Here is a 72,089-nt window from a genome sequence, read left to right on the forward strand (position 1 = left end):
AATATATATAATATATATATATATATATATATATATATATATATATATATATATATATATATATATATATGATGCCACTTTATACAAGCTCTCGCCAAACCAAATATGCATGTGGGCATACTAAAAAACAATTTCTAAGTGATTAGATCACCCAATCGCATCTGCTAATGATCAATATTCATTTCCTTTGTGATTTAAACTACAACAAGTTGAATGCAAACTTGGTCTCTAGCAATTTGTCTTTCGCTTTTCTTCTTTGTCTATCTGCAAAACAACTCCAATTGGCTAATCAAGTGCAAATATCGCTAACAAATAGTAAACAAATGAGCTCTTTTCAAGTGCATTGCTCATGTAGTCATGCTCTTGCTCAGTCCAAAAAAAACTCCAACATGTATGCCCACTAAAGACTGGTAAAGCTCCAATGTAAGGTATACAGTGCCCCCTTGGAGTTTGAGGTTAAACGGATCAATATTTTGCATTGTGGTGCAAAATGTCGCTTTGCAGTAAGAATGTGGTCATTTTGCCGCCCGTCGATGATTGGGCCTCAAATGCACCCTTAAATCTCCAAAGTTCTCTAGCATGATAGTCCCAGTAGATATGTGAAATTTGATCCAGATTTGGGTTCTGTATCTTCGGCATGCCGAAGATACTAGGTAAGTTTTTCTAAAACATTCTGCATCTTTGACTCTAGAAATGTGTTGCCCTACTATGAAGAGCCCCTGGTCCACTTCTAGTGTAATGTGGAGGTTTGGTGTGTGGTCAGTGTTAGTGGTTTCGTACCGAAAGGAGTAGAGCATTTTGCATGCTGGCATGCCAACCTTAGTTGCTCTCCTACCATACACAAAGTACAACCTTTGGTACCACTATACCCTTACATGCCTAGGTAGGCAAGAGCTTTTGATGGGTGTATAGTCTACATGGAGAGACCACATAGAGTGCCATATTTTCATAGATTTGTTTGACGATGGAGGCTTCTACACTTTGGGCTGTGACCACCATTCCCACCTTTACTGCCTCATCCACAACATGTGCTTGCATTTAGATTTCCTGATGTGACATTGATAGATCCAATTTCCCTTTACCACCAGTGGGAATGGACAATCCTTTCCATCTCAAGGTCATACAATAAACATCATTACTCGATGCCCACTTAGGGTGAGTGAAAAGGCAGATAGGTAGAAGTGTTTCTAGGGGATGGTGTACCAAAGGATCATTCATTAGAGATGGCAAAGTATGTGGGTACAATGGGGCCAATGGTTACATAGCAGGGGAGGTGAGACAAGAGTGCTTTCGATAGTGAGACATCCTCTTAGAGTAGTCCAAAGAGAGAGAGCATTGAGGTACACTTTGGAGACCCAACACTTGTTGCAGATTTCTAGGTAGTAGAGGATGGTACTCGCTCAAAGATTACCTTGCAAGTACATGCAGATTTGTGGATATGGGAGATGGGAAGATAGGCCCATCACACGCTAGCCAAAGGAGATGGTGCTCATTTAATTACAACATGAGAGAGCTCGAGCAAAGGTTGGTGGGGAGTCTTCAAATGTGCAATTAAGACCGGTGTTGAGCTAACTGCAGTGCATGGCACTCAACACACCATAACACAGAGAGTAGTGGAGCCCTCCCCACTAGGGTATAGAGCCAACACCATACATAAAGCATGTAGCTTAAGAATTTTTATTTATAATGATTTTCTTGTGTATATTTTAGGGTTTGTTGCAGTTTCTTTATAATTTTAGTCGCCATGTTATAGCTTACGTAGTCTACTTATACCACATGTTTGATGATATGTCTTTATGATTGTAGTCGCCATGTTCTAGTTTATGAAATCCACTTGTACCACACCTTTTGTGTGCTTATAGATGATAGTTTATGGAGATCACTTGTACTAAACATTATGGTTGATATATGTTGATGATGATGTACTTATATTCAATGGATTACCGTGTATTCATTTTTCACCTACATGGTAAATATTGAAGATGAAATGTATAGTTTAATGAATGGATACATTGACTATAATCAAATGAAGATAGCATTTAAGGATGAACTAGGAAGAATAATACCTTTATCTAAAAGTTCACTCATTTGTGTTTGGATTTCATACTGGTGTAGAGGACTATTTCTATATGGTGCTCTCTATGGGGGTTGTGATCTGAGAAATATCTCAGTTTTGTGGTCTAATTCGCCTTGCAAGGGTGGGACAAAGGGGGGTAGTCATCAAAAAAAAACAATCAACATATTGTGAAATGAAGTCAATTTATGTATGTGTGGAAGTGGTTGTTGCTTGTTCTCAAATTCAGTGACAAATACCATATATGCTCTGTCATCTTTATAGAGTGTATGCTTTGCTTGTGTGTGTGATATGAGAGGGAACATGGTAAGAGATGTGTCAGCGGAGAGAATATTTTGGATTTTGAAAGTAAAACGCATTGTATGTGTGTGATAATCATTATGGGGGCTATGTTGGTGATGAGAATTCATGCCCAAAATAATATCAGTGGATTGTAAAGGTGTGATTAAGAAATCACTCTTTTCTCTATAATTACCTATAGTAATTTCAAGTGATTCTATTTCATATGTTCCATAGTACATAGTTTCCTTGAAAAACACATTTCACTTTATATGCAGATGGTGTGGTGGTTAAACTTAGTTTTGGTACCAATTTTTCAAAATTAAAATCGTGTGAGCTACCATCATCATACAAAATAGAGACAATGGAGCTTTGAATTCGGTCTTTTTGATGAAGAAAAGCATGAATCAAAATTTGCTTATTTGGTTCTTTGTTTTTCTTGTGCATTGTTAGCATGTAAACGAGAAGGAAAATAAATGACTCTATAGCATTGCATGAGCCACACCGTCGGAAGGAAGAATTATTGCACGACCGAAAACACACGAGGTAAACACGTGTAGAGATTTATGAAAAACCTCCAATCATGGAACACACTCAAAATCAGGAGAAACAAAGGACATCATGACAAATCTCGTCTCATGGAGATGTCCGTAGAGTATCCATAGACAAAAAACCAAGAAGAAATAAAGAAGTTATGGCCGTGCGAACATGGAGGGTTCTTTTTTTTGCTAAAAAATGAGCTCTTTGGTAGTTGTTGTGCACGTGTTGCAGCTATTAAAATGGGGGCTTTCTTATCTTTTATCCCCAAGATTTCGCTCTTTCTTCTTAGCCAACAAGGCTCTCTCTCAAGGCACCTTTTAATTGGTTCAATTTTGGCCTTTTTGGGTGAAAAATGAGCTATCGATAGTCACCTTTTGACCAAAACAGCGAGTCATAAAAAAGTAGCACGAGTCGTGAGTTTTCATTCGCAAGGGTGCATCCAAAATTTCACAACAACATTAAAAAGAGCACTTTCTAAGTAGAAAAAATGCATTACAGAAAAAAGTGTTTTTTCTTTTAATAAAAAGCTAGTTTGTCATACTACTATATTACAGCTCTACCTCATGGATTCTTGAGCTTAAAAAAAAGCTAACTATTTTAATAAAAAGACAACATAGGCACAGCCTACAATTCTCTAGTTTCTAAAATTGGCCATAAATTTTTTTTTTTTGATCTTAATGTAGTCCTTAACCAACATTGTCACTCTACATATCAAATTTCATAGACATGGTGCTTTCATAACTACATAAGCAATAGATATACAAAGAAAATTCAAGATAAATGTGAAATGATATTGGGCTTGCATGCATGGATTTTCTCCAAGCAAGCTCAAAAAAGCTTTATTCTTACAATGAAACTCCATCACATGCCATATAAACTTGAAAACATTGAGAATTTAAGCGAATAACAAAAAGCACAAATCAAATTAAGTATCTTCACATCAAAATGTCAAGTTTTCTAACATAAACATAGTTCGATGAGTTTAAAGTCATAAAAACTATGCTTGAATGGGAAGATCTTCTTCCTCCTCTTTCCTTGTCTCCTCTCCCATTGAAGTTTTTGAAGAGGAGTGTCACTAGCTTGCTCCTCAACCTCTACATTATCTGGTTCAATATCAACAAGATCAACTATCTCCCCAACTTTCTCACTACCAATTCGAGGTTATGGCTCTCCAGATGCATCAAAGAAGCGATGATCATATGCCATGATTTTCATTCCCACCTCTTGGAACTCATCTGACAACTCCTTAAGAGCTATGACTCGTTGCTCAATAAATTTAACTTGAGTGGATCACATTCCACAACAACCACATTTCGGCCTCTCTTTAATGCACTAACATTTGTAATGCTTGTCCCCGCAAAGAGGTCCATTACCCATTCTCCTCTCAATGAGAGTAAATCAATCAAACCCATCATCAAAAGTTGAGGCTTTTGATATGGATTTATGACTCCTTGTACATCTGCACCTGTATGTTTGAACTTTTTGCAGACTCCTGGTCGTTCAAAAACATTTGTGCGATTTGGTTTCACTGCAAAATTATATGATCCTTTACTCTGCACACCTAGAGATGAGCAAAATCCAATGGTACCAAACTCACAAGCCCAAGAAAGGCGATAAAGCTTATATCCATGAATGTTTGGCTTTATCTTGCAGAAAAATAGCTTAGCTGTAAGAAGAAAGCAAAAAATAACACCTTACTGCTAGTATAAAACCTCAAAGGTTTCACTTACCATGTTAGCATTTGACATGCCATGTTTGAGTCAGGAAAAGCTTTTTGCGCTGCAGTAATTTGATAATGGGCATGAAACAATACTAGTGACCAAGAGTCACAAGTAGTTATTTTTCCAAAAGCCTCTATAACTTTTTTATAGGCAGATACTCCATACTTTACATCATCATTGATAGAGTTTGGGGCAGTAAAACCATAAGGAGCATCCACAATGGCTAGTGTATAAGACCGTGAGGTAACAAATGTGTTCATTTCTTCACCCCTGCCTTCATGAACACACCAATGAGATGGAGAGACTCATCTACATTATCCGGAATATAAAGTGAGAGACCAGGAGTGATTTCAAAGCTTTGGGTTTGTTGTCTCCTTCGCCTCTCAAGACGACACCGTGACAAGAACTGTTCAAAGTCGAGAGGAATCTGCTTGATGGCAACCCGTGGATCTTTGTTCTAGAACACAACAAAGATATAAGAGAAAAGGAAAAGACTTAATTAAACCAAGATAAGTTTGAAGTCTAACTAGAGTTGATTTTATAATTTGTAAGCGGATTCTAGAATCCTCAAAGAATAATATTTAAAACCCATGAAATAAATCACAAATTAAATAATCCATGGGATTCTAGAATCCAACCAAATGCAAAAATAAAAAGACTTGAACTTTGGATTTCAGAATCCAAATGGTTTTCTTGGGATTCTAGAATCCAAATCCAAAACCAGCAAATGGGATATTGATTTAAGATTTTAAAAACTAAAGGGTCACCTTAGGATTCTGGAATCCAAAGCCACATAAATGTAATGTAAGAAGGCTATCACAAGATTCCAAAATAATCAAAAGCAATACTAGAAGATATTCAAAATCATTTTTGGCCAAATACCAAGGTATTTTAGACATATTTTAAATAACAAGAAATTATAACCAAGGGGAACAACTCACTGTGTTAGAAAATAGCAACATGTACTTCTCCAACACATGGGGTTTGCTTGAGTCTGGATGGTACTGCACCACCTCGTCCGAATTAGAGCAATTCAAATTTTCTATCTTTATTCTTTGCATGTGCAACGTGGTCTTTTGTCTGATGATAAACAAAGAGAAATATTATTCATGTTAGAAAGAAAAACATCAATGAATATTTCATATTAATATAATTACAAACCTTTCAAATTCTTCTCCCATTTGCTCTAGAGAGATGCTTCCACCCTTCATACATGAGAGTATAGCAATAATCAATGATTTTTCACGTATTCCTTGTAATTGTCTCCATGGTGTTATTTTTATATCTTCGGGGATGGGCTTTGGTGAATCCTCTTTTGAGACACCTTTTCCTTTGAAAGATGCATGTGACTTGCTTAGCTTTTGACCCTTTAGCTTTCCCTGCTCATGTAGCTTGAAGATCTCCTCTTGTAAGTCCCAAACTTCTCCATCAAGTTGAAAATAGTTGTCATATTGTTTAGTATTAGGCTTTTGACTTGCTCCACGACCACCTTTCTTTTTCACTTCAAGGCCACACTTTTCACAACGTGCTACTCAAAAATTTTCATCGACTTTTCCACCACGCTTTATGGTATCAACCCGCTCATTATGAAAGAATATTATTTTTTGAATGAAAGACATCTCCAAACAAAATTCTGAGTCAATGTTATGGTCAATGGCAAGAACCTTTGCCTCCTCATCTGTTAAGCCAGCATACACCCAGCACATGGCCATTTTGTATGTGTCCACATGCTCATACTCTGCAGCAAGCTGTTGAGCCAGCAGAGGATCACACCCGCATTTTTGCTCACACCCATCATTTTGTAACCATTGATTGTAATAAATGTCTTTCCGACATTAATTTTGATTTGAGCCATTCATTAAGTAACGGGACTCAATTGAGTTTCCAGCTTGTAATCCCGAAGTAATTTCACCTGTTGATGTAAATAATTAGAGATGTTCTCACCTCCAAAGCGGAGGGAGGTATATAGCCAAAGTTTTGTAACCTAAGAGGATTCAATTATTAATCAAAGTGAGTTTTTGAGCGCCGTGACTGTGTCTGAGAGAGAGAGAGAGAGAGAGAAGAGAGAGAGAGAGAGAGAGAGAGAGAGAGAGAGAGAGAGAGAGAGAGAGGTCTTATCTCCTTGCTACGCGAGCTACGGGACCGCCATTGGAGAAGCGACACCGCCATTGTGTTAGCAACGGTGAGAGCTACGCACAGATACCAAGAGTGCGCGCTATCGGCTTCTACGTGTGGTAAGTTCCTACGAGCTTCGGTGTGAGTTTTCTTCCAACTCGTGTGTTGGAATAGAGCGTGCAGCATATCTATAGAACCACAACGAGTAGAGCTACACATTAGTATCATCGGGGTCAAGTTTCGGTCACCTGTATTTTTCGACCTGTCTTCATACGCGTTTACCGCACGGAGTGGTTATAGGTTGATTTTACAGTTCAAGTCTTTAGGGTGTTGTTCTTACCTAGTGTATAGACTTCCCCTTGAGTTTGAGATCGATTCAATGATTCTAGATCCTGTTTCGTATAGCATTCGTTCGTAGTACGGATTTCAGTCACTTGCGTGTTTTAGAACTTAGATTTGATTTCCTTAGTAGTGATTGTCATTAGAAGGTCGAGTAGGTGATTTGACACCCACCTAGTTGTTTCCATGCGCCTGCGGGTCAAGCTTCGTCCTCGTCTGACAAATTCTGTTGTTGGTTGAGTTCTCGCTATTTAGCTTCCGCTAGCGGCGTAACCGCCTTAACATTTGGCGCCGTTGCCGGGGACGAGAGCCCTAAGTAGGTGACCTTAGACTAATCCTACGAGGTGAGTCGTTATAAACTACTTTGTATACTTTAGTTAGAAAAGATCTAGGAGTGGTGGACTCCGAAGGTCTCGAGAGATACTAGGAAGTGGGGTATTCCTGGGTCTTCCGCGTTGACAGTATTTTTAGTTTAGCTTAGATTAGATTGTTTTTGATGGTGTTTAAGTGGTTGTTGACATAAAAAGCATTTGCTACTCCTTGTGTGGTAGTAAATCTCTTTATATTTTCAATTGCAAAAAATCCATTTTATGATTAGAAGTAGCTTAGGTAGGGCCTGATTTGATCCTGATCTAGAGCTATCAATTGGTGTTCTATTTGCTTGATGTGTTTGATTGCATGTTAGATCACTGAAAAAAAGTCTCTTTGGTAGTGAAATATGCAATAAACAAAGTTCAGAAAAATTTTCTGTGTAACTGATTGTTGCTGAGCACTTAAAAGAGCTATTGGAAGAGTTCTGTGCTGAAAAACTGGAAATCTGCAACTTTAGACATCATACGCGTATGATGTCTTAGGACCTAAACAGAGACTAAAATTGAAAATTTGACATTGCCAGAGTGTTTAGAAGGGGGGTTTTACCCTAAGATCAACTTAAAACAAGAGCATTAACACTCAAAGAAACCCAAAAAAGACAAGTCGGAGTCCAAGAAGAATAGGAAATTTTGGATTCAAATCTTGTTTTTACATTCAAACTGACAAAAACACTTGAAACTCAATTATAAACATTGGAGAAGGCTTTAAACCAAAAATAGTCAAAATCTGGGACAAAAGACATCATACGCATATAATGTCTTTTGGCACATCCACTACTTATTTTTGAAATCTGACCTGACAAGATTGTCACAAACACTGTAGAAAGCATAAATATCAAGTTTGGACCCAAATTGATGAAAAAGACATCATACGCGTATGATGTCTTTGACCTAATTTTGGACATATTTTGATACTTTGCTAACACAGATCCATTGTAATAGCTGTCTAGAGGTTATATTTCAAGTTTCATCCCATTTGGATCACAATTGACCCAAAAACAAGTCAAAAGCGGGAAATTGCCAAGAAAAGCCTAAACTAGCCATAACTTGCTCAAACAGAGTTCAAACTGAATTTTGTGAGTGAACAGAGCATAAAGGGCCACTGAGAGTGAGCATAACCAAAATAGTCAAAATCTGTGAAAAAGACATCATACGCGTATAATGTCTTTTTCAGCATAACTGCAACAAATTCTCACTTGATGAAACAGAAGTTGTCCGACTGACAAGATTAAACAATTGACCAAGTATCAATCAGTTTGGATCAATTCTGACCACAAAAACTTGGGGAAAACAAATTGCCGAGACGGAAAAGCTACAGTCCTTTAGGGGAATTGATGAATTTGAGATCGGGCAGGAATCTCCGGAATAATCAACCAAAACAAGGGGAACCAACAAGTGTCATATCAACCGAGGGAAGTGTAAACCAAAGTTGGGTGCAACCATTAGAGCCGATCTTTGAAGGAAGTGTTTCTGATACTTCTTCGGAGAGATCTTACGAGATTTTCACCGAAAACTTGAAACACTTGAACCTGAACAACAGAGAAAATATGGCAGCAGGATCATCAAACCTTCCGCCACCATGAAGCTATTGTTCATAAATACCAGTACGACAATGAGCAAGGTGCCAAGATCTACAAAGATGGAATGGACCGCTATTGTGTAAGATAGAAGATAGACCTAGTGAGTTCAAGGACTTAGTGCCTGTGAGCTATAGCGGAGATAGATATCTAGATGACGAGGGTACCATGTACTTGGTAGTCCTAAACCCTAACATTGTGGACAAGTGGGGATTGATGGGCACCAAAGCCAAAATAGATGAAGAACTCGAGGAGAAAGCACCAATAATGAACTTCCCTAATGCGAGGTCAAGAAGAGAGAATGAAACTACAAGGATCAACACTGATAACATCTATGTGGGGCTGTACAAATATAATAATGGAGGAGCAAGATCTCTATTATAGATGTGAAGAACCCTACACCGGAGATTTGACAGACCAAAAAAGACTTTATGTCTTTACCTACACAGAGGGATCGGAAGTGAAAATTGCCGCTTACGATAAGTATGGCAGGCAATACTCAACAATGGGCAAGAAAGAATTAGAAGGATATACATACTTTGGGGGACCACTACATCAGTATTATGTTACTTCTAGCTCACATAGACCAGCACCAACAAATGGAGTGCGAAACTCAATGACAACAGGAGGACAAAGAACTCAGGTTGCTGACTCTTTCAGTCACCTTGGGACTCGAAGCTCGGACCAATGGGATCATTACATTCCAGAGAGTCAATGGAGACGAATCGAGGTAGTGCTGTTCCAATCCCCACCTATACCACTCCAGGTCCAAGGTTTGAAGCGGAACCATCACATTTACCTCCCAGTAGTAGATTCAGGGCAGAGGAACCGACAAGGGTAAACCCATGAAGTCCATGATGCTAGAGAAAGCTTTAGCCGAGACACAGGAGCAATGAGATTGGTAGCAGATCATAGACGTATGAGACCATCTCAAGTAGCCAAGTGTATGCCAAAGAAGTATGGTGGTTCAGGAGATCCGTATGCACATGTGTCACTCTTTAAGCAAGTCTTAAGAGCTGAGCAGATAACAGATTTCCATACACAATACGAGGGATTTGGTCTTACTCTAGAAGGTACTGCATTGACATGGTTTTAACCAATGAACATTGGGGGATTCCATGACATCGACCATTTGCTAAGAGAGTTTGCTGAGGAATTCTCAAAACGAGGGATTAAGCACAATACGATCTCACAAATATATGCTTTTAAACAGAGAGAACACGAAAAAGTGAAGGAAGCTTCACTTCGCTTCAAACAATACATTGAGAGATGTCCAGTACGTGAACGACCACAAGATGACAGACTATCTGTTCTCTTTATTGAGGGACTGAGGAACGACACTCTCAAGAAGGACTTGCACTTGAAAGCTTGTACAAGTTTCGAGCAAGTAACGAGAGAGGCATTGTACTTAGTGGATAACTGTACGGTTTATGGAGAGGTGTCAGAGGATACAGATTTTGCATCAGTAGCTCCTCCTCCGTAGCGAGCGAGACTACCACTAAAAAGAATGTTCAAACAACAACCATGCCAAATGTAGAGCAAATGATAGAAGATGCTCTAAAAAAGGATGGCACCATACCAAAAACCATTGCCAAAAACATGAAATGGAGTGCTATTGAACAAAAAATGGCGACAAATCATCCAACAGAGGAGTGTTATTACAACAAAGGGTATGTAAGGGAGCGCCAGTACGCACGCTCCTGCTCAATTAGCACCACCTCAAGTACATCCAGTACCTCGATACCCAACGGGAAATGTACCAGGACCTATGGGGATAGAAAGACCTCAACCGGTATTGGGACAACAACCACCTTTACCAGGAGCAAGACCAGTGGGCATTAGATATGCACCAACCTTAGAGAATCAGGAAGAACAAGCCTTAGTGCCTGTTCAAGCCTATTATGAAGAATCGGTGCACACATGTCTCCGACAGTGTATTACCCACCAGAAGAACCAAAACAACCAGAACCATGGGGCATGATGGGGAATGTTGGAACACCAACAGTTACAAGTGCTTCTGATGAAGAGAGATACAATATGGACGCAAGAACCTTGATGTTCATAGCTCATGGAGGGTTAACAGGACAAAGACCATCCTATCCACAAAGGACGAATCAAATGGGACCAAGACCAGCACTAGGACCTTGTTACAAGTGTGGAGGTGACCATCTGATGAATGTTTGCCCACATACGGAAATCATTCGAATTAACGCTTATTGCACTGAGTGTGGGGTTACTCACTTCATTGAGGATTGTTCAAGAATCCAAACAAAGTGCAAAAGACGACATTGAATATGTTAGAAACTATTCCTACCAGCAGTGGGTCTGAAAATGAAACTCTGATACCAACGCAAGTTGTTACTAGAGCTCAAGCTAAGAAAACCACTAGAGAACCTGAGAATGGAAAGTTAGCGACTGAAGTGGTTAGTCAAGGACCGCGGAGTCAGAAAAACACATGGAAAGCTAGAAAAGCACGCATGAAGTTGAGAAAAGAACGTGAAGACGCTATTCTAGCTGAGGAACTAAAGCAAACTAAAGCTAGATTAGAAAAACTTGAGAGTCAAAACGGGAAACGAGAGATGAGCCCGGAAAGAACGAAACAAAAGAGTATCAAAGAAACAACGAGCTTAAGCTCAGGGGGATCAGTGCTAGTCGACAAGTACACGAACCATTGGACGCACTGATGAGAGCTTACGAAGCTAGGTTAAAGAACAACCAAACACAAGAACAGAGGTGGATGACATACCCAAACGCAGAATTGGAAAAGCAGAGACTTGAAATGTGCCAGAGAATGATCGAGACTGCACAAGCCTTATTAGAACCACCAAAAGAAACAATGAATTGTGAAAGGAAAACCCAATTCAGCAAGAGACTATCGTTTCACGGGTAGCTGAAAAGACTCCCAGTGCACAAAAGCCTGAAAATACACAAAAGGATGACCGCATAGTATTGAACACAACCGATCAGGAGATAGAGAGTTTTCATCCAGTCATACAGAGGATTTACGGAAAAGATGAGGATTACAATGAATTTTGGAAACAAGTGAGAGAGGCAAACTTTGCAAACGAGCTAAGTTGCCAAGCTAATCAGACAAATTGGGAAAAGGACATCAGGAATCCTCCCATAGTGGAATTTGAGGCAGGATCTCAAGTGGACTTGGATCTGCAATCTTACTGGGGAGATGGGGCTCTGTTAGAACAATGGAGAGCAAACCTCATTCACTGAAAACCTTACCTTCATACTTAGGAGAGTATGAAGCAAAATCCGAGATTAGAGCACTTCCCTCACGAAAAATCTCATCAGAAAAAGTCATGGACTCGCAAGGATTGATAGAGATTTTGTCAACACCAGTGACATGCACTATCACTCTAGCTGAGCTTTTGAGGCTAAGACCACATATGTGGACCACTGTAGGAAAATGCTTGGAGAAATTCGGGATAAAAGATCCAACATCGAGATTGCAAGAGAGCATTGAGAGCTGAGCAAGCCACAAAAGAACGCTAAGCCTGTACCCTTAAACAAGGTCGGAGAGTATTGCGAAGGTGAAGAGGGGAATACAACCTTACCAGTTGAATTCCAAGGAGTGAACACAATGGCAATACTAGACAGCGGAGCTGGGGTAGCCATTGCTACAAAAGAAATCTGGAAAAAAAGGGGGAAACCAGCAATAAGGAAGACTAGGTTGAAACTCCAATTAGCAGATGGACACATGGAGAAACCTATGGGGTTATTAGAGAAAGTTGTAGTGACTTCTTGCGGCATTGAATACGAACATACTTTTGCTATTGTCGATTTTGGCAAGGAGAATAACTATGATATCATACTGGGAAGACCATTCATGAGACAGTTGAAAATGGTCCAAGATTGGGGCTACGATCACATATACTTGAGAAATATGGAAACCACTACACGTGTGAACCTGAAAGACCATAGCTACAAAGATGTGAACCGAACACCGGTAGAGGAGTTTGATTCAGCTACTTTGGCGGGATCCGAATTTCCAGCTTGGTTAGGTAAACCCAAGGAGTTATGGATGTGTGGAGCTTCGAAATGTGGAAGTCTGAAACGAGAAGAATGTGTTTTAGAAAGGGCTATCGAAGACGAAACTTATGTAGGAGAACCCTTTCCAGAGGACACGTTTGAACCATTAGAATGGACACACATTCTAGCAACCCTAGATGTTTGTGCAATTCCGGATGGTCCCACAACGAAATTTTGCGACAAGGACGGGTACGACGTGGTTCCGTATTTCATGTTGAGAACTGTACTCGAAAAAGAAACTGAAAAGAACGATACACTGGAAAAGGAAGATGAAGAAGAGGTGTTTCACGACATTCCCATCATCCAGAGTGGGGAAATGAAGCAGACAACGAGTCAACGGACAATTCAAGCGGAAACGAAGAAACTATAACGGATGTCCGATTTTATGATTTTCCGAACCAAACTAAACAACGCCAGAAACACTATAGAGCAAAGAAAAAAACAAAGGGGTTAAAACCAATCCGATGCCTAGAATAAGAGAAAAAAATCAATTCCTAATGCTAGTAAAGGCTGAAGATTGTGTTAAGGATAAGATTTCTGGAAGAATGAGAGGCAGTGATCAAAAGAGCTTACGAAAAGACAAAAGAGGCTCAAGAAATCAAGTTCAAAATAATGGAACGAAAACTGAAACAGAAAAATCAGAAAAGAACAAGCGCAACAGAGAATACACGGAGTCCAAGTTAGAACGTAGAAACAAGTACAGAGAGCTCAAGAAAACTCTGAAGGAAGTTTGGACGACAGAAATTGAGAGTGGAGAGGACGAAAACGTCAAAATCAAGGAAAACATGGATGTTCCCTCTCACTATAGGAAATTCACAATAGAGGATAGGAAGGTGATATTAACCCCACCTATTCGAGAGAGGAAGGAGAACGAATCTTATGACGGACCGGAGGATGCAAAAAAAGTTGATTTAGCAGCTCCAGGTGAGACGCCTAGACCGTGTACATAGCCACAGATTTGTCTCCAAGCGAGGAAGAGAGACTTTTGAGTCTTCTCAGAGAGTATAGGGATGTGTTGCATGGTCTTATAAGGACTTAAAGGGAGTTGACCCATCGATATGCCAACACTCAATCCCACTGAAACAAGACGCAAAGCCTAGCAGACAGAGACCATACACATATAATGATACTTTTGCTAAGCGAATCAAGGAGGAGATAGATAAGCTAATGGAAGCTGAATTCATATACGAGATTGAACACACCGATTGGGTATCTCCGATTGTGGTAGTACCTAAGAAGAACGGAAAACTCCGAGTGTGTGTCAACTTAAAGAAAGTGAATGCTGCAACAATCAGGGACAATTATCCCCTGCCGATAACTGATCATGTTCTAGAGCGTGTATCAGGGAAAACAGCATACTCCTTTCTTGATGGTTTTTCAGGATATAACCAGCTAGCCATAGCACTGGAAGATCAACATAAAACAGCTTTTGCAACGGAGTGGGGAATTTATGCTTATCGGGTTATGCCTTTTGGTCTAACCAATGCTCCCGCAACCTTCCAGAGGCTGATGACGCATGCTTTCAAAGAATACTTAAGGCTGTTTCTAGAAATATACATGGATGACTTATGTGTACATTCTCTACTGAGAGATGAGCATCTAGAACACCTAAGAAAAGTATTTGAGAAATGTAGGACATATCGCATTTGTCTCAATCCTGAGAAATGTGTGTTTATGGTCCGACAGGGCAGAATTCTGGGACATATTGTCTCACAAAACGGAATATCCACGGATTTAGAGAAGATAAAAGTTATAGTGGATATGCCTAGACCAACCAATGCGAAACAAGTACAGAGCTTTATGGGACATTGCGGATATTATAGACGATTCATTTACATGTACGCTATAATAGGCCAACCACTTTACAGGCTAATAGTGAACTTTGAATGGACAGAGGAGTGTGAGGAATCATTCAAGAAATTGAAAGAGGCACTCATTACTGCTCCAGTCTTGAAATCACCAGATTGGGAGAAGATATTCCATGTGCACATAGATGCTTCGCATATGCAATAGGATGCATTCTGGCTCAGCCAGAAGAAGGAAACATGGATTTTCCTATCTGTTACGCCAGTCGACAGCTCAACCATGCAGAGAAGAATTACACCACAACAGAGCGAGAGGGATTAGGAATGATATATGCTGTGAAGAAATTTCGGCATTATCTTCTAGCCAACAAGTTTGTGTTTTTTACGGATCACCAAGCCTTGCTCTACCTAGTGAATAAACCATGCAATACCGGGAGAATAGTGAGATGGTTCATTATCTTACTGGAATTCGACTTCACGGTAGTAGTAAAGAAAGGAAAAACACATCTTAGAGCTGATCATCTTTCGCGATTGACGAATGGAGAAGACCCTATAGGAGTAGATGACGACATGCCAGACGCGTACTTGTTCAACATAGAAATGATACCTAAGTGGTCTCAAAATGTCGTTGACCTATTAACCTATGGAGGAGAGTTCGATAGAAGAGAATACAACCTGAAACATATTGCTATTCAGCAATCCAAGAATCTTCAATTGATTGCAGGAAGGTTGTATCAATTGGGAAATGATCATGTTTTACGACTATGCATCAATCCTGAGGAATATAATATATATCTGTGCGAAGCACATGTTCAGGAATGTGCATTTCATTGTTCAAGAAGGAACACATATAGGAATTTGTTACAATTGGGAGTCTATTGGCCAGGAATGAAAGAAAGCGTACATGAATATGTCACTGTATGTATTGTATGTTCATCAAAACCGCCAGCCGAGTATTCAACATTATATCAGATAATGATCGCTCCAGAATGGAGTCAGTATATTGTTGAATATCTCACAAATAGAACTTTCCCAGAAGGAACGTCAAAAGCTCGTCAGAAATCTGTAGAGACAGAAGCTAGAGATTACGCTTTAATAGGAGATCAACTCTATAAGAGAGGTAAAGACAACCAGCTTAGGATTTGCGCATCAGAGTCTGAGTATGTGATAATCCTGGAGCAAGCTCATGGAGGAGTAGGTGGAGGCCATTTCTCAGGTGATAAGACAGCAAAACTTGTCTTAGCCGCAGGAATATGGTGGCCAACATTACATATGGACGCTGAGGAATACGTTAAACGGTGTGATGACTGTCAGCGGACCAAAGTACCACTTAAAAGAGATGATATGCCGCTTAGACCAATGATGGGGGCAAGAGCTTTTGCAAAATGGGGGATTGATTATGTCGGACCCATTTCACCTCCTGCATATAAGACTCATGCACAATACATCATTGTGGCTACAGACTATCTAACAAAGTGGGTCGAAGCAAAGGCAACTCAAAAAGCAGATGCCAGGACCACGGCACAATTTCTATATGAATACGTCTTTGTACGATATGGATTGCCAATAGAAATTGTGAGTGATCGAGGCACACATTTCATAAATGAAGTGATAGAGATCCTTCTAGATGAATTCATGGTAATCCATAGGAAATCAGCCCCGTATCATCCACAAGCAAACGGACAAGCTGAAGCAACAAACAAAACCATATGCACGGTCCTTACGAAGATTGTATCTAAGTCGAGAACTGACTGGGACCAGAAGTTGCATTCAACATTATGGGCATATAGGGTAGCATATAAAACATCAATAGGAACGACCCCATATAACATGGTTTTTGGGCTAAATGCTATCTTGCCAATAGAATTCTTGATTTCAACCTTAAGGGTGGCTAAGGATCTAGAGTGGACAGGGCACGAGCTCTCTGATAGAATAGATGACCTGGAAAAGCTAGATGAGCTTCGCCTAAAAGCAGTAGCTTCCATCTACGCTCAAAAAAGGCGACAAAAGGAATTTTTTGATAAGCATGTGCGGACTAAAGAGTTTAAGGTTGGGGACTATGTCCTAGTTTACACTCTGAAACAGCATGCTAAGAAGCTTAAAAAGCGAGGGATGGGACCTCTGGTGATTAAAGATCTATCACCAAGTGGAGCCGTCAAGCTTGCTACATTAGACGGAGAAGAAATGCCCAATTGGATTAGTGGATGCAGAGTGAAAAAGTATCTTTTGCCGCTAACCCAAGACATGCTTCTCAAAATACATCAAGAAAAGCTGCGTGTCCAGAAAAAGAAAAAGATTGAGGAGGAAGCGCAAGCCGAGGCGAAGGAAAGAATGGAGAAAAGAAGACTACTGCGTCAGAAACAGCGCAATGAAGGAGCAATACGAATAAACGCAGTCAGTATAACAGAAATGGGGAATGACAAAGAAGAACCCATCATTGAATGCAAAGTAGGAACCAACCAAATCAAAGCCAGAGCACTATTGGATTCAGGAGCTCAAGCTAACCTACTTTCACTCAGTTTGTATAGACAATTGACAAATGACACTAAACTACAAACTGCCAAGCAAGAGTTAAAAAGTTACTCTGAGAATTCAATCAAAACTGTCGGATGCACAGTTTTACATATACAGATTAACCAATATGTGTATCCTCATATGTTTTACGTGGTTGAAGACCAAGCTACACAACATCCATTATTGCTAGGACAACCATGGCAGAAGCAATACAATGCAATGATTGACTGGAGTTCTAAATCAGTGCTTATCAAATACGAAGGTGAAAGTCAATCAGTTAAGTTCACCAAAGGAGCAGAGCCAACTCCAAAGGAAGAATCCACGGACAAGGTCAACAACAAACAGAGAAAAAGAAGAAGCAATGGCAACCAAAAGTTTCTATACAACTGGATTACTCTTCGACGAGGAATTCTCAACATGGATAAGGAAGACAAGCAATAATATAACAGCTCAACCTTGAAAAAAACGGAGTCAAAGTTGGTATGGAGACCAAAAAAGGTGGTGCCAGAAAAAACAAACAGAGTCTTCAATACCAGACAACAGAGTGATCCCCGACAATCAAGGACAGTGAAACAGATCTGGATTCCAAAGAAGTTCATGACGGCACAAAGCTATAGCAAGCAAATTTGGATCCCAAAGATTTGTAAACAGGAACTCCCTTCAATACAATCAACGGAAACTCCTAGGTATTTCAAGGCGAGGAAATCAACACACAGAACAAAGCAGGTTTGGGTCGCAAAGAGTTTGTGGCAAGCACAAGCAAAGCGGAAGCAGATTTGGATTGTGAAAAAAGACAACAAGGTAACGAAGAATCCATCTACTGATTCTACTACCGAAGTGCCAAAACCAACCCAAAACCCGACCACCAATCCTTCAATCAAACAAAGAGCAGCTTTATTGGAAAGAATGTTGTATCATCGCTCTACAATTGCATTGGGAACTTATGACCAAAACAACTACAATGCTTCACCCACAGACACTTCATAGTCGTCCGGGAGGACTCAGACTAGGAGGGGGGGAGGTATACAGGAGCTACAAAGCAGCTACAAGCGGAAAAAACAAAGAAAAACAAAAATTATATTACAAGGGCAGTGTCTTACATGATTTTGCAATTTTTTATGTTTGATTGCGGATATTGATAATATTTATGCCCTTATATACCTTGTTTTGCAACAAGAAGAGATCAAATGATGAATTTGGGTCTCTAGATGTGTAAATATCACTAAATAAGAGTGTTTTTGGAGCTAAAAAGTGAAAAAAAGTGGTAATCCAAGTCCAAAAATCACAAAGAAGTGTATATTCATATACACAGGGTTACCAGCTATTTATCGTGTATGTTTGGAATTTTTTGGCTTCAATTTGCTATTTTCCTTTATTTTTTATGATTTTCTTAATAAAAGTAAAAGAAAAATAAAAAAGCAGGTGAAATGAGATCGGAAAAAAGAAAAGAATAGACGGTGATGATCCTAATGACAAGGGCAACCCATGGTAAAAATGGGGTACAATTCTGAAAAAGTTGCGGAAAGCCCGAAATGACAGAATTTTGGCAAAGTGGACAGATTTCTCAGAAACAGGTCAAACGGAGTCCAAATTGAGAAATTTCAAATCCTAAAGTGCATTTCACGACGAGATAGGAGCACATGTCAAATTTGGTAACAAGTGATCCGGGAAGCCCGAAGTTAAGTATTTTTCACTTCACTATCAAGCTCATTTCCACTATTACCTTCTTGGAGAGAGCAAAGAGCACACAGGAGCATCCGACCTTCTACCGCCTTCTACGACTGCTACGAGAGCTCAGAGGACACCAGACATGAGAGGTAGACTCGTTGCCATAAGCTTTTGATGCTTATCGTTAACTTTTGTCGCGAAAACTCACCAAAACCAAGAAACAAGAGCAGACGGGGAATGGGAAGAACGCTAGGTAGGGCACAACCGCCTAACCAAACTTTGCAAGAACTTAGAGGTGGGTTACCCTAGTATAGGAGATGAGTTTCTAGCACTCAAAGCTCGAGAAAGAACGACTGGAAAAACCCTAGGTCAACAGAGCCTGCAAGAGGCAAACAGAAAAAAGTTGTCGGAACGACACAAAACTTCTCAGGAAGCTTAACAACATCGAGGGCAATGCAACCATGGAGTATCTCCGGGTTTGGATCACCAAAAGTAGGTCGGAACAACCGATTCGACTGCGGACACACAAAGCGTCATTTTGGCATAACGGCTAAAATTGACGACCAAATGACATGAAACTTCACGAGCAGTTTCAACTATACATGGATGACTTATGTTTGCAAGCAAAACCCAAAAGAAAGCTGATTCACTTACCGATGGTGAAAAAGACGCTTTCGAGCAACCAAATGGAGAAAGATGGAGAACGGGGAGCCAAAGTCAAGTCCAACCAACTGGATGGCTTCACAACATATCCAATGAGCTGGAAATGCAACTCTCAAGAAGAAAAGTTGAAGAAATTCAACTCCAAGGCAAAAAGACGACTTCGGAGACTGAAATGCCTATAAGGGGGCTTTTTAGCTAAACTGATGACTTTTTAAGTTGAAAACTAGTTAGCAGGGCTTAGGGCACTAGCACAAAGCATTCTTTGCACAAAAAGACCAACATTTCAAGAAAAGACATCATACGCGTATGATGTCTCACAGCATGATTTTCACATTCATTTCAACATTTGAGTGCATAGCCTCATTCCACATGTTAATCACATCCTATGAACCAAGTATCATGAGAATTGGAGTTAGAAAACCCAAGGAAAACCAAAAAGACGCAAAGTAGGCCATAAAATTGATTTTTGGTCCTAATTTTGTCAAAATAACTCCAAACTCATTGAAACTTTGTAGGATTGTTGATTAACACATCTACAAGCTATCTGGAACCAAAAAGCACCATTTTGACACAAAAGACATCATACGCGTATGATGTCTATTTGCACTTACAGAGCCAAAAATGCTCATTTGTCATCATACATCCATTATATATATCTAATACATGCTACATATGAAGTTTGGAACCATTTGGTCAAGTGGATCACCCCATTAGCCCAATTAAGAGAAAATCCTTCATACAAAGCCTATTTTGTCCCAAATCCAACATATTCAAGTCCAAACCAAGATTTGAGTATAAACAGTCCTTCACTAGCACATGGAGAGTCCACAGAACCAATCCCATGAAAAATTGATGAAAAAGACATCATACGCGTATGATGTCTCCAGAGCCATTTTTAGCCCAAATTCTATCCAAACTTGATAAATCCACTGAATAAGCCTATCTAAAGCCAAAACCAAGCTTATAGAGAAAATTGGTCCAAAAATGCAATAAAAGACATCATACGCGTTGATGCGGTCCGGGGCGGCAACAAGAAGAGTGGCCTCTAGACACCCTTCAAGGCTCCCGTGCTGCTCAATGGGGCGGGGCACAACACAACACAAACCAAAACAACAAACCCCCCGCCAAATCCCAACTACACAAGGGCACCACCTAGTTTAAGAGCGAACTAGGACGCAAAAGAGGAGAATCGTTAGAGCAACCCACAAACAAGCAAGAATTTACACTAACCCTAACACCAATGGAATACTCTCACACACTAAAACACGAGAGAGAGAGAGAGAGAGAGGAGAGAGAGAGAGAGAGAGAGAGAGAGAGAGAGAGAGAGAGAGAGAGAGAGAGAGAGAGAGAGAGAGATAGTGCTCGGGCTGCTTTGAAACGTATCGGCGATGATCAAGCAAACACAATTATATATTTAAGAAAGAGAGAGAAAGGGGGAGGGGGTGCTTGTTGCATTAATACCTTCTTACAAATCTGTCATGACAAATCAAAGTGAGATTAGTACTTGTTCAACATAGCTTGCGTAAATTTCACCACAACACATCACAAGAAAAGCCACCCCAACAATCACTGTCTTAAGGCCAGGGGAGTCCTCTCCACCCTGTCGCCTCTTTACAGTATGTGGATTTATGGCTAGATTGATGACAACACCAGAGACAAGCTATCAAGAACTTAACAAAAAAAAAAACACAAGACACTTACGCATCATTGTTGTCCATTACTTCACGTTGGAAGGGAGACAAAGTATTCAAGCTTAGTACAAATCCACCCTCCTTGATTCAGCGAATGTTGGGCTTACACTAGTAGGAGAAATGATAATTTTCCTACTCTCAATTGAATGATCACTCCTCTCTCTTACAATGGCATAGATTTCCCTTGCTAATCCCCTATTACAACACATGCATAAGATAATGAGCTTCCACTCAAGAGCTCCTTCTAGAGAGGTTGAGCTTGGCTTCTCAAGCTATAGCATAGTTCTCTTGCTTATGGCTCCCCCCTTTATGCTAGCTACACCCTCCTTTTATAGCAATTTTGAAGGCTAGGGTTACTCCTCTAACCATGGTTGGGTTAGATTTCAGAATTTATCTAATTTCTTTGTTGCTTGGAATTATCAAGAAGTTGGTGGGGAAAAAGAGAGGAGAGAAATGGAGGTGATAGGACTTTTCATAGTGGGTTAGTGTTAGTAGAGTTAGTATTAATTTACAAATGGAATTGAATATTTACAATGGGAGTATCCATGTAGGATACAAATAAGGAAGAAAAACTCTTAAGAGGTAAGAAAAGGTGGATTTCTTACAAGGTTGATGCTCCAAGTGTCTTGAGTAGGGCCAATTTTGACGCTTGTTGACGGTCCACTAGCTTTGACGGTACATTTTTTCTCCACTCTTGACCTTCCTTGAGAGACAAGGTAATTGAAGCTGAGTAATCAACCACCATGATGCTGTCTTTTAAGAGAAGAGGCTGAATTTTGTGGTTTTTTTGATAGATATGGGTAATTTGGAGGAGGAAAAATGAGACTAGGTGGTCAATTTTGGAATGGAATTGTGTGTGGGAGGTATGAGTTCACCATGGTTTCTCTTATTCTTCAAGGTTGAGGAGAAGGTGAGTAGTGTGCAGAGAGGAGTGGTGAGAGAGATGGGGATGATGAGTGGAGAAGTGTGTGTGAAAGAGGAAAATGATAAAGTGGAAGAGAGAGTGTGGCTGCATAGCATGGGAAAACTGGGGTCCACTAAAAAAATCATAGCTCACATCTGTAGCTCCAAAAATCATGAAAAAATTTGGGTGATTATTCAGAGCGTGGGCTACATTTTCTCTTTTGACCATTGATCCAAATTCGGAGTGGAGATAGGTGCCAAAATTCTCACCAAAAAGCCTGTTTTTTAGGCCTGCAAAAGTCTTTTAGTGGTCCCCTCCTTTGTTGAATTTGTACAATGCATCCAAGAGTGAGCCCCTCCTTTGTCATATTATAATACAAAGCATTCAAGTTGCCCTTGACCCATGCATGGAGGAGGATTATTGGTGAAATAAAAATATATACATGGTGGGACTAGTGTATGGACTATTCATGGACTTTAGCTCAATGAGCACATGGTGTTAGAATAATGAGTAAAAATAATAATAAAAATATGGAGGAGTTATGGATATGGAAAATATTGGAATCATATGATATGGTCCCTCCTTGAATTATTTTGGGTGAAAGAGAAAATGTATGCAAGTAAATAATATAATAAAAGTAACCAATGAGTAGAATCAATTTTTTGTTTTTCACGAGGGTGAGGGTGAAAATGTGGGAGTGATTTGTATAAAGGAAAAATATGAGGTTAGAGTATGTACATATTGGCAAAAAAATAAAATTATGGTGTAAGAGGATGAAAGAAGGTGTACATAGGTTTAATAAAACACACACCTAAGTAGAAATATTTAAATAAAATACCAAAATAATTATAAAAAATCCCTATATTTAGGCCATATATACAATGAAATATTTACACACAAAGAGGCCATAATATACTTTTATTTTTATTATTTATTTTTTTTTTTTTTTTGCTCACCTAGCCCAGTGACTAGCTAGCTGAGGGTTTTTAAGAAGATATGGGAAAAGTCCCGTGACTCACGCACGCCTATGTACAGTGAAATGGTAGGGATAGCCACAGTGTTTGGGTGATTTTGGTAGGGTGAGGTAACTCACTGTGGCAATTACAAAGAGCCGAAAAAACGACTATCATTAGCCCTCCCCCTGGATGATGGTATATTCATGTACCATCATAGAGCATCTTTTCCAAAGAGAGTGCTTCAGAGTCCTTGACGAGATCTTCATTGTTTGGCCCCTCAGAATTTTGGCTGGAGTTACACTCATGCTTCATGTAACAATACTTACATAAGACAGCGGCCTTTGGACAGATCTTGGGTAGATCCTTTGGTAGAAGGCGACTCAAATAGGGCTTCAAGCGATACCCGTTTACTTTCCTGGAGTGCTCTTTACCATTCAAGTCCATAAGCTGATAGTAACTTGAATTGAAAGCCTTCTTGACTATGTATGGCCCTTGCCATCTTGTTTCAAACTTGGCATCAAAACGATTGTCAAGTCGATTGTCATACCTTAGCACAAGCTCTCCTTCCTTGATGCCTTTGTCCTTCAGTTTCTTGTCGTGCGTTTCTTTCGCTTGTGTGGCTTTCCTCTTGTAGCACTCATATGCTGCTTCTCTTTTCCACTCAAGCTCCACTAACGTAAGAAGTCGATCCATCCATGCCTCTTGATCATCTTGTGCTCCTTTGCATGAAGTCGCATTGTTGGAATGTTGAGCTCGATAGGCTGCAAAGCCTCTTGACCATAGACCAAGTGAAATGGTGAACTCCGTGGCTTCCCTATATGTGGTTCGATATGCCCACAAGGCACCATCCAAGAAGTCATCCCATAATTTTGTCTTGTTTTGCACCATCTTTCTAATGATTCCTGCAATGACACCATTAGCCTTCTCCACCAAACCATTTGACTGTGGGTAGTATGGTGTGCTATGACGATGTAGAATGTGAAGCTCTTCACAAACTTCTGTGAGCAATCCTTTTCTAAACCCTGGACCATTATCAGAAACAATCTCCAAAGGTGTGCCAAATCTACAACAAATGTGAGTGTAGACGAATTTGCTCACTGTCTTCTCATTTACCTTTGCCACACTTTGTGCTTCCACCCACCTAGTCATATAGTCTACAGCCACTAGAATGTAGAGTTTACCATTTTTTGTCCTAGGCAGAGGACCCATAGCATCAATGCCCCACTTTTCAAAGGGTCCATTTGCAAGCACTATTTGCCTCGGGCCATGCACCAACCTTCTATTTCCATTTATCTGACAAGTGTGACAGCTTTTACACCAATGTTGAACATCCACATGCAAACTTGGCCAAACATACCCCGAAAACAAAATCTTCTTCACAGTTAATTCTTGGGCAAAATGACCACCACATGCCTCTTCATGCAAACCTTTTAGAATGGCTGGAATTTCCTTGATAGTTGGTACTCGTCTGCACACTTGATCCTTCCCTCTTTGATAGAGGGAGCCTTCTAGGAAGAGATATACGCTTGCCTTCTTCATGAGTCTCCTCTTCTGAGCTTTTGTGAAGTCTGGTGGAAACTCACCCTCCAAAATGTAGCCAATGATGGGAGCCAATGACTCCAATCCCTGGTACCTCGGTTGCTTGCACAGCAGCCACCACCATGATGACCTGCACTTCTTTCTTTACACATGCAACGGCTTGTTGTGCAAGTAAATCAGCATCTTCATTCTGTTTCCTAGGAATATGATATAGTTGCACTTCTTCAAATTGATTAAACAATCTACGAATGGCATGAACTTTTGTCCGTAAGCTCTCATTCTTGCATGCCCAAATGCCTAAAATCTGTTTAACAATGAGAAGTGCATCTCCCTTTACCATGAGGCGTTGTATCCCTTGGCCAATGCACATCTTCAAACCATGAAGTAGAGTGTCATATTCTGCTTCATTGTTGCTAGCTGAACTTGGTAGATTGAACTTCTCTTTCATGACCACCTCTCCACTTGGGTTGAGCAACACTAGCCCTCCCCCTGCTTTTCCTGTGGCTCGACGAAAAGCTCCATCAAAGAACAAAGTAAAAGCATTAGGAATACTTTTTGGTGGTGGCAATGGTAGGGTCTTTACTTCAGGCACCTTAATCTCCTTTTCGTGCACCCTATAAGTGAGAATCCCTGCCAATTGTGCACGCACACTATCTTCTACCTTGAAAGAGTATTGAAACTCTTGCAACTCCATAATCCACTTTGAGATCCTAGTACTAAGATTCATTTGAGATGACACCCAAGGGAACAAATTTTCTGCAGTGAGAATTACAAAAGGTTTTGGTAGCAGTAGGATCTAAACTTTCTCACCGCAAACATGAGAGAAAGCATCATGAGTTCTGCTTCTGTGTAGTCTCTCTCCAAAGCATTCATGACCCTACTAGCAAAGTAGATGGGTCGCATCCTTGTACTGTGGGGATCTTGTTGTAGCAACACAGCACCAATTGTTTCTTTCCCACACTAGAGCTAACAAAGAATGTGTACTCCCAACAAGGAGGCATGAGTGTTGGTAGCTCTGACAAAATGACTTTAATGTTACAAAAGTACTCTTCAAGCTCATCAGACCATGCAAATTCTACTTGTTGTGTCAACTTTTGCAAAGGGTGAAGTAACTCCGAGGCTAAGTGAATGAAGCGTGACATATACTTCACCTTTTGAATGAATGAGATGACCTCCTTAAGACTCTTGGGTGATGGTAGCTCAATAAGAGCCTTTGCCTTCGAAGGATCCACTTCAATGCCTTTGTAAGAAACTTTATGACCAAGCAAGATTACTTCATCCTCACCTATATGGCACTTGTCGGGGTTGAGTTGACCTCCCATGTCGTAGAGCTTCTTTAAACCTTCTTCTACCCTTTGTAGATGCAATGATTTTGAGCTATAAATACAGAAATCATCAATGAACACCCTAATTGACTTTCCAAAGAATGCTTGAAACACCATATTCATGAAACGTTGGAATGTTGCAGGAGCATTTGTCAGACCAAATGGCATGACTCTAAAAGCATAACAACCCCAAGGAGTGATAAAGGTTGTTTTCAATTGATCCTCCAGTGCAATCCCTATTTGAAAGTAACCTGAGTAACCATCGCACACAGTGTACTTCTCATGACCAGCTACCTCATTTAGTATCTCATCCTGGAATGGGAGGGGAAAGTGATCTCTCTTTGTTGCCTCATTGAGGGGACGGTAATCCACACACACCCTCCACTTGCCGTTCTCTTAGGAGTGACAACAACAGGAGAGACCCACTCTGAATTCTCCACTGGATAAATGAACCCTGCTGCTAGAAGCTTTCTTACCTCCTTGAGTAAAGCCTGCTCCTTGATGACTCCTAGCCTTCGTAGCTTCTGAGCCTTAGGTGTGGCCTCTGGCTTCAACTCAATTTGTGTTGAACAACATCTACTCCACGCACATCGGTGTAGTCTTTAGCAAAAAGCCTAGGAAACTTCCTTAGCACACATTTGAACTCCTCTCTTTCATCCTTTGTAAGTGTTGTTGATAGCATACCTTCCAGCATCCCTTCATCTTGATCACCTTCGTTCTCTTGAGGACCTACCTCCTCCAAGCCTTGACAAGAGGTCTCTTGGTTGCTTGGCTTAAACCTTACCCCCATGACTTCGATGGAAGACTCCTCTTCAGTAATGCTGCCGCTACTTTCTTCTTCTGAAGTGCTATCGGTCCAACCTTCTTCCGTCTCACTTTGAGATGATTCTTCATGGAGCTCCTCTTGGCGTTGCTCCTTCATGTCAAAGACAACCTTCTTGTGATTGTCATTCCTGCAAATTAATTTCCACTCTCCCAATCCTGCAAAGCTCGCATTTTCATTAGCCATGGTCTTCCTAGGATAAATGGTAACCATTTCCTTGGTAGACATGACATAGAAATCCACTGCCTTCTTAATGCCAAAGGCCTCCACAAAAACATTTTTACAAATGCCTACGCACCTAGCCTTGCTATTGTTTGCCATCTTGACCCTAATTTCAGGTGTCTCATGGATGTGCATGCCTAGTTTTTGCATGAGTCCCTCTGTCATGATGCAAATTTGTGCACCCCCATCCACTAGACCTTTCCTAACCAATCTCCCTTTGATGTAACAGTCTAGCACCGGTGTAATGTCCTCATTCATTTCAGCTTGTGCAATTTTTACAACAGGCACACTCTCTTTTACCTTTCTCCTAGTGCTAACTGCCCTTGTTAAATCCCTCCTAACTTGTGGACATAATGCAAGAAATTGAGGCCATGAAATATCAGGACCCTTACCTCTCATGTCTTCCAACAAGTTGTACGGAGCCATACCATGTCCAAGAGGGAAGTCTTGGAGGTTGATACGACGTCGAGTCCTCTTGGTTTCCTTGGTTCCCTTTGCCTTCTTGCCTTGTCCATGGTCACTCTGTGATGTGACTCCTTCTTTCTCTTTACCTTTTCCTCGGCCACGCTTAATTCCATTGGCTTCCATGTCAACCTCATTTGAATTTGTCACCTCTACCACATGCACATTTGGATCTGGCAAAGGTGGAACTCCTTCTACCCCTTGTGGAGGTGGTCTTGGTCCATTTGGCCTTTGTAGAAGCCTTGGTTGTTGACCAGTTCCTTCACCTGCATTCATCACTGGGTAATTCAAGTTAGGCCTCCCTGGCTCCCCACGGGGCCAAGGACAATTATACATCCCATGTCCAGACTCTCCGCAATTCCAACATTGCAAGACTCTCCTAGGTCGTGGATCTCGCTCTTCAGACTTCTTTGCTTGTCCCTTTGGACCTACAGCTTGTGCAAGGTGAATTGACAGGCTGCTTAAAGATTCGTTTAACTTCTCAATTACTTCCGCCGTTACCTCAGGAAGCTCCCTCGATGTTGATGCTTGTGACTTACCTTTGGGTCTAAGACCTTCTATTGGAACCTCTCCCCTTAAGCACTTGAGTTTCCTATACTTCTCAGCAGCCCTAGTTTCAGCTGCATCAAAAGTAGCAGGTGCACCCGCCTCAACTTTTACCTTAAGGTCAGGAAAGAGTCCGGCTATGAACCTCTCCTTCTTTAAAAATTCTGCACCATCACCAGGGTTAGCAACATTTCGTATCCATAGAGCCCAAAGACGTAGAAACTCTTGCTTGTACAAGTAGTAGTCATCTAAGTCTTTTTGCTTATGAGAAACAATGTCTTGCCATAGTTTTTGAGTGTTTTGGGGATCAAAGAAGTATCTCTTAAAACGATTCAAAACTTCTGTGTAATTCCCCTTAACTTCCTCAGGCAAAGAGTCAAACCAAGTACTAGCATCTTTCCTAAGGACCACCTCAAACATTTCTACACGTTCTTGATCGGTTACTATCCTCTTGATACGGCAAGACATCTTGAAATTTGCTAAAAATAATTCTGCATCCTCTCCAGGCTCTCCAAAGAAAAGAGGATATCCAGACATTTGGCGTTGGCTCTCCATTATTATGAAAGATTACAACACGAGTTACAATAAGGGATACAATAGAGATCTAGAACCACTCGCCTGCAAATGAAGAAGTGAGAAAATACCACTCTAGGTTTTCTTCTTCAGCTATCCAAGCTTCAATAAGGTCTCGATTTGTTTGATCAAAACAAAAGGGTAGACTATTGATGAGCTCTAAGAAGGGTTGAAATTCTTCAAAGCTAAGGCGATAAACAGAAATCTCTAGAACTTCATTTTCTGGATCCAAAAGAGCAACCACGTCCCAAGTGATAAATTGCACTTGCTCTACAATTCCCAATGCACAAGCGGTTTGTATAAAAACTAGATCTTCATGCTCGTCGAAGGCCGTGAGAAAGTAGCAATTGACTAGGAGCTCCTTTCCTTCGAGTTCCACACAGTCGGAGTGAGGCAACCTTCTCACAATTTCATAAAGAACATCCTCATCAAGTCCAATCAAGTTTGCAAGATTTAAAGACTCCACTTGTGCTACAAAATTCCTGGACAAAAACTCCTTAGGATTATGGTTAAATCATTCAAAAGCATAAAGAGATTTACAATGTCTCTATGAACAAAGTGTCATAGAAAGTAGAGAAGGATGAGAATTTATACAAATTTGCAATCTTCTCTATGCTCTCTTTATTAAGACAAGCTCTGAATAGCTCCCTATCTCCTTTGTTGAAAGCGAAAGGAAGACTATTAATAAGACGCAAATGAGGGAAAAATTCACCAAATGTGAGTCTATGAAGCATGAACTCTGGCCGCAAGTTTCCTGAAGAGTCTTCCTCAATGGTGAAATGCACTCGCCAAACGCCAAATTTCACTCTATTTACCAATCTTAGGGCACACACTAGTTGGATGAATGCGCGGTCTTCCTTAGTGCCCAACAACAAGAGGAAAATGGAATCCACGCGTAGGACCTTCCGTCTTAACTTCACCACCCTCTTGTTATGAGGGAGACGCCTTACTACTTGCTCCTGCAACTCAATTGGTAATAGAGCTAGATCTCTAAGGATTGAACTTTCACTGCACACACATTCCCAGTTAGAACAAATGATCGTTTTTTTGTTTCTTGTAACAACTTGGACAAAGAAAAAACAAACATACACACTACTTTGCCGGGCTGCACTTCATTTTAAAATAAAATGAACACATGTACATCAAAAGAAGTGTGGTAGTTGATGAGAGGTAGAATGACAGGGTTTGGTGATGCAAGAATTTCTCCTGCTCTTTGGGCACCAAACATGAACACCATTCGTTGTTGAAAATGGATCTTTCTACTAATTGCAACGTTTATTCTAATGTGTGGAGTAAAATGAAAGGGAAAAACCTCTATTCCTGGGCCATTATCCATGGCCTATGCATGTCCTAATGCTTAAAACAAAACAAAAATATAGACGTCCAAACTAAGGTCGTACCTAATGAGAGGCAAAATAAAAGGATTTACTGAAGCGTTTATCTCGGCCAACCTAAGAGGACCTAAAATTCTACGAATGACACGTTGAAATTGCAACTTAGTACTAACAATTATGTGTACCTTTTGCCTTGCAATGGGAATGAAGGGATCATACAAATCTTCGTGATTCATGCAAACTACTTGACTATGCTAAAGGTTGATTCTACACAAAAATACACAAGCCGTCCTCAGTGGGGGCACCAATTTGAGGCGGTCCGGGGCGGGCAACAAGAAGAGTGGCCTCTAGACACCCTTCAAGGCTCCCGTGCTGCTCAATGGGGCTGGGGCACAACACAACACAAAACCAAAACAACCAAACCCACCGCCAAATCCCAACTACACAAGGGCACCACCTAGTTTAAGAGCGAACTAGGACGCAAAAGAGGAGAATCGTTAGAGCAACCCCAACAACAAGACAAACAAGCAAGGAATTTACACTAACCCTAACACCAATGGAATACTCTCACACACTAAAACACGAGAGAGAGAGAGAGAGAGAGAGAGAGAGAGAGAGAGAGAGAGAGAGAGAGAGAGAGAGAGATAGTGAGAGATGAGAGAGATAGAGAGAGAGAGAGAGAGAGAGAGAAGAGAGAGATAGAGAGAGATAGCTCGGGCTGCTTTGAAACTATCGGCATGATCAAGCAAACACAATTATATATTTAAGAAAGAGAGAGAAAGGGGAGGGGGTGCTTGTTGCATTAATACCTTCTTACAAATCTGTCATGACAAATCAAAGTGAGATTAGTACTTGTTCAACATAGCTTGCATAAATTTCACCACAACACATCACAAGAAAAGCCACCCCAATCACTGTCTTAAGGCCAGGGGAGTCCTCTCCACCCTGTCGCCCTCTTACAGTATGTGGGATTTATGGCTAGATTGATGACAACACCAGAGACAAGCTATCAAGAACTTAACAAAAAAAAAACACCAAGACACTTACGCATCATTGTTGTCCATTACTTCACGTTGGAAGGGAGACAAAGTATCCAAGCTTAGTCCAAATCCACCCTCCTTGATTCAGCGAATGTTGGGCTTACACTAGTAGGAGAAATGATAGATTTCCTACTCTCAATTGAATGATCACTCTCTCTCTTACAATGGCATAGATTTCCCTTGCTAATCCCCTATTACAACACATGCATAAGACAATGAGCTTCCACTCAAGAGCTCCTTCTAGAGAGGTTGAGCTTGGCTTCTCAAGCTATAGCATAGTGCTCTTGCTTATGGCTCCCCCCTTTTATGCTAGCTACACCCTCCTTTTATAGCAATTTTGAAGGCTAGGGTTACTCCTCTAACCATGGTTGGGTTAGATTTTCAGCAATTTATCTAATTTCTTTGCTTGGAATTATCAAGAAGTTGGTGGGGAAAGAGAGAGGAGAGAAATGGAGGTGATAGGACTTTTCATAGTGGGTTAGTGTTAGTAGAGTTAGTATTAATTTACAAATGGAATTGAATATTTACAATGGGAGTATCCATGTAGGATACAAATAAGGAAGAAAAAACTCTTAAGAGGTAAGAAAAGGTGGATTTCTTACAAGGTTGATGCTCCAAGTGTCTTGAGTAGGGCCAATTTTGACGCTTGTTGACGGTCCACTAGCTTTGACGGTACATTTTTTCTCCACTCTTGACCTTCCTTGAGAGACAAGGTAATTGAAGCTGAGTAATCAACCACCATGATGCTGTCTTTTAAGAGAAGAGGCTGAATTTTGTGGTTTTTTGATAGATATGGGTAATTTGGAGGAGGAAAAATGAGACTAGGTGGTCAATTTTGGAATGGAATTGTGTGTGGGAGGTATGAGTTCACCATGGTTTCTCTTATTCTTCAAGGTTGAGGAGAAGGTGAGTAGTGTGCAGAGAGGAGTGGTGAGAGAGATGGGGATGATGAGTGGAGAAGTGTGTGAAAGAGGAAAATGATAAAGTGGAAGAGAGAGTGTGGCTGCATAGCATGGGAAAACTGGGGTCCACTAAAAAAATCATAGCTCACAGCTGGTAGCTCCAAAAATCATGAAAAAATTTGGGGTGATTATTCAGAGCGTGGCTACATTTTCTCTTTTCACCACCACTCCAAATTCAGAGTGGAATAGGTGCCAAAATTCTCACCAAAAAGCCTGTATTTTAGGCCTGCAAAAGTCTTTTAGTGGTCCCCTCCTTTGTTGAATTTGTACAATGCATCCAAGAGTGAGCCCCTCCTTTGTCATATTATAATACAAAGCATTCAAGTTGCCCTTGACCCATGCATGGAGGAGGATTATTGGTGAAATAAGAAATATATACATGGGGGACTAGTGTATGGACTATTCATGGACTTTAGCTCAATGAGCACATGGTGTTAGAATAATGAGTAAAAAATAATAATAAAAATATGGAGGAGTTATGGATATGGAAAGATATTGGAATCATATATATGGTCCCTCCTTGAATTATTTTGGGTAAAAGAGGAAAATGTATGCAAGTAAATAATATAATAAAAGTAACCAATGAGTAGAAATCAATTTTTTGTTTTTTCACGAGGGTGAGGTGAAAATGTGGGAGTGATTTGTATAAAGGAAAAATATGAGGTTAGAGTATGTACATATTGGCAAAAAAATAAAATTATGGTGTAAGAGGATGAAAGAAGGTGTACATAGGTTTAATAAAACACACACCTAAGTAGAAATATTTAAATAAAATACCAAAATAATTATAAAAAATCCCTATATTTAGGCCATATATACAATGAAATATTTACACACAAAGAGGCCATAGTATACTTTTATTTTTTATTTATTTTTTAATTTTTTTTTGGCTCACTTAGCCCAGTGACTAGCTAGCTGAGGGTTTTTAAGAAGATATGGGAAAGTCACGTGACCTCACGCACGCCTATGTACAGTGAAATGGTAGGGATAGCCACAGTGTTTGGGTGATTTTGGTAGGGTGAGGTAACTCCTGTGGCAATTACAAAGAGCCGAAAAAACGACTATCAGCGTATGATGTCTCACTATGTGATTTTGGCACCTCAGGGCTTCAACCACCAAACAGAAGTGTTCTACATGCCATTTGAAAGTAATCCACCAAGTTTTATCCAATTTTGGATCATAAAATCCATTTCCCTTTCAAAATTTTGCCAAGAGCCTGAATTGGACTAAACTGGCCAAAACTTGACCAAATGGGATCCAAACTCAAATCCAAGCATATGACACTCATGTATACACTATCAGCTACAAGCACAACCAATATGAAGTCATTCTGACACAAAAGACATCATACACGTATGATGTCTCAAGCATGTTTTTTTAGCCCAGTTGGCATATTTTTTCACCTACATTGCATCCTTAGGCCCTGAATAGCTCATGTTTCAATTTTCAAGTCATTTGAATAGTTAAAAGCTTCATTTCGGCTTTTCAGTACTAAAAAGGCGCTAACTTCTGAAATTGGAGTTACAGGATCCATGGATTCGCTAAGTCATCGGCAACTAAGAGAAAAAGACCAACCATCAAGGATGCTCTTGCAGAAGCAGAACCAGAATTGATATTCCAACAGAAACCCTCAAGCCAACCAAGACTTGGGTGGAGGAAGCAGTACTAGAAAAAGAGGGAATAAAGATCTACCAGGGGACTTTCAAAGATCCTCAAGGGCAATCGGTCGATGTGCCTATGATCCCACGAGAATTAGTGATTATAGCAGATCAGAGAACATCAGCAGATACCTGGAAAAGGCTGACTTACACAGGTTCTTCACCTCGAGACCATCGGGTTAGACACAAGAAGAGTGTATGAGTTGGCAACATCCATTCAGAAGGATGGGAAAGCCACGTTGACAGCCATGGATGGAGAAACAGTTGAAGTACAGATCACTCCACAGCTCATTGCAGATGCATTGAAGCTGCACAACAAAGGAGTTCTGTCAGAGAAAGAAGGGAGGCCATAGAGGTCTATGGATCAAAGAAACAAAATACAACCTACGGAGATATGGCAGATCAACGAGCTGCAACCTTTGCCGATTTACAACCAGTTTTTCCATGTGTGCAGTAAAAGACCACAGAAGTATACTACACCACCCCATGCCATTGCGACAACCATCACATGGGCACTGAAGAGCAACGTGCCAAAAGAGGTGAATTATGCTCAATACATCCACGAGCAAGTAATCGCCATGCACAACCAGAAACCAAAGTACATAGGAGGAGGAGAAATCCTAACAAGAATAGCTTATGAAGCTATTGGAGCTAGAGATCAAGGGCCACGGATTCCCTCCCAGAATGAGTGGCTTAGAGAAGCGATGAGGAGGAAGAACAGCAAGAAGTATCCAAGAGGGCGTCCACAAGAGCACGCCGAAAACTAGAAATAGTTTCAGAACATGAAGAGGCTGTGGACGAGCCGCTCAAGAAGAAAGCGAAGAAGAAGCCGATCCCAACAAACCAAAAGTCAAAAAGCCGCAAGAATGGAAAGGCTGGTAGAGCAATTTAGAGCGGAAAGAGCTCTAAAGGGGGACTTCGAAGAAATGTGGGTGCCGGACCCCAGTAAAGTCGGAACCAGCTCAGCCAGGCCACATGTTGATCAATATGATCAATATATTAGAGCTTATGAGGAGTCGGAGGCCATAATTGAGCAGCAACCTGTCGAGCCTTATACTGAAGAGGAGTACAACTTTTAAAAGCTGAGCTGAAAAAGGACGACAAGGGAAGAAGAAAGTAGATGAGTCTACTGAACCTCAAGAGAAAGACGGGCAAGCAAACAAAGGGAAAGCCAAGATGACTGAGGACAATCAGCCCTCTTCTACTGTTGTACCAACCCGAAGAAGATGGAAATTATTGTGGAGGAAACCACAATAGAAATAGAAACAGAAATTATGGAAAAGCCAGAGGCCAGGACCAAGGAAAAGAGAGATAGATCTAGTTCAGCAAAAGAAAGATGATTATGAGGATCTGGTAGCGATCGGATACAGTGAAGAAGAGGCCTGGAGGCAGTTTATGGATATCCCTACGGAAAAACAAGATGATCGAAAGGGAATAAGGAAAAGACAAGGGTACAATGGAGAGTAAAGAGAAAATGGACGACCGAAGCCATTGGAGGTGGTGCAAAACTGTCAAGTTGACAGATGAAGATGAAAAAGACATGCACATGGTGCATGAACTGCTCAGCAAGAGTAAAGAAAGATCCAGAGCAAAGGAAGTAGCACTTGAGACAGCAAAACAAAAGAAGCAGAGTTGCAGAAAAGTTAGAGAATGCTATGACTGAATCTGAAAGTCATAAAGCATCACTCTACGACCCGAAAACGAGAGAGACGGCTTGATACTCCAACTAGCCGAAGCTTCAAGAGAGGTAACAAGTTCACAGGAAGCAAAGGAGAGAATAGAAGATGAGCTGGAGGCAGCCAAGGATGAGCTCATTGAGCTAAGGAAAGAGTCGAACTTCAAGAAAGGACAATCACGAGACTCAGGACCACCCCTAGAGCTAGCAGAGCAGGAACAGAACAAGAGGGAAAACCTCGTACCAGCTCTGGAAGAGCAGGTCAGAAGTTTGCAAAGAGAGCTGAGGTTAGAGCAAGTACAAAGATTGCACATGGCGGAGGGATCATTGGCTGCAGAGGAGAGGTTCACATCAGAAAACCAAACACTAAGGACAGAAAATGAGACCCTCCGCAAACAGCTCCAAGACCTCCAAGAGCAACAAAGAAGAGAAACAGAGCCACCACAAGAAGAAGCAGGGGGAGCAGCCATAGAGCTACCTGAAACTGGAGAGCAACCACAATTGAAGATCCAGCCCCAGTTCAAGAAGTGGCCTCGACTTCAGGAATCTCTGAAGAAGAAGAACAAAGGCTCCAGGACCAAATAGAAAAGTCAACAGAGGAAAGTGCCAAGGCGGAAATGGAATGGGAAGAGGAGACTCCTCATCTCCATTAGACTTCAAGGTTTAGACACAAAAGTGCTCCATGAAGAGTGGATGCAACCCAGCCTGCCTTTCCCTCTGATGAAATTTGAAGTGATAAAGACGAAAAAGAGAATAGAGGAGGAGCAGTATGTCGCTCTTTACGAAGGCGCCCATCACAAGGATGAACAATCAAAGAAGATTGTAGATTCTCAACCTAGATGGAGGAAAGGTTGGCTGAACATATACCCAGCCTACCTCATCTACTTGGTAGAGGCTCCAAAGGAGATTCGGGAGGATGCAACCTTCTGCCTGTGCCAAGAGTCAGAAGCTGGAAAGAGCATGGCAGGATTGCAGAAAAGAAGCCAAATTGGCTTAATTACCCAAGGATGCCAGGACCAAAGGAAGGAGAGAAATAGGTAAAGCCTACATGGTGAAAACCCTAACGGGCACCATCAAACTCTTTACTGGCTCTCCTGACCATTTCGTGTCAGATGCTAAAGAAAATCTGCAGGACTCTCTTAGCATGCATTGAAGTGTTCGCGCCAGATAAAGCCACGACCTCGAGTCTACTATCGACGGCCGACACAGTGACGGATATGATGTGTATGATCTTTCATTGCAACCATCACCAAAGGTGTTACATCTCTTGTACCAAAGAATTATGTTTTTACCTAGCTTCCACATGCAAACATTCGAAGAGCTTTCTACACCGGCTTTTTCACTCACGAAAGCAAAATATTTGGCCCAACCTTGACCATCGCAACCTACGCTACGAATCACATTTGCAGATGCTCAAGACGACAGACTCTATTGATCAAGCCTAAAAGTCATGTCAGGGACGACATGAACGCGGAGGGGGGGAGTGTTAAGCCAGCAGAGGATCACACCCGCATTTTTGCTCACACCCATCATTTTGTAACCATTGATTGTAATAAATGTCTTTCCGACATTAATTTTGATTTGAGCCATTCATTAAGTAACGGGACTCAATTGAGTTTTCCAGCAGCTTGTAATCCCGAAGTAATTTCACCTGTTGATGTAAATAATTAGAGATGTTCTCACCTCCAAAGCGGAGGTATATAAGCCAAAGTTTTGTAACCTAAGAGAATTCAATTATTAATCAAAGTGAGTTTTTGAGCGCCGTGACTGTGTCTGAGAGAGAGAGAGAGAGAGAGAGAGAGAGAGAGAGAGAGAGAGAGAGAGTCTTATCTCCTTGCTACGCGAGCTACGGGACCGCCATTGGAGAAGCGACACCGCCATTGTGTTAGCAACGGTGAGAGCTACGCACAGATACCAAGAGTGCGCGCTATCGGCTTCTACATGTGGTAAGTTCCTACGAGCTTCGGTGTGAGTTTTCTTCCAACTCGTGTGTCGGAATAGAGCGTGCAACATATCTATAGAACCACAACGAGTAGAGCTACACATTAGTATCATCGGGGTCAAGTTTCGGTCACCTGTATTTTTCGACCTGTCTTCATACGCGTTTACCGCACGGAGTGGTTATAGGTTGATTTTACAGTTCAAGTCTTTAGGGTGTTGTTCTTACCTAGTGTATAGACTTCCCCTTGAGTTTGAGATCGATTCAATGATTCTAGATCCTGTTTCGTATAGCATTCGTTCGTAGTACGGATTTCAGTCACTTGCGTGTTTTAGAACTTAGATTTGATTTCCTTAGTAGTGATTGTCATTAGAAGGTCGAGTAGGTGATTTGACACCCACCTAGTTGTTTCCATGCGCCTGCGGGTCAAGCTTCGTCCTCGTCTGACAAATTCTGTTGTTGGTTGAGTTCTCGCTATTTAGCTTCCGCTAGCGGCGTAACCGCCTTAACACAAGCTCTTGCTTCGCAATCAAAGAGTGAGTGCCCCAAGAACCCAATATGTATGGGACTCAGCATTGGCCTTTACCCAATAATGTTTTGTAGGACACTGTTGTCTATCCACCAAAGCAAGCAAAGGTAACACAATGGCATTTGGCTTGTTTTTAATTTGGCTTGCACGAACATCTAAGGGTCGTTTTCCTGTGGAAGAATCCGCAGGTGGACGTTCAATTACACTTATGGGCATAAATATGGACAAAGGATCTACCATGTTATTTTGTTTAACCCTTTCTCTCAAAACATTTAAAGAGCTTGAACCTCTTGTATCAGGTGAAGAAGAGACACAGGACCAGATGGAACAATCTCTGATTCAGGAAGAAACTTAAACTCTTTTGGTTTACCTGACTTTTTGCTTTGTTTATTTCTTGTAGCAAGGGTTTGCATCATTGTTGAGGGGGGCATGTCCCTTTGAACCTCTTCATCACTAGAAGAGCTTGAATCTTCTTCCTCCTCTCCTCTTCTTCTATGTAGTCGCTTGAAGATGTCTTCTCTAAGCCAAAAAAGCTCTCCATCACTTCAGTATAGGCTCTCCCAAATGTCTACAACCATAAACAATGAAGTTCCTTGAATATTTCAAGCTAAAACACAAAAGATAAAAAAGAAACAATAAAAATTTAATTCTTACCAAGCCTCGTGTTTGCATGGCATCAATCATCAAGTCTCTTGTGCTTACAGAATTCACTTCAGTGATCTCAAAGTCTTTCAATAGAATAAGAACAGCAAGGAGACTTGAGTCTTTACACTGAACAAGAAAATAGATCCTGTTGTTTCCTTTCTGCTCTTGTACTTTATCGATGCGCCTAGCAAGATTAAACTTATTGACATCACTTGAAGGTCCTTTATGTTTCGTAACAATTAAAAAAGGCAGTTGTTGAATCAATCAAGTGCTTTTGATCCCCATGACACCCAATGCATGTTCGAATTAGAGTTGTAGAGAAACACACACAGCTTGGAGAAGACGAAGGAATCTCAAGGCACACACTGGAGAGTGTATTACTTAGTGTGCAATGGAAAGATAGATAGCCCTAGAGTGATGGGCGTATATACAATGCTCGGGGGAAAAAACCTCCTAAAGAGGGAAAAAATGCCCGGCGGTCCTAGTGTGTTCACACACATCACTACCACATGTATATGGTAACAAATCGCCCCTGGAGTGATGCGGTGAACGAGAGCTGGCACATGAGTAAAGGGAAGTGCCATGCCCTAAGGACATGATCAGTCCACAAAGGGGAGTAAGCCCAAAGCTTTGCGGAAAGCTTCAAGCTTCTCACGAGACAATGCCTTTGTGAAAAGATTTGCAAGGTTGTTCTGTGTTGGCACATAAGCCAAGCTGATCTCTCCTGCTTAGAGCCTCTCCGTCACATAGTGGTAATGCACCTCAATGTGATTTGTGCAATCATGAAAAATTGGGTTCCTCGCAACTTCCAATGCGCTCTGATTGTCAATGTAGATAGTGTTGGCAGTGTCCTGTCCAACACCCAAATCAACCATAAGGCGTCTGAGCCATACACACTCAACCGTAGCTGTGAAGACTTCCCTGTACTCAACCTCACAACTCAAAGTGGCCACAGTAGGTTGCTTCTTGCTCAACCATGATATACATGAACTGCCAAGCATGAAACAAAAACCACTTGTGGACACTCTCGTGTCAAAACAACCAGCCCAATTTGAGTCCGAAAAAGCATGTAAGTCTTGCGGCAATGATCCCCCCTTGGGATAAAACAAGCAAAGATGTAAAGTGCCACTAAGGTAGCGGAAAATCCTCTTGACAGCCTGCCAATGCTTAGACCTTGGGCTATGCATAGATTTGCTGACCTGTGAGATTGCAAACTGAATATCCGACCTCGTGTTGCATACATAAATGAGGCAGCAAACAATAGTTTGATAAAGAGTGACATCAGCAAGATCACCAGCATCATGTAGACTCAACTTCAAACCTGTTTCCATGGGAGTGGCAATAGGTATGCAATCCTCAAGTCCAAACTTACATAGAAATGTCTCTATGTAACTTTTCTGACACAAGGCAATACCACCATCACACTGCTTAAACTGTATACCCAAGTAATGATGCAACAGCCCCAAATCTTTCATCTTGAAAGTAGCATTCAAAATAGCCTTAAATTCAGAAATATGTCTCTCATTTGGTCCAGTGATCAGCAAATCATCAACATAAAGAACCACAATGAGAAGTACATCACCCTCACGCTTTACATACAATGTGCTTTCTGTTGGACTGTTACGAAAGACTTGTTTGACCAAATGAGTGTCAGCTTTCTCATACCAAGCACGAGGAGATTGCTTCAACCCATACAAAGCCTTGTTACATTTGTACACTTTTTCCTCTTGTCCTTTTATGACAAGACCGCGAGGTTTCGTTACAAAAACTTCCTCAAATATGTCACCATTCAAGAAAGCAGTAACAATGTCTGATTGATGTACATCCCAACCAAAATGAGCTGCCAATGCACATAGAAAACGCAAAGTAGTCATACGACAAGTGGGAGCAAAAGTCTCTTCATAATCTATGCCTTTTTGCTGTGCATAACCCTTTGCAACAAGTCGAGCCTTATGGGGATCAATCTCACCATCCGGCTTGCGTTTCAACTTGTAAACCCACTTTGTACCAATGGCCTTTTTGCCAGGAGGCAGATCACATAAAGTCCATGTGTCATTTTCTATGAGTGCATCATATTTTGATTGCATGGCAGCCATCCAATTTTCTGAATTCTGTGCTTCATCAAAAGACAGAGGCCCCTCAACATCATGTAAGCTAGACACAGCCAAAGCATAACAATCTGATGCATAAGATGCATGGCGAGAGCCTAAACAGGTACGACTAGACAAAGGTGCATCCAATTTACTGTCACGCAAAGTGTGCACCAACCATTTTGGCATACCTCTAGCCTGCTCATTTTCAGCCCTTTCCTCATCAAGTACATCATGTACATCTGCATCAGTAATAGGCTGATCTAGAAATTTTTTAGAAACCCCCATAGGCTGTACATTTGCCTCATTGGAACTTACATTCGTATTTCCACCACTGAAAAGACGCAACAAAGTGTCATAAATGTCCTGTGAGCTTACATTACTGTCTCTAGTACATGATAGCAAGGGCTGAACACAATCTTCCACAAACACTACATCCCGAGAAACCAGAATACGTTTTGTTTGTGGATGATACAACCTCTTACCTTTGCTTTCAGCACTATAACCAACAAAAATACATTTGAGAGCCTTATCATCCAATTTTATGCGTTGCACTTGTGGCACCAAAGCATATGCCAAACAGCCAAAAACACGCATGTGCTCAATAGAAGGCTTTCTATCATGCCATGCTTCATATGGAGTAATAGACTACAAAGCTTTCGTAGGACACCTGTTAAGTACATAAGTGGCACACGATGGCCTCAAGCCAAAAAGAATGCGACAAAGCTTGACTTTTGACCATACATCGTGCCATTTCCGTGAGTGACCTGTTTTTCCTCTCAGCAACACCATTTTGCTGAGGTGTATAAGTCAATGTACATTGGTTTTTTATCCCTCGACTAGCCAAAATGCATTAAATTCATGAGACATATACTCCCCCCCTCGATCAGAACGGAGGGTGCCCATAGTACATTTCGAGACATTTTCAACCATAGCCAGAAATTTTTTGAAGCACATAAAAACTTCGGACTTCGCTTTAAGCGGAAATACCCATGCATGCCTGGAGTAATCATCAATGAAAGTCACGAAGTACAGGTAATTGCCCAAGGAGGGAGTTTGCATGGGCCCACAAACATCACTATGCACAAGCTGCAACCTGCATGTAGCCTGAACTGAACCATCCTTTGGAAACTTAAAACGTTGCATCTTACCCAAAATATAGCCTTCACAAACATGTTTGACAGGTGCTTCAAGAGGCGGCAAAGAAGCAACCATATCTGATTTTTGCAAACGTAGCAAACTGGCAAAATTCAGATGACCAAAACGTGCATGCCAAAGTTTTGCATCTGAAATAGCCCTCAAATCTGCAACAGCATTTGAAAAATTTTGTCCACACTTGTCATACAAAGTGAGCTTATACAGCCCACGACACAAAAGGCCAGATGCAACAATTTCATCACCAAAACTGAGATCATGAACTGTACATCTGTCATCCACAAATTTGACTACAATTCCAAGTCTAGCAAGTGCGGATACAGACAAGAGATGCTTCTTGATTGTAGGTACATAAAGTGCATCAACAAGTGTGAAAGAAGTGCCATTAGCAGCAGTAAGCACAATCTTTCCAACTCCCTGAACTGGATAAGAGGCATTGTTGGCACAAGTGACAGAATTCATTTGAGGGACAGACTCGAGAGAGGTAAACAATTCACGATGTGAGGTAATGTTCTTTGTAGCACCACTGTCGAAATACCACACACGTGAATTTGCAGCAAAACTGACAAGCATGCATCATGGACATCAGGATTGTAAGTGCACTCTACACTAAAAGCCCATTTTGCATCAACATCAACATCACAGTCTCCTTTCACAGAAGACTCAACAATGGATGCATTTGTAGTGGAACCAACATTTGCAGTGGAACCACCTTCTTTCTTCTTAGCCTCTTTGGCCTTCAACTTAGGACACGACTTGATCAAGTGATCATTAGCTTTACAATAATGGCAACGCATCTTCTTTTTGCCCTTATCACCAGACTTTCCAGACGAATTGCTGCCAGCAGAAGCATTAGGAACATAATTTTTTCCACTCGCAGCAGAACCATAAGAAATGGCTGCATTACTGTTACCACCCTTTCTTTGAGAAGCAATAAAATCCTGTTCAACTGCACGCTGCCTAGTCCTGTTTTTTCTAGAAAGTGACTCTTGCAACAGCAATGTGCATAATGCATCAAACTTGACAACTTCAGGATTTCCTTGGGTCATCAATATCCAAGTACTAGCAAAAGTCTGGTAGGAATTTGGTAAGGCATCAAGAACAGTCTGCACAAGGGAACTGTCTGAAATGACTTCACCTGCAGAAATAATTTGCTCATTGATATCCTTAACATTAGCAAGGAAAGTGTCCATATCATCTTCCTCATGCATAATCTTCGACTCCAGCTCTTTACGCAACAAAGAAATTTTAGCCTCATTGCGGCTTGCATAAAGACCTGCTAGAATATCCCAAGCCTGTTTTGCAGATTTTGCTGAACGGATGTGAGGAACAATGGTGCGCTTCACAGACAACGCAATCAATGCATGAGCCTGCACATCCTTTATATCCCAACAAGCTTGTTCTGTGGTAGGCAAAACAACTCTAACAGCAGCAATCTTTGCAGCAAGACCTGCAACATCCTCAACATTGCCTACATCCTCAGAACCAGGACGTACATCAATGCCCTGCACAATGTTCCAGACGCCCTTTGACACAAGAACATGTTGCATCATATAAGCCCAAATAGGGTAGTTGTCCCCATCCAACTTTTCCTCAGCAGCAAACATATTGAACACATTTGTGTTGTTGTTGTCAGCCATGGTAAATGCTGCACATGATGTGAGAACTGCCCGAAAATAGGAGAAACGGAACGGGAACAACCTGTGCTATATAGCACAAACTGTAGAAGACTATAAGGCAACTGTTATGCAGAAAACGGCACTGGCAGAAATTCTGCACAAAATGACGAAATAGCCTATGCAGTACTGCCTGTAGTGGAAACGGAGGCCGAAATGAGCCCAAATCGAAAATCTGAGCAGACCAAGCTCTACGAGCTTGCCTGAAGTACTTGTCGACCTGCGAACGCTCGCCAAAGCTCACTGAAATCGGAGAAAGTGAGCAGGCATGTATTGGAGCAACTAGCGACTAAGCCCAAGAGGACGCAACCTGCTCTGATACCAATTGTTGGAATTAGGGTTGCAGAGAAACACACACAGCTTGGAGAAGACGAAGGAAGCTCAAGGCACACACTGGAGAGTGTATTACTTAGTGTGCAATGGAAAGATAGATAGCCCTAGAGTGATGGGAGTATATACAATGCTCGGGGGAAAAAACCTCCTAAAGAGGGAAAAAATGCCCCGGTGGTCCTAGTGTGCTCACACACATCACTACCACATGTATATGGTAACAATGCAAAATGCCCAAGCGTGCTCATATTTGGGTTTTGCAGGAACATTACCCTAAATATGTGTTTCTTTTGAGCTTTGAAGGGTTATTGCTTTTCCTGAAGGTGTGGGTTCTATACTCTTATCCTTTGGCTCCTTCTGGTGATTCTCTCTAGTGAGCTTAGTCGACGGCTCACGAAGAAATTGTTCTGCAGCAAGAATCTCCTGATGAGAAGAACGAGGAGGACTTCTAAAAAGCTGTGTTGCTTGAAGGCATGGGCTTCGTGGTGCAGGAAATTGCTGAGAAGACATTAATGTACCTGAGTGCCCCCCTGAGCTTGAACCTAGCTGAGGTTGACCGGAAGTTTTCCGCTTTGAAGTCACTTTAAGCCTTTTACTTGCTTGAAATTGTTGTGAGTGAGATGCCATGACCTTCAAAAAAGACACAATCATGACAAAGAAAGATTAGCATATAGGCAAAATAAAGTATAAGAATGCGTTATGATGCCAAGCAATGAAATAAAAGGTGTAGAATCTGGGTTTATAAAGAGCCTCTTTTAGTCATATCAAGAGTAGTGAATGTAATTTAGAATCCATGAGATGCAACAAGATAAGAGTTTAGGATTGTGGAATCTCCCCACACAGGAAAGTGTTGTGTGCTATCTAGAACTTAGTAGAAAGTAACAAAAACGATGGTTTGGAACTTCATAGTATCTATGGTAAGGATAAATAAACAAATATTTTTACAAACACGTCTAGACTCAAGTGGATTGTAGAATCCATTTGGAATACCAAAGAAGCACGAAGGGGACATAACAATGGAGCATATTGGTCAATGTTAGAAGAGAAAAAATGACAACAGGACGACGGTGAGTGCATACTGCGCGATTTTGTGGCTGTGGCGTGTGTCGAGGCCGACAGTGTTTTGATGGCATGATGGATCTGACATGTGCATGTTCATTCTGGAAAAAATATTTGAGACAACATGCCCTCACCGTTGTCCTGTTGTTTTTTTTTCTCCTTTTGCACCACCAAAGCGCTCTCTTTTTCATCATCTGTGCATGGCTTTTACTGAAAAAAACCAATTGCGTACCTTTTTTCCTGTTTGTGGCTCTAGACGCTATTGCTTCTCTTGTCTTGTCACGTTTGCTAGAGGGGGGTGTGTCTTTGTACGTTCTTTGCCTTAAACGTTGTAGTTTTTGGATTTCAGAATCCTTTTATTTTTGAAAATCGAATTATAGAATCCACAGTCTCTGTAAAAACGGATTCTGAAATCCACAATTTCGTAAAAAACGATTTTTGGAGACCAAAGTCTCGGTAAAAACGGATTTTGGAATCCACAGCCTCTGTAAAAACGGATTCTGGAATCCACAATCTACGTAAAAACGGATTCTAGAATCCAGAATCTCTGTAACAACGGATTCTGGAATCCAGTTTTACAAAAAATTGGATTCCAGAATCTACTTCATTCATAAAACCGGATTCTGAAATCCACTTTTGCAAAAAATTGGATTCCAAAGTCCATGGACTTAAATTCTAGAATCCTCTTAGTTGGATTCCAGAATCCAGTTTTTGACAACATTGGCTTTTGGAATCCCTCTTTTTAACAAAATTGGATTCTAAAATCCATGTTTCTAAAAATTTGCAATCATAACACTTAAGATTGCACAAAGTTGGATTCCAGAATCCACTTTGATTGTCAAGTTGCATTTCACATGCAATATTGGCCTTAAAAGTTGGATTCTAGAATACAACTTTATCATAGGCTCCAATTCTAAAAGAAGTTATACTACTCTTGTCTTTCTTGAAAAATATTGAACCAATAAGACATGTCTTTTTGTACAATTTAGTTTTTTTAACTGAAAATATTCTAAAAGTTTGTTATTTTATGAAAATAAACAATAGGATCCTGGAATCCAAATTTTTGTTCCACTTTAGATTTTAGTCATTATATTGTGCTTCACTTTTTGAAAAAATTACTTATGAAAAAACGCAGTTTGTTTTAGCACTAAAAAATTTTAAGTGACCTAGTTGTTTTTCACATTTTCTACAATTTAACCTAAAAACGTCAATTTCTAAAATTCAGAATTTTAAAAACTTAAAAATACTAAAACCTTTGAATTAATACTCCAAATATTGAATAATCCAAAAATTCTTGCTTACCTTGAAAAAGGAATTGTTAAAAAGAAGCACAATTGCAAGCGAGTGCGATGAGTGCTCTAGAGCTTGGAATACAACTTTTGCATGTGAAAAATGAGACCTCCGTCCCCTTTTAAAGCCTCTTATTTTTTAATATAATATACTTTTATTATTTTAAAAAATAAATATTATTAAAAATCCTTTATTAAGTCCCCCTTTAGAGCTATTATCATGCAAGTTGGTTCATTTTATTTGTCACACTCTACCAAATGGAGCTTCTAAGTAGTCCTAGTAATGTAGAACCTTTTTGTCCTTCTATGTCACTAACACGTTCTATAAACACAATTTTCTTGCTAGTGAGGGAACTCCAATTTCTAAAAGGTGCTCAAGAAGAGTTTTTTTTGATGTGGTGGAAGAAGAACTACAGCATCTTCATGGGAATGAAGCAGTTAAAAACACATACCATGAGCAACGACGAACTCAAGGGGTAAGAGGTCAGAGAAAACAACGACTTCTTTCAAGGCGAGAAGTTCGAGCAACATCTAGAGAGTTTTGTTGTGCCAAAAACTGTTTGAGAAGCTTAGGGTTTCAGAAAATCCAACAAGAGCGTAGCAACTTTTTCAACTTAAAGAGGGGTCCACAAAATGTATTCTTGAGGTCATGTATACGTTGCTCCACCTCCTCAACAAAATATGTTGTATCAGATGTTGCTGTTTGCAGAGCGAGTTTCCTGAAGGTATTTGGCATAAGCAATTTAAGAAATCATATCAAATGTGAGCCAAGAAAGTGTTTCTTTAGCATTTAGCACACATGAAACCCCCCAATATTGTTTCCTCAAACAATGGTTGGGAAATTTCATCACCTTTAATGGAGAAGTGGTACCTAACTCAAAATTCACACATCTACCCGACAAATTTACTAAGCAAGAGGTATACAATTTATATGTGGAGTCACAAAAAGATAGTCTAAACTCCACTCTTTTGCTACCATCTTTCTTGCAAATTTGGAGACAAGAATTTCATCATGTTAAAATTCCCAAGAAGAGCAGGATGGGTGTTTGCCAGATATGTGCAGAGTTAAAAGCAAAGCGAGACAGCAAAGACTACGGAGGAGAAATGTAAGTTATTTTATTTTGGTTAGTTAAATTAAATTACTTCTCTCAAAAATTTCAAAAATCTAACACTCTTCAAACTCTTTTACAGTGCCCATTCTACAAGCATTGAAAATTCACAGGGAGAAGCAAAGTACAGAGCGCCAAAAGCTAGCAAAGCACAGGAAAAAGTGTTTAGAGAAGAAAGACAAATATCTAGGCCTAGTCATCGATGGCATGTATCAAAAGAAAACATTGTTGCCACATTTTATGCATCCTCCAAAGAATCTCAAAGAGGAAAAATTCATCCAGCTTCATGTTGTTGGAGCCTTAGTTTTCAATGGTGTCATGTCATCAAGGATCTTTATTAATTTTCCAAATATTCATAATGATCCTAATTTGACAATCACCATCATTCAAAAAATCATTGAAGAATGGCAAGGTGAACTACCACCTATCCTCTACTTACAACTTGATAACACTAGTAGAGAAATAAAAACCAAGTTCTCCTTGCATACGAAGATATTCAAAAAAGTGAAGCTTGGGTTTAATTTTTACTAGTGGGACACACACATGACCAAATTGACCAAATGTTTAGCAGGTTCTCGATTAAGTTGGCAAAGAAAATAGCATTTGACCTTTCACAAATGTGTGTCTTGCTGGAAGATGCCTATGTTCCCAAGCCCTCCATTAAAATTGTGGAAGAAACATATGATTTTAGGTCTTTTTCGATTGGTGCCGCCACTAACATGCCATCATTTTCACATCTCAATGATCATAGTTTTCAACGTCAATTTAGAATCAAGCAGGTAGAGGAGCAGACTCTCATGTGGTGTAAAAAATACTCAAACTCTAAAGATTGGTTGCCAGTGGAGGGATTGAAGTTCTTATTGTTTGTTCTCGATTGTGAAATTCAACGAGAAAAGTACATGTTGCTCTTTACAACAAGTGAGACACAAAAAGCTGAGAGGGAAAACCGCCCTATTGATCCTCTACAATGCCTAAATGAGATCAAGGAGACAATACATGGTTCCCAGCAAGCTCTCTAGAATGGTGGGAGAGTTTTTTTACAAAGTAGGTGAAGCTGGTTGAAGAGCTCAAGGATGACACATTTCAACTTGAACATGCATTTGTGTGGCACCATGGTGGTCTTTGCAAAAGGAGTGGTAATGTTGTGGCTAGTGGTGTAAACAATGTGCAGATTTCAGCAAATTTGTTGTATATGAGATAAAAGAGGGCACAATGATTGCAATTCTTGCCACAAACGATGAAAATGATCATCCCTTTTGGCTTGCAAAAGTCACAAAAGTTTTCAGAGAGCATGATGTATTGAATGGCATGGAAGTGCATTGGTACCAAACAACTGCAGAAGATCCATTGAAAGGAAAATATGATCCCGAGATGGTGAAACCAAGCAAAAAGGGAAAAAAACCAGGAAGTTCTCGTCGTGTGGATACACTTAATCTAGAGGATGTGGAAATACTTGTGTATGGGTTTGACTTAAAGAAATCTGGTCACTTACGCAGAACAACCATTGAGATGTTGAAGCAAAAGGTCAAAGATCTCTCCTAGACATTACAAGGGGAATTTTTCTCCTTTTCAATTATTGTAATTTATTTTGTCTTGGAATCATTAATGAAGTGTGAAGGTTTTGTAATCCCTTTAATGTAGTGATTTTTTTAAAGTTTTTTTATTTTGTTCCTTAAGTGAATTTTATAATGTCTGAAAGTGGGTATTTTTTTAAAAACATTGAAGTAAGTCATAAAATAATATGATATTTTTTCAAATAATCTTCAAAATGTGGCCCTTTTATCATGTGTTTTGGAACATTGGACTTGAGTAATCGTTTGCATGTTTTTTTGGTCATTTTTCATGACTTGCTGTTCCAGGGAATGGGGGAAAGTGGCCAGAGGACTAAAAATGAAGCTATGCAGTTGGGTAGCTGAGTGTGGACAGAAAAATGCGCCATCTCCTTCCTTATGAGCCCACGAGCCCCCATAGCCAAGCCTTGAGAGAGCTCCTCTCACCTTTGATACACCTATAGTGGGCTCCCAAAGTTCCGTATGTACCCTCCACTTTCCCTTTCCTCTTCTCATGTGGGGTAATCCCCATGCCACATGGAAACTTCCTCCCAACTCCCTCAAGCCCAACCAATTCCCATCTTCTCCCCCAAGCAGGAGGACCTCTCTGACAACTTTCCCCAAGGCATAACTTACTGCTCCGGTCACCGAATGATGCACCGTAACACACGGCTCGAGGTCCATCATCTTGACTATCTCCAAAAATATAAAAATTCAGCATTTCTAATCTTAGACTCTCAAGTTGGCCCAGTTTCCCTCGTCACGTGCACCCGCAATCACCTTCTAAGTTGAGACCGCCTGCTTTGGATGCTCATAACTCATTATGTACAAGTCTGATTCACAAGCTATAAAGAATGGCTGATTTTTTTATTATTAAAAACCATGTTTTGGAGTCTTGAACAACTGAAGACATCAGAATTCAAGCTTGGAAAAATCACACCTTTGTACATGAATTTTTACATGGTCACATGCAAGACTTGCAAGGCTATGTACATGTATATACATGAGACTAGTGGGCAAGCTTCCTGGCATGACCTAGTGACTTTAAGCTCGTTCAAAAAATTCTTGACATAGCTTGCCAACCCCTCCGAGCCTGCTTGATCATTCATGACAAGCAAAGGTTCCTATGGTGAACAATTGTTGCATCTCATCCCCAGAAACCTCACCTACATCCTTAGATGTTTCCACAGTGTCTTCCTCTATTGATAGCATCTTATCTGTCACAATTGTCATCAAACGTGCCAAGTATTTCTTTAGTCTATAACCATTAACACAATATTTATGTTGTGCACCACTCAAATCGGCCAACTGATATGTGCCATTATCAAATTTGTTCACAACAATAAAAATACCTTCCCATTTGATTTGAAACTTCTTCTAAAAGATATTGTCCAACTTACTATTATATTGCAACACCACATCACCCTTTTCAATTTTCTTATCCTCCACGCATTGATTGACTTTTAGCTGAGCCTTCTTTGACACTTCCTCATAGTAGCTCAAAGCTAAAACTCTGTCCAATTGCAAACATTTTTATATCCAACAACCTTTTCTGCTAAGCATTTGTTTTCTTTTTATCTCCCAATGACAATAACTTGAGTGCATGAATCTCCACTTCAATTGGAAACAAAGCTTTTTTGCCATAAACCAAGTGGTAAGGAGAAAATATTGTGCTCGTTTTGATAGCAGTTTTGTAGGCCCATAATGCACAAAGCAACTATGAATCCCAAGTCTTCCCATGTGTCTAGGTCATCTTTGTCAAGATCTTTATTAACTCTCCATTGAACCTCTCATTGAGACCATTGCAATATGGATAATAAGGAGAACTGTACCTATGCTGTATATTGAGCTTCTTGCAAAGAAATCAGAGAGTTCTCCTCTAAATCCTGGTCCTCTATCAGAAAGTACTCTAGGGGCACACAAATTTTCAGCATATATGCTCATAAACAAATTTCCCCATCTCCTTACTTGACAACCTTGGCTTTTGCCCATCGTGACAAATAATCCACTGCTGTCAAATTTTAAGCATTTCTTTTGCTAGTCATAGGTAAGGGCCGAATAGCATCAAGACCCCATTTTTCAAAAACATCAAAAGCTAGAATTGTTTGTCGCAATTCGGGTTTCAAAATTTTTGTTCCCATCTTCTAGCAAGGCAAACACGACTTGCACCAATGGTTAACATCCCGATGAATGCTTGGCCATACATAGACTTCTTGCAAAATTTTATGCAACATGATCTTCATGGAAAAATGGCCTCCACAAGATCCCTCATGATTTTCTTCCAAGATTTTGTAAATTTCCTCTTTCCAGGACACACGACGCAAAACTAAATCACTTCCTTTCATGTAAAACACATCATCAAGCATTTTTTATTTCCTGGCTTTTCTTATAAATGCATACTTTTTGAAAGATGGTAAACCTTCAGGTAGGACACCTGTCAAATAGGAAATCCATCTCCTTTGATAAGACTTCCCTCCCATTTTAACATCGTAGAACCAATCCCAAGAGACCTCAAAGATCTATCCGACAAAGTTGAAGTCATAGATTCTAGTACCAGACTAGTTTGAAGGACTCGGAACAGGACCAACTGCCAGAAGACCGGGAGTTGAACCAAATAAAAGGGGCATTTGCCTTCATCACAAACACACAAGTGATCATCTCTTGTGTAGCATCATGAGATTCTTCATTTTGAGACCTCTCAATATGCTGCCAAACTCCATGCTTCAAACTATTTGAGCAATGATTTCACCTTGAAGCATAAATTCTTCAATTTAGGATTCTTATTCTTCCATACTCCCAATACTTGCTTCACGACCAACAAGGAATCTCCTTCGATCTGTAAGTGTCTAATCCCCAACTGCAAACAGATATACAAACCACCTTCAAGAGCCATGTATTATGCTTCATTGTTGCTTTTTGCATCAAGTTTTAGTCCTTGCTTTCTTATAAGCTTCCCTTGTGCATCATAAATAACAATGCATCCTAAAGCAACATCATGACTTCTTCGATAAGAACCATCAAATTATAACAGTGAAGCATTAGAGATGGCAAGAGTCTCACATTTCTACTTTCGCACCACCTCTTCTTTAAACAAAATTGGAGTGTCTTTATACGTGAGTAAATCTACTAGGGTAGCCCGAGTACTCTCTTCCACCAAAAAGGTGAACTGAAACTCTTGAAGTTCAATAACCCATCTCATCACTGTTTTTTATATATTTAAATTATTAAACAACTGGGGAAGCAATGAATAACTGGTGAGAAAGGTGAATGACTTTTTGTAGCAAGTAGTGTCTGAATCTTCTGCTAGCATAATGAACAGGCTTCATATACTGAGATTCTTTCCCTTTTTGCAACAACATGGCCCCAATGGCAGCATCTTCCATTGATGGGTTAACATAAATTCCTTTTCCCAGTCAGGAGCTTGCATAATGGGTAGTGTACTCAAAACCTCTTTGACTCTGTCAAAAACATTGTCACAATCACGAGACCACTCCAAGGGATAATTCTTAACTGTTTGCTGCAATGGAAACAATAGTTGTGATGCCAAAGGTATGAAATGAGACAGATATTTAACCTTCTATATGAAGGTGGCCAACTATCTAGTATCCTTTGGAGATGACAGCAACAAAATAGCCTCCACTTTCTCTGGACCTGCTTTGATCCCATTTTCTGAAATCACATGTCCAAGAAGCTTTACCGTGGGTGGCTGCGCCAAATGACATTTTTAGGGTTCAACATACCCCCGCATTCATCATATCTTGCAAAAGTCATTTCAAGCTTTTGAACATGCTCTTTCCTTGAACTGTATACACAGAAATCATATATGAATCCTTTGTCAAACTTCCAAAAAAGGGGGTAAGGACCCAATCCATGTTTCTTTCAAAATCTCCAAGTCCATTTGTTAACCAAAAGGAAGGCAGCAAAAGCAAAAACAACCCCATGATATGATAAAAGTAGTCTTTTTCCGGTCTTCACGAGCAATGATAAGCTGAAAATATCATGAATAACCATCAAAGACAGTGTATTTTACAAAACCTGCCACTATATCTAAAAGTTGATCGATGAAAGGCAAAGGGTAAGGACCTTTCTTGGTCACTACATTTAATGGCTTGTAATCAACACAAACTCTCCAACGTCCATCTTTCTTTGGAGTGACCACTATAGGGCTCACCATTCAGCATTATCCATCCGCACAATGAAGCCTGTATCCAAAAGTTTATCCACTTCTTCCTTTAAAGCATTCATTTGCTCCTTACCTATCCTTCTTAATTTTTATCGTATTGGTTTTGCTCCTTCAACTAGCTTGATCTTCACAGGAGCTTCAACAAAACCCCTTATGAAATGATGAAAAGATTTGGAAACCTGTCCAACATTGCTAAGTACTCCCTTCTTTCTCTTTGTGTCAAATCAGTACTAACATATTTTGAATAAAACTCTCTCTTCACTGGCAATTCCTGTTTAGGTTGCATCAACTCTTCAAGTTTCTCTAAACGGCTTGAAGCATTTACATTCCTTGGCACTTTAGTATTTCACCCACTTCCCTCTTCTCCTCGTCCAATAACAAGAATGACACTTCACCTTCATCACTAGAACTGAAAACAGAGCTACTTTCTGAATCTTCAGAACTATCTTCATTGGTAACTTCGGATTCATCATCTCACTCACAGTTCTAGTGCCATAGATTGGCTTGGTAGTCATATCAAACACCCTCTTTTTGCCTTTCAGCCATACACACAGATTGTGCCCTTGCCCCAAACTTGCACAACACCAATAGTTCTCAACCAAGGTCATCCCAAAATGAGAGGAAAAGCTCCCAGACCATTTTGCATAGCATGAAAGTTTACTATAACCTTCACATTAAAGACTTCAACTTCCAAATTCTTAATCATCCCCAAACACTTCACTTTGGCATGGTTTGCTAGTCAAGTTCGCAACCCAGAGCTTCCGCATGTAATGAGACCCAGTCTCTCGACACATAACTGTGTGATAACACAAACTTGACCACCTCCATCAATGTAGGATTCTCCCATTCCCACATGCCAAGCGGTCACCACCACAAGAAAATATCGGGTAACTCTCCCATAGCCAACACTCTAACTTGTCCATGATTTGGCTCTTTCTCTGGATTCACTAATGACTTCCACTGTCTCTTGAGTTTGGGCACCATACTCATCAACTGTCCAAAAGTACAATCTACTTTCCTCCCAATCAGGTCTTTCTTTAAATTGTAAGCTGTTTGGCCTTCTCCCAAAGGTAAATCTACCACTTCAAACCGTCTATGAGGTCTTCTCTTCCTCTTGGATTTTGCATCTTCACCCTCTTTCTCTTTCCCTTTATTTTTTCTAGGCCCAAGCGCGGCATAGCCTTCCCCCTCTCTTTTGCCCACGGGCAGCACATCTGCTTCTTTCTTTTCAACCCGCACAATACCCACATGACCACCAGAGGTTGAGGCCTGATTTTCTTGCTGCTCAGTACCCTGATCTCCCCGTATATCCAATGCATAATCATTAGCCCTATTAGGAATCTGCTGGGGGAGTGGGAACATATCACCTCCCATCCTTGTTGGCCTTGAACAATAAGTGCTGATGTGACAAAGTTCACCACAATTATAACAAGTAAGAATGAATCTTCTCTACGGTTCAAAACTGCCTTGTCCATGACCCGCATTAGCATTAGAATGAGCTTCACATGTCCGGGCCATTCCGCTACCACGTCCACGATCACGACCGCCTTCACCTCCAAGAACACTAAGTCGAAATCTTGCATCATGGTCATCATGTCTTGCATAATTCACTGCAATTGTTTAATATTAACAGCCCTTTGAACAAATTGACCTCCATCCTCTGTCTGCTTTTCTTCCTTTTCGCTACCATTATTTTGCATAGGGAACGCTTTCCCATACTCATTAATTCTTTGAGACTTCCACACTTTCTCTCTGACAATAGCGACTACCTCCTTGAAGGTGGCAGGCCTTTTCAGCTCAACTTTAAACTTTAGACTTTATTTTAAGTTTTCCACAAAACGGTCCTTCTTTAACATGGATGGAGGAATCTCATTTCCCAAAGCCCGGCCCATTTATCCCATAAATGGGTGAACTGCATGACAAAATTATCAACACTTTGGAGCCTTCTGAGTGTATCCAAAATCTCATGCCAAACTTTATTAGGCACTTCAATGGTTCTGTACTATGCAGGAAATCTTGCTTCACACGATTGTAGTCGAAAACTACCCTTGGAGTTTGTGCCTGCACCAACTCTTCATGATTGTGTAACCAAACTTGTGCCTCATCTTGTAACTGTATTGCAGCAACTGCAACGATATAGCTTGGTCTAGTATATTTTGAAATAAGCAATCGACTTCCATTTTTTCAATAAAAGTCTGTGCATTCTCATTAGGCAATCCATGAAACTGTGGAAACTCATCCGCCATGTTTGATTGCCACAAAACACTTACATGTGACGTCGAAAGCTCAAGGTATGTCGTTGGATCGCTCCAGTACCTAATCCACCTCACACTGGGTAACCCGGACTCCAGTGCTTGTCTTCACAAAACCTCACGACCCTCCAAAGGCTGTAATCCTTACTATATGAACCACCTCAAGTGTTGTCCAAAATTTGCCACATATATAAGAGGTTGTCCAAAAGGACCCAATACACCCCTTTTACATTCTCTGCTTGCAGAATAGACATATTTCACAGGAATTGGAGCATAGGAGCACTTTCTCCTTAGTGGGTACACCAAAACGATGTTAGCGTGCAAACGAGAAGGAAAATGAATGTCTTTATAGACTTGCACGAGCCACACCTTCAGAAGGAAGAACTATTGCACGGCCGAAAACACCTGTGGTAAACACCTGTAGAGATTTATGAAAACCCCTCCAAGCATGGAAAACACTCAGAATTAGGAGAAACAAAGTACATCATGAAGAAGCTTGTCTCATGGAGATGTCCATAGATATCCATAGACAAAAAACCGAGAAGAAATGAAGAAGTTATGGCTGCTCGAACATGGAGGTGTTCTTTTTCTTGCTAAAAATTGAGCTCTCTGGAAGTTGTGTAGGTGTTGCAGCTATTAAAATGGGGGATTTCTTATCTTTTATCTGTAAGAATTTTCTCTCTCTTCTTAGCCGACAAGGATCTCTCTCAAGGCACCTTTTATTTGGCTCAATTTTGCCTTTTTTGGGTGAAAAATGAGACCATTTGACCAAGGAATGGGGTGGGGGCAAGTGGCCAGTGGACCAAAAATGAAGCCAGGTGCTGGGGCAGCTGAGTCTAAACTGAAAAATGCGCCATCTCCTTCCCCATGAGCCCATGAGTCCCCATAGCCAAGCCTTGAGAGAGCTCCTCTCACCTGTGATACACCTATAGTGGCCTGCCAAAGTGCCCTATGCACCCTCCACTTTCCTCTTTCCTCTTCTCATGTGGGATAATCCCCATGCCACATGGAAAATTCCTCCCAACTCCCTCAAGCCCAACCAATTTTCAGCTTCTCCCCCAAGCAGGAGGACCTCTCGGACAACTTTTCCCGAGGTATAACTTGCTGCTCCGGTCACTGAATGACCCATCGTAACAGACGAGTCAAAGCGCATCACCTCGACTATCTCCAAAAATATAAAACTTCAGCATTTCTCATCTTAGACTCTCAAGTTGGCCCAGTTTCCCTCGTCACATGCACCCGCAATCACCTCCTAAGTTGAGATCGCCCGCTTTGGATGTTCATAACTCATGATGTACAAGTTCGACTCACAAGCTATAAAATGGCTGAAAATACTTATTAAAAGCCATGTTTTGAAGTCTCGAACAACCCAAAACATCATCATTCAAGCTTGGAAAAATCACACCTTTGTACATGATTTTTTACATGGTCACTTCCAAGACTTGCAGGGCTATGTACATGTATATACATGAGGCTAGTGGGAAAGATTCTTGGCATGACTTAGTGACTTTATGCTCATTCAAAAAAGGCATGATAGCATCTATCCAACCACCTTTCTAGTCGTCCATGTTCTCTGATGCTTCTTCGAGGTTGTGCAAGTGTGTTGTGGGTTCTCTGGTCTAGATTGGCATTGATTGGTACAATTAGCTTCAACATGGCCATATTGGTGTGTGTGGGTTTGGATTGCAAGATATAGTGTGTGTAGTGTAATTGTGGAATTGTGGGGTGGAGGTTTGTTATTTTGGTTTCTATCGGAAAAGGGGGATGGGTGGTCCTATGTGTAGTTTTTGATTGCGATTACGGTTGCGATTGTCTCATCAATTGTGTTGTTGGAAATTGGGGTAATTATTTTATTGTGGACGCACTTGGCGTACCTCTTACATGATGGAATTTATCTCTTTCTCAATATCATGAGCAAAAGAGATAGCTTCATACAATGTAGATGGTTTGAGGGAGTTCAACTTTGATTGGATGTTGTTGGATAGGCCTAGGCCATCTTCATACTTATGCTAGAGGGAATCGCCTAAGAGAACTTATACATACGGAGGAGAAAGAGATGCTCCCAGAAGTGGTAAGTGTAACAAAAAACATTGTCGCTTTAATTGCATCCATGAAAACTTGGCCGAAGCAGATGAGCATCAAGACTGAATTGAGGAGGCAACAAGGAATCTTTTAACTATTTTGGAAGCCTTCCCACGTTGATAGTCATTCTGTTGTTTTTGCAAAGTACGCTCTGGACACCAAAGTGAAGCTTGTCCAAAAACGTGATAGTGGCACATTTAATTTTATCAATTTCAATAAAACATTCACTTTCGAAATAATTGTTGAATTGATTCAACCAGGATAGCACAATTGTAAGACTAGGGGAACTAGTGCCTTGGAGTCCACCACCCAACCTCCCACTATATAGCAAGCTCCTAGCCCTTTGCCCTAGTTGGACTCCCTTTCCACACTGCCTAGTCTATCCTTGCCCTAGTCTAGTCCGGCCTTGCCCTTGTCCTAACATTACTCCCCCTTAAGGAAGAGTTTTTGTCCTCGAAAACAAAAGTGGAAAATTTCTTCTTAAGAACACTAATGTTTTCCCAAGTGGCGCCTTCCTAAGGTCGATCTTTCCACTTGATTAAGGCTTGTTGACCTACATGATGACGCGTACGTAAATTATGGTAGTCCAGAACTCGTTCAGGTTCATGCGATAAGGTAGGAGGTTCAACAAAATCGACCAAAATCTGTTGGCCAATGACATTGTCGTCCCCATGTAACCGCTTACGTAAACGGATTACATGAAACATCGGATGAATACGAGAATGTGTAGGTAGCGATAATTTGTAGGCACGATCACCTAATTGCTTGAGTATTTTGAAAGGCCCAAAATATCGTGGAGATAATTTAGGTGTTGGCCCAGTTTTTAGACTTTCTGAATGTTCTAGCACACGTAAAAATACTTCCTCCCTTCCTCAAAGGTAACTTGCCGACGTTTCTCATCAGCGTACTTCTTATACCGATCCTGCGCTTGTTGGACATTCTGACGAGCGAGTTTAAACATATCCATGTGGTCTTGGAGAAAATCCTTAAACTGTTGGAGTTTTTCGGTTGCCAACCCCACCGTAACAGCAGGTGACCTAGGTTGAAAACCATACATGAGCATGAAAGGACTAAATCCACTTGTGACACTCTTATCACTATTGTAGGCAAACTCGAGAACAGGTAAATATTCTTCCCAGTCTGATTGTTTCTTGCTAACTATGCATGTAGCATATCCTCTAGCACTTGGTTAACTCATTCAGTCTGACCATCTATTTTTGGATGATCGGCTGCACTGAGGTTTAGTTGTGTACCCAATCGTTTGAACACAGCCCTCCAAAAATGAGTGTTAAACTTGGGATCACGATCACTGACAATGTTATTTGGCAAACCATACAACTTGTATAGGTTGTCCACAAATAACTTGGCTAGTTCTAGAGTCTTAATCGTTGATTTGGTTGGAATAAACTTACATAGTTTAGTCAACCAGTCTATGACCACCCATACCGAGTCATGATAAACCCACAATAAAATCCATAGAGATACTTTCCCATTTACCATTGGGAATATCCAACGGATGTAAGAGTCCTCCTGCTTTCAGGCACTCTGCTTTGTTAACTTGACATTTTTGGCAATGCAAGACCTAATCTTGAACAAATCCATGTAAATCTAGCCAGTAAAACTGTTGTCATACGAGAGCATAAGTCTTTCTAATACCTGGGTGCCCTGCACTTTGACTATCATGACATTCATAAAGAATTTGGTGCCGAATAGCTGTGTCCATCGGTACACAAACTCTCCCCTTATGGAGTAGGTACCTATTGTCGATGGTGAAATGCTTCCATCGTTGTAGTTCATCACTCGACAGAGGAGAACTATGTGTGGAGGTTAACGCTACACTACCATTATTGGAGTGAGAAGGATTCCTCATTTATACATGGCTCCACACTTTGGAATATGCGTCATCATGCTCATATTTGCCCTTTGAAGAATCCAAAAATTCACTACGAATTTTCGTGAACAAGAGAGAATTGATCTCTAGCATACGACTTAGAGCGTCAGTCACCACATTGTATCGTCCTTTACGATACCGAAGCTTGGCATCATATTTGTGAAGAATCTCAGTCCACCTGGCTTTCCGACCCTTCAAATCAGTTTGTTGTGTAAACCATTTGATGCTTTCATGGTCAAACACAATCTCAAACTGAGCACCATACAAATAATGTCGCCATGTTTTTAAGGAAGACACTATTGCATAGAGTTCGCGTTCATAAGCAGAGTAGTTCTACTGTGCTGCATCAAGCTTATTGCTTTCAAATGCAATTGGCCGCCCGTCTTGTAACAGGACTGCTCCAATAGCACGGTCGCTGGAATCCATTTCCAAAACGAATGGTTTCAAAGGATCTACAATAGCTAGTATTGGAGCTATAGCTAATGCATCCTTGAGCGTATCGAAACCATGTTGTTGAGAAGGTCCCCACTGAAAAGCTTTGCCTTTTCCTTTCAGTTGGTCCGTCATGGGAGCAACAATATTAGCATAGTTTTTAACGAACCTTCGATAAAAACCTGCAAATCCTAAAAAAATCTATAACTCTTCCAAATTTTAAAAAGAAGGCCATTGCCGGATTGTGTCCACTTTGGATTGATCCATATGTACGCCCGTAGCTGAAATAACATGTCCAACATAATGAATTTCGTCTTTCAAAAAATCACACTTAGATTACTTGGCATATAATTTATTTGTTCGTAACAATTCGAACACCTGTCTCAGATGTTGTAAGTGTTCTTCTTTAGAAGCACTGTAGACTAGAATGTCATCAAGAAAATTGATGACAAATTTGCCCAAGTATGGCGGCTTCAAGACACTATCCATAAGTGTCATGAATATTTCGGACGCGTTGGTTAACCCAAAAGGCATAACCAAAAACTCATAGTGTCCAAACCTTGTTCGGAATGCAGTTTTGGATATATCAGCAAGTCGAATACGAACTTGGTGATAACTTGACCGCAAGTCTATTTTTGTAAAAATATGAGCATGAGGTAACATGTTAACCCAAAGGGCATCACCAAAAAATCGTAGTGTCCAAACCATGTTCGGAATGTAGTTTTAGGTATATTGGCAAGTTGAATACGGACTTGGTGATATCCTGATCGCAAGTCTATTTTCGTAAAAATGCGAGCATGAGTGAGCTTATCAAACAATTCATCTACTCTGGGCAATGGGTATTTGTTCTTGACTGTGATGGGGGCTTTTCACAAGCTAGGCTCCCATACCCCTCTTCTCTCGTCCCAACCCCATTGTAACCTCCTCTTAGGGAGGGACTGATAAAAGGCATTGAAAAAGTAAGGAAAAAAATAAAGTATGGGTATGTAAATAAGTGAGAAAGGTAAAATGGGCCACCCCGGGCCTGCGGGGCAGCCCATCCCCACCTTGCCTCCTTTTTCTTAACTGTTGCCCCACCGTGTGTCCCTTTTCCTCTCCTCCACTCAAAAGATCAACCCCCTCTCTCTTCCCCTTGTCCTTTCTCCTTTCTCTCTCCCCTCAAGATACCCCACCCCTGTCCTTACCAATAATGCACCCTAACTCAAATGCCACCTCTCCTATCTTCCAAAACAGTATACCCCACCTCCCTTTTCTCTCTCCTATCATATCCGATGACCAAAATATCCCCCTCTCTCTCTAAAGGGCGCCATGTCTCTTGTCTTGTAGCCAGATAACCTCCCCCACACTCACACACACTCAGTTTCACTGAAAAAGTGCCCAAAGACCCATCCCCACCCGGTGGTTATCTGATTTTTCTTGTGTTCACACACATCTTCACACAGATTCACCTCTGAACACACTCCCCTATCTCCCCTCTTGTAATTAATTTATTCTCCATGTCACTTCTCCTTTTTCCATTCACCCATCTCTCTCTCTTAGTCTCTCTCTCATGAGACTGTTGTTCTGGCACATATACACACAGCCAGACAAGTGGGTCCCACAGTCACATGGCCTGTGTAGATAATGATTTCTTCATTTCTAAATTCTAGAATTTCTCCCCCCTCCTCCCTTATATAAAGAGGGGTCACCATCACACTAAGTACACACACACAACATCACCAAATAGTACACTATGCACTGTGTGTGCCTAGCGCGCACACACACACCCACACCATCACCATCACCGCAGTCACCATGCTCAACTTGAGCATGACCTCTACACCCTTGGGCTATGGAAGATGAAGGGCAGCTAAATGAAGGATGATGGCGATAACCCTCCTGCAAGTCTTCGCTATCAGCTCCCAACTATCCGCCATGTGCTCTACTACTCTCTCCCTTCTCTTTCCCCTACCCTATGCTCCCCATTTCATCGCCTTATTCTCTAAATAAAGCTTGAGGTTTTGTGAGTATGTTTCTTGCAATGTTTTTCCCATGTGAGGTGTGCGGAATCGCCACCTAGTCTTGTGTTTGGAGTGAGCTTGTGTATGTGTGAAGGGTGTGCGGATTTGCCATCCTTCTGTGGTGCCTAAGTACTAAGCCGCTATACTCTCTCTCTCTCTCTAACTTGATCTCATTCCCCTTCCTCTTCACCATTACTCCCAAGCATCCATCTCTCTTGGATGAAAACTTTGTTATATTGGTGTGTTGTTTGCGTCCTAGCCACTCAAAGCTAGGTGGTGCCCTTGTTCACTTTACCTTGACAGGCTAGAGGCGCGCCATTCGGTCCCCGGCGCTTTAGAGGCCGACGGGGTTTTGGGGTTCGCTTTGCTCCCGTCATTTGGTGCCCCCCACCGAGGATCTTTTCATGAAACCCTTTAGTTTAGAAGAGTGAAACCCCTAAACTATTGTGAATGGATGAATGGCTAGCAGGATTTGCTAATTGGACGACAGAAGAAGAAGAGCTTCAATCAAAACTAGACGAACTCCGCATCTCCATTGAAGCTCGAGTGCCAGGCGTAACGGTAGTCGATTTGCACTTGGAGAATCAACCAACACGCCAAACCCAATGGATATACATAGGCCGAGTGCCAAGAAGAAGAAGGAGAAGGTCGAAACCATGTCCGCAACCTACAACCAACCCACAACAACAAGATGGAAGGAGCTCTGCACAATAGAGAATCAACACTATTCTACTTTGAGAATCGGGTAACTCAAGTCACCGAGGTAATTATCACAGTCAGTTTCCAAGTTGCACGTGATGCTGCAGCACAGATAATGGAAGCATTGGCTCACACTCTCACTAGAGAAACTAGGGATCTATTGAGTTTGTTTCAGGAAAGAACACCACCCTCTCCCACAAGCTTGGACAGTGACTAAGCACCTCTAAAGCTTCACATGAATCAGTACAACCTACCTCAAGACAGAACACACATACCAACACGTGTACGCTCAATCAAGGTAATACTAGACTTGAAGGCTCACTACCAGCACGTCATCGACACCATGCTGGGTGGGGAGCGGTTTTTTGAGGTTCTGGCATCAGATCAGACATTTGTCTTACCTTTGGTACAAGGCAATGTACCGTTTGAAGTTTTAATCTATGTCCTAGTATAAGAGGGTATACACGCCTCCTTGTAGAGAAGAAAAAAACTTTTGCAAGTTAAGCAGTGTGTCTTTCTAGCTCTCTCTCAGTAATCATGGCAAGTGTAGCATTTCCAACATTTAAAGGAAATAAGGGGGAGGATTTGGTAACAGACTTCCTAGATGACTTTGAAGTAGCATGTGTAGTGAGAAACAAAGATACGGATGAATCCTGGGTTAGAATCTTTAAGCATCTCATGAAGCTAGAAGCTAGATCATGGTACAATGCACTTCCACAAGCAACCAAGGATGACTGGGAGCCCTTAAAAACCTCTTTTAAGAGGTGCTTTGGGGGAGGTACCACTTCAGAAAAGTTGTGGGACAAGTTGAGAGACTTGAAGCAGGAGGGTCTTTTAGAATATTCCACCTATGAGTCCAAATTTGTGGAGAACGGTGGATTGAGTCACTGGCAAGGGGGGAAGATGCACCTGATTTCCTAAAATAAGATCGGTTCATGCATGGCTTATGGCTGCTTCTCAAGGAGAAGGTGAAAGGTAGATTCCCGGCTACGTACGAGTTAGCCGTTGAGATTGCTCGCCTTAAGGACAAGAAGCTGCGAATGAAAGCCAAAGAAACCGAGTCAACAGAAGCAGGAACATCGCGTCGACCAGTAACTACGACAACCACCATTCCACCACCACCACCGGCTCTTGGGGTAAGAGATGACCAACAAGATATGTTGGCCCATATTACTGACCAACTGCAGAATTTGTCTGTCCACTTAATACAACAAGGGAGGAGTCAAGAAAGAGATCAAGACCCTGGAAGAGCACAACGACAAAACAGGGAGTATCACTGCTACAACTGCGGAGAAGACGGTCATGGTATGTACTACTGTCCCAAACCACGACAAAACTATAATAGAGGAGGTGGGAGGAACCAATTGTCACCCCCTAGAGAAAGAACACCCCCACCCCGAGCACCAGCCCCACCAACACAAATTCTACGTCCACCCCAGACACCACCACAAGCATCCATCCCACCCCTTCCACCAGCACCACCACCTGATCGCCTTGTAAACATCATAAGGCTAGAAGAGAAAGGAAAAGCCGTAGTAGTGGATCCACCCATAGCAAAGGAGAGGGAGAAGGGTAAGGAGAAGGTAACCTTTTTAGAACCACTTGAAGCCATGACTGTGAAAAGAGCTAGGAGGGAGAAAGCTACACAACCAGATGATGAGAGAACCATGAAAGGAGAGACTAGCAAGAGGCCATCCAGGCCACGACGAAAATTGGGCATCACCGACTTCCAGCTAGGGGAAAGTTCTAAGCCTTATGATCTAACATTGGATGTGGCAGAGCAAGGACCAAAGATTACATGGCCACAACTGCTACATCTTGCACCTAAAGTAAGGCGACAATGGTCCAAAATGGTAAGTACAAGATGATCCAAAACAAAGGTAGCCGGAGCAATTTCGAGTTGCAACATGGATGGCATCCTTCCAATTGTCGACGTAAACATAAAAGGAAAGAGGGTTGGAAACACCTACATTGATGGAGGTGCAAAAATTTGTGTAATGAGAGAAGCTATGATGCTTCAATTAGGGCTCGAGGTTGACAGGCCTTCTCCATGCAAGGCAAAGATGGCAAACAACGCAAAACTAAAGTGTGTGGGTGTGGTAAGTGCCGTGAAAATAAAAGCTTTCAACACTGAGGTAGAGGTAGATGTTTTTGTAATGCCTACTAAGGGGGAGGGCTATCCACTAATCTTGGGAAGGCCATGGTTGATGGCCATGAAGGCAAAATAGGACTGGGGTACTGGCCTTCTACGCATGACCGGTAAGAAAGGGGAGACAATCTACTACGACATGAGGATTGGCAAGCAGAAGCAAATGAATCTGGAAACATTGGCAGATAAAACCACTAGCGAATCTTCCACTTCTGAGGAGGAGACCACATCCACCGACAAAAGTGACAGTTCCATTGATGTGATGGGTATCATTATGAAGGATCCACAAAGGGTAAGCACATATGGTGATCCATCACCAAAAGGGAAACCCAATGAAGAGGAGAGAAAATCACTTGGCCTAGGAGGAAGTAGGTTGAAGGGTATGTTGTCTACGGAATTAACACTTGAGGAGAAACATAGTTTTTTGCAAATGTTGATGGGATTTCCTAACCTGTTCATTGACAAATATGAAAGAATCACAGGCATTACAGTGGTGGAACATCATATTAAGCTAAAGGAAGGGGTAAAAATAGTTGTGCAAAAGCTACGACGACTGGGGTTCATACAAGAAAAGGCACTCTTGGCCGAGGTAAGGAAACTGTTGGAGGCGGGATTCATCTATCTTGTAGAAAACTCAGAATTGGTGTCACCCGTAGTGGTGACGCCTAAAAAGAATGGTAAGTGGAGGGTCTGTGTTGACTACAAACCACTAAATGCAGCTACAAAGAGAGACCACTTTCCTCTCCCTTTCTTGGATGAAATTTTGAATGAAGTAGTGGGTTTTGAATGCTATACCGTCTGTGATGGTTATTCTGGATACTTTCAAATACGCATAGCCTTGGAAGATCAACTAAAAACCACTTTTATCACGCCATGGGGTTGTTTTGCATACAGGGTTATGCCATTTGGTCTCACAAATGCACCTGCCACATTCCAAAGATATGTCACATATGTTTTTCAACCGTTCTTTGGAACATCCATAAGAGTGTTCATTGATGATTTTTGTATATATAGCTCCCATATTTTAAATTTAGAAAAGGTAACTGAAGGTCTGGCTAGGTTGCAGAGCCTAGGCGGGCCATTAAATGTGGATAAATGCCACTTTGGGGAGAGTAAAGTCATTCTACTAGGCCATGAAATTTCAGCAAAAGGTATCAACGCCGACCCAAGTAAGGTGTCCGCACTCATAGCCCTACCTTCACCAACAACCGCACGTCAACTGGTCTCTTATCTACAGAAGGTGAGGTACTTAAGTAGATTCATACATCTACTATCACAACTTGTTCTACCACTGCAACAACTCACTCAAAGATCAACTTTCACTTGGGACGAGGAAAGCGAACATCACTACAACAAGGTAAAGGAGGTCTTAGCCACCCTGCCAACTATCTCACCACCTAAGTGGGATGAAAAATTCTATGTCACCTCAAGTGTTGGTAATGACTCATTGGGGGCTGTGATACTCCAAAAGGATACGACGACATCTTTCATGAGGCCAATCTACTTCTCTAGTCGAATGATGATAGCAGGAGAGAAAGGTTTCACCCATGTGGAACACTTAGTCCTAGCTCTTAGATTCGCAACTACAAAGTTTAGGTCATATTTGCTGCCTAAGCAATTTGTGATTCTAACCACGGATGAAATATTTCCCTATGTCGTACAACACATGGATGTGTCAGCTAGGATTACTAAATGGCTAGTTCGTCTGCAAGAGTTTGACTACACGGTACAGGTATAAAGCAGGACAAAGGCAAGTTTGGGGGGAATCATGACCTACCAAGTCTTTGAAAGGAAGGAGAAGAAATCTAAGGGAGGAGAAGTCCGATTACCTCCACTACCACCGATGGTAGAAGGAGCATACTCTCTCTACTCTGATGGAGCCTACAAGCGAGCGTTCGACAAAGCAGCTGCAGGCATAGTGGTCTTTGATGACAAAGGGACAAAGGTATTTTCGTTGGTCCAATTGTTAGATTCACATTCTAACAATGAAGCTGAGTATGCAGCACTAATCAAGGGTCTACAATGGTGCGTCTTGCAAGGTGTACAACGCCTTAATGTATTTGGGGATGCTCTACTTATGGTAAGGCAAGTAAATGAAGCATGGACATGCAAGAATCCTAGTTTAAGGACTCACTTAAGTGGTGTAAAAACCTTGTTGGGTAAGTTTGAAGAAGTTCAAATACACCATATCCCAAGGGCTCAAAACCAAGAAGCAGATACCCTAGCAAGTGAGAGACTAGAGGAAGTGGTGGTTGGAGCAATAAAGCTAAAGCTCCCTCTATTTCAAGGTAGTGACGCCTTGCCTGACATCATGCATTTTTTGAAAACGGGGGAATGCCCATCAGACTTAACAAAAGGACAGAAGCAATGGCTGACGCGGAATGCCACAAGGTATCGACTCATCAATGATGGTTTGTACTGTAAGGGTAAGGACCAAATACTCAGGAAGGTCCCTCTCTCTCAGGAAATCACGGGAGTAATTGCTAGCTGTCACGACGAGGTTTGTGGTGGTCACTTTGCCCTAGACATAACAAGTAGGAAAATCTTGCAGGCAGGCTTCATATGGCCTAGCCTCAACCGTGATGTACACCACTGGTGCAAGACGTGTAAGTTGTGTCAAAAGGCTGGCACTAGGTCACTTATGCCTGAACCACAGACACCCATTCTCTCATATGGCCCATTTGAAAAATGGGGTATCGATGCCATTGGGCCATTACCTAGGGCCAACTCAGGAAAATTCTACATTATCATGGGGGTCGACTACATGACTAGATGGGCAGAGGCTACAGCCACCACTAGAATCACAGCGGTAGAGGTAGCTAAATTTATCTACGAGCACATATGTTGTAGGTTTGGCACACCTTTAGAGATCATCTCTGATAGAGGGCCAGGTTTCAGAGTAGACTTGGTAGGAGAATTAATGCAGAAATTCGGCATTACAAGGAGGCACTCTTCACCATATTACCCTCAATGTAATGGCCTAGTTGAAAAGGTAAATGGAATGGTTTCTAAAATTATTACCAAGCAGGTAAACAATCATCCTGGAGACTGGGATAAGTACCTACTACCAGCTTTACGGGCCTACAGAACTTCATTCCGTACATCCTTGGGACTCACATCGTATCATCTAGTATTTGGTAAGGAAGCAATCTTGCCCATTGAAGTGCAACTACAAAGTCTCAGAGTAATGACAAGCCAACTTCAACAGCCCAACATGCATTTGAGAGATCACATCATCGACTTGGAAAGACTGCAGTTGGACAGAGAATAAGCAATAAATTATTATGTGACACAAGCAGAGCATAGACGGCTTAGCTTTAACCAGCATCTCTGGCAAAAAGAATTGAAGAAAGGAATGTTGGTGCTCTGCTACGACAATCGATTCGACACATGCAAGGATAAGAAACTCCTACTCCGGTGGGAAGGCCCTTTCATCATCAGGAAAATCTATGTCAATGGAAGCTACTAGGTTATGGAGGCTGATGGAAAACTTCATAAAACCAGGGTAAATGGTTGGCGACTTAAACCTTATTTTCTTCTATTTGACCAGGCTCCACCTATTGAAATTCCAAATGAGGACACACCATCAGCCGCCACCTCCGACGATAATGATTAAACAGATGAGCTAGAGACATGAATGCCTCTAGCCAAAATGGGAGGGCTAATGATGGGGGCTTTTCACAAGCCAGGCTCCCATACCCCTCTTCTCTCGTCCCAACCCCATGGAAACCTCCTCTTAGGGAGGGACTGATAAAAGGCATTGGAAAAGTAAGGGAAAAAAAAAAGTATGGGTATGTGAATAAGTGACAAAGGTAAAATGGGCCACCCTGGGCCTGCGGGGCAGCCCATCCCCACCTTGCCTCCTTTTTCTTCACTGTTGCCCCACCGTGTGTCCCTTTTCCTCTCCTCCACTCAAAAGGTCAACCCCCTCTCTCTTCCCCTTGTCCTTTCTCCTTTCTCTCTCCCCTCAAGCTACCCCACCCCTGTCCTTACCAATAATGCACCCTAACTCAAATGCCACCTCTCCTATCTTCCAAAACAGTATACCCCACCCCCCTTTTCTCTCTCCTATCATATCCCATGACCCAAATATCCCCCTCTCTCTCTAAAGGGCGCCATGTCTCTTGTCTTGTAGCCAGATAACCTCCCCCACACTCACACACACTCAGTTTCACTGAAAAAGTGCCCAGAGACCCATCCCCACCCGGTGGTTACCTGATTTTTCTTGTGTTCACACACATCTTCACACAGATTCACCTCTGAACACACTCCCCTATCTCCCCTCTTGTAATTAATTTATTCTCCATGTCACCTCTCCTTTTTCCATTCACCCATCTCTCTCTCTTAGTCTCTCTCTCATGAGACTGTTGTTCTGGCACATATACACACAGCCAGACAAGTGGGTCCCACAGTCACATGGCTTGTGTAGATAATGATTTCTTCATTTCTAAATTCTAGAATTTCTCCCCCCTCCTCCCCTATATGAAGAGGGGTCACCATCACACTAAGTACACACACACAACATCACCAGATAGTACACTATGCACTGTGTGTGCCTAACGCACACACACACACACACACACACCCACACCATCACCATCACCATCACCATCACCGCAGTCACCATGCTCAACTTGAGCATGACCTCTACACCCTTGGGCTATGGAAGATGAAGGGCAGCTAAATGAAGGATGATGGCCATAACCCTCGTGCGAGTCTTCGCCATCAGCTCCCAACTATCCGCCATGTGCTCTACCACTCTCTCCCTTCTCTTTCCCCTACCCTATGCTCCCCATTTCATCGCCTTATTCTCTAAATAAAGCTTGAGGTTTTGTGAGTATGTTTCTTGCAATGTTTTGCCCATGTAAGGTGTGCGGAATCGCCACCTAGTCTTGTGTTTGGAGTGAACTTGTGTATGTGTGAAGGGTGTGCGGATTCTCCATCCTTCTATGGTGCCTAAGTACTAAGCCACTATACTCTCTCTCTCTCTCTCTCTCTAACTTGATCTCATTCCGCTTCCTCTTCACCATTACTCCCAAGCATCCATCTCTCTTGGATGAAAACTTTGTTATATTGGTGTGTTGTTTGCGTCCTAGCCACTCAAAGCTAGGTGGTGCCCCTGTTCGCTTTACCGTGACAGGCTCGAGGCGCGCCATTCGATCCCCGACGTTTTAGAGGCCGAAGGGGTTTGGGGTTCGCTTTGATCCCATCAACTCTAATCGCATTTAAGCCACGGTAGTCTATGCACATGTGCATGTGTCCGTCCTTTTTCTTCACTAAGAGGATAGGCGAAGCCCATGGTGAAGAACTGTGTTGTATAAACCCGCTGCTAAGGTAGTCAGCAAGCTGACGTTCCACCTCAGCAGCTTTTGAATACTCATACGATAAGGTGGTTTACTAACAGGTGTATAGCTTGCAGCCACGTCAATGCTATGTTGTACTGATCGTGTCAGTGGTAATCTTGATGGCAAATCATTAGGAAATACATCTTGAAATTCCTTTAATAATTTCTGTAATTGACTAGCAATGTTTGCTTGTTTAGAATTAGCAATTGGTGGAATAGAGGAGAGAGAAGCATGCGGCGTTGAAGAATGTTCAACAGACTCAATGCTAGAAAGAAAATGAGATAGTGAGTAACACAAGAAGACCTGATCTATTTCATTATCAGAAACGAGCTGCATGAGGTCAACGGTACAAATCAGTGGTGATGAAGGTATATCTTTTTCTCCTAACAACAACACATGTGTGCCATGGGATTCAAACATCAAGCTGTTGTGCTCATAGCTACGCTTCAGTGATGGTCCTAGGCTATGCAACCACTCCGTACCAAGAACCACATCAGCCCTTTCCATGTTCATAACCTGAAAATCCAAACATGTAGAGTACCATTGTACTTCCAATGGAATAGCTTGGCATTGAGTATCCCATATTTCAGTATCATGTCCATTCATCATTATTACCTTGTAGTGGTGGGTACTCGGAGTTTGAGGCAGTTTGAGTTTTTTCACCAATCCGTAATTGATGAAATTGTGAGTAGCACCGTCATCTACCAAGATGCGCACCTTGTGCCCTTGCAGATATTTGTGCATACATACTAACTCATGTGGTCCAAAGGTTGGTTGCCACATGGAAGCTGTGAGACAGCATTCATGCACCACCTAAGTGTGTGTTACTTTCACTGTAGAGAATCTTGAGGAAGACTCAAGAGGCAGCAGTTGCACCATGTGCACTGCTTTCTCCTTGCCCTAAGCGGCAGATGTCCCCTTTGGACAATATTTTTTTCCATGACTCTTCCTAAACATTGAAAACATAATTTTTCTTTCTTGGCTTTATTAAAATCCTCAGGAGAGAGAGAACCTCTGGACCCCTTGTGTTTTTTAGATGCATCTGAATTAGCAACTAGAAATTTTCTTTTATTGTGCCCATACTTAGTGTGTGTATTACCATGTATACTAGCAGGCACATGTCTATTATGTGTTTTCTTCTCATCAGGATCATCATGAATATGTGCTTTCGCTATGGCTTCCTCAAGTGTTTTAGGGTCTTGGGTCTTGACATACTTCTTAAGCTCGGGTGTCAGACCTCATATGAAACCCCGTACTTGTTGAAAGGTATCTAAGCCTTCCAACTTGAGGATAACGTCCCAATAGTGAGAGATATATTCAAGGAGTGATGGGTATTGGCGCATGGAACATGTGTCGCAAGCCGTCCAATTCCGATCGGCCTTGTTTGTAGGCAAAAATTCCTTGCTAAACAATGCTTCAAAAGCTGCCCAACTCTGTGGTATGATGTTCTTCTCCTTGAGAGACATCCACCATTTGTAGGCCTTGCCTTCCAGAGTTAAGCTCGTTTGCAGAGCTCTGACTGCATCCGGACTAGCATCGTAAGGCGTGAATTCCATCCCACTTTCTGAGAAAGATATTCTCTGCATCCTTATTGCGGTCTCGGTCTTCTCCCTTAAAAATCGATGGTTTGGTGTTCTTTAACAATTCATCCACCTCTTTTGCAGTGAGAGTATGCAACGTATCAGCATTTGGGCCTTGCCCTAGATTAGAAATGCTCTGCCCTTGTGTGGCAACGTGCTCATACATGTGCGTGTCAGCAGGACTCTTAGACTGTTGATGCATTAATTGAATTACTAATGTGGATAGTTTAGTAACATTTTCATTTAGAGCTTTAAAATTTTCATCCATGATTGTCATGCGTGTCTGAAGTGCACGAAATTCTTGAATATCGAGCAATTCGTAAGTATCTTCTCCTGCCTTAGCATCGCGAGTACTCTCCTTGGGAGGATCCGCCGGCCACGGGCCATCATTGGCAGGATTAGGAGTACTTTGCTCAAACTTGAATGTCATATTGATATCCGAATCCATGTCTACAGAGTGCGATGCAAGGAGTACTCATAAAAAATACCTGATATTGAGAGCACACGCAAAGTATAATGAGCCTTGCTAACTCTGTCAAAATCGAGAGTAGTCCGGTTGAGAGTGATTCAAATTGTCCATCATATATCGAATTCCACAAGTTCTTGGTAGCCGAATCAATTAGGCTTGAAAGTGGTAATTGATTTTATCAAAAAATTGTATTGAAACTCCGCCAAATTGATGGTCTTG

General features: G+C 41.3%; 1 pseudogene; it reads right to left on the bottom strand.

Moving 5' to 3' along the window:
• Window positions 1-4,020: 4,020 nt before the first annotated feature.
• LOC147448779 (uncharacterized) lies at window positions 4,021-44,408 on the bottom strand (annotated as a pseudogene).
• Between the last annotated feature and the right edge of the window lie 27,681 nt (window positions 44,409-72,089).

Source organism: Adiantum capillus-veneris, chromosome 10 (genome assembly GCF_014529385.1).
Source record: "Adiantum capillus-veneris isolate H3 chromosome 10, ASM1452938v2, whole genome shotgun sequence".
Classification (NCBI taxonomy): domain Eukaryota; kingdom Viridiplantae; phylum Streptophyta; class Polypodiopsida; order Polypodiales; family Pteridaceae; genus Adiantum; species Adiantum capillus-veneris.